Genomic DNA, 60948 nt, shown 5'->3' on the forward strand with positions numbered 1-60948 from the left:
TTGTAGGAGGGGTATGAGCTCAAACGGCCTGTGTTCATATACCTTTCAACACCAAGCTGAGAAAAAAAAACCAGATTGCGTTTAAATAATCAGACAGCTGCAGGAAGACCACCTATTTAAGGATCTAAACATTAGACTTCAGGGCTGAGATTATTGAGAAAGGAGGGATCAAGGCTGTTCTTGAGAAGCAGATTAATTATGGGGGTCTTCTAGGTTGATGGAAAGGTACCAATCTGCCGTGAGTGGTGGTTAATTCTTTGTAATTCTCCAGAAATGCAACTATAGACTTTCTTGAAAAAGATGGTTTTGGTAGTTTGTGCTGTGTTTGTGTATCAGGATGTTTAGTTTAGTTTGACTAGGTAATTGGTTTGTTAATACATTTGAGTGTTGCGTTATTATGATTTAAAAAATAATAATAATAAAAAATAAAAAATATTGATGATCAAATAGGCCCCGGTCCTTATCTTTGTTGTGCAGGTAGCAGTTGAAATTGTACTTCCCACTATGGTCTTTTATTGCACTTATCCCTGGTTATGGGTATGCACTTTGCACTTTGCATGTCGCTCTGGATAAGAGTGTCTGCCAAATGCCATTCATGTAATGTAATGCTGTAATTGCATAGTGTTTGGTTTGTGCTGTAACTGTGTGCCTCCTCTCCGAACCTCCACCTCACACTCATGACTACTGTCTGTTCTGGCTCCACGGTGGTGGAACAAACTCTCCATTGAGGTCAGAATTGTAGAATCTCTTCCCACCTTCAAGTGCAACCTGAAGACGCACCTCTTCAAGCAGCACCTCTCCCTGTCCCTCCCTAACTGTAATTGTTTCTGTGATTTACTTGTGTATCAGGATGTTTACTTTAGTTTGGCTAGGTAAGTGGTTTGTTCATACATTTGCGTGTTGCGGTAGTACGATAAAAAAATCTATAATTAAAAAAAAATCAAATAGGCCCTGGTCCTTATCTTTGCAGGTAGCAGTTGAAATTCTACTTCCCTGTCGGGTCTTTCAATGTGCTTATCCCTGATTATGGGTATGCACTTTGCACGTTGCTCTGGATAAGAGTGGCTGTAATGTAATGTAATGTTGCGATTGAGCATTTGGTTCAGTAAGAAGCATAAGGACATGATCTCATTTGAGGGACCAGCTCACACCATGTGGGGAAAGCACCCTGCTGAACTGCTCTTTGAGTTTCAGTGCAGCATTATACACTCACTTTATTAGGAACACCTGTACACAGGTATTCATGTGATTACCTAATCAGCCAATTGTGTGGCAGCAGTGCATACACTCACAGAAACGGGTCAGGAGCTTCAGTTAATGTTCACATCAACCATCAGAATAGGGAAAAATGTGACCATGTTTAGACCATGGAAGACTTAATAAGTAAAAAAAAAGTAAGTAAAACCCTAATAAAGTGCTCACTGAATCTAAGTGCAGGCATCCTGCTCTTTAAACAGACAAAGATGGAGCACTTGTGCCTCCCGCAGCCACTGGAACGTAGAGAGATCCGTTTCTACAGATCACATGGTTTTTCTGAAACTGCTTTCACAGAAACCACGCCTTCAAACTTCATGTGAAACACAAACTGGAATCGAAGCTCAAGAGCGTGTATCCAGCAAGACCTCATTTAAAATGATTTTGGAACCCTCCACGTTATTTCCGTGATCCAGTTTTGAGGTACCCTGAACACGGTTCCAGTAATAAGCAGCGTAATTAAGCAGCTTTCCCCAGTTCTGTATTCGTAAGACTGATCTGAAGTAATGTAGCATAGCCCCGGGAGCGAATCGGCGAAGCGAAGCGAACTGGGGTGCGTTTCCCGAAGCCTTCTTAACGCTTCTTAACGCTTCGTCATTCGTAAGTTGTTCCTTAAGCTCTACCTTAACGTTTCAGTGTTTCCCAAAACGTGCTGGAGCGATGTTTAATCATAGTTCTTCCTGGTTTTGTTGGACACCGTTGTCCTAAAACTGGAAGACAATGTTTCTTTATTCAGCGCTACGTCTAACAATATCTCCATTTCGTTTGCTGTGAAGCTGTGGGGCCGCTTATTTCTTTGGGGTCTATTTTCCGCCAAACTTTATGTATATATATATATATATATATATATATATATATATATATATATATATATATATATATATATAAAGGTTTTCGTGTTGGTGCGCTTTTATTGAAAACGTCAGCTAATCAGAGAAAATAGTGAATTACACCAGTAATGTGATGGTGCTTTTGCCAAATCAACCCTGATTGCAAAGTCATTAAAGGCACTATGACAAAGTTATTAAAATAATGTAAATAAAACATAACATGCCAAAGAAGGCGTATTCCTAGGTGGCGTAGCCACAAACCGTATCAAAAATGCACGGTAAGAATGAATTTAGGACAGCGCGAGCATGAAGTACCTGAGCCTCAAAGTGTGTATTTTATATAAAGGGGTGCCTATAGTCTTTTTATTTATTTAAACGCCATTACTCGACACAACTTCCTCCGTATAAACACATTTGTAGACTACCGGTACACTTGCGGGTGAGGCAATCTTCACGGTAAGAAATAATGGACTTTGTGCTGCGACAAAGAAGATAGCAATTAGCTTGCGTGCGAATTTTCCGGAATGTAAACGGGTCACGACAAGGATACATTTTATGACAACGTTAGCTGCCAGCCAACAAAACAGAATTACAGAAATTAGCGATGCTAAGCTATCGAGCTGTAATTATAACTGAGTAAGTGGCACCTGTGTCCACCATGAACCAGTGTTCTTGTTGATGAATAATCACTGGTATGGTGGGTTCCTCTTGTGGGTGTGTAGAAACGATTGATCACATTAATCTCCCTCCGGCTTCTCTGGGCATTCCTAACTTTGCCGGTTTGCTGCTGGTCCTGTCCATTTGTTGGTTGGACAGGTGGATGTCTGGTTTGGTTGCATCCCCAACACACTTCCTCCTGGGGTTGGTTCTCTGACCCTCGGCTCTGCTGCTAAGGTGAAGAAAAGCGCGTCAAAAGGGAGTTTCCCAAGAGCATGTGTAACCTCATAGATTCGTCTGCGTTGTGTCGCAATGAAAGGCAGGAGACGTGGGACCAGTTCGTCAGTTTATTAGCCTGGCGCAAAAGACAATACGTTGGATTCCGTAGCAAGGCGGCATGGATCAACACAGCATGCTAATATGAAAAGGAGATGAAATATTAGCTAATCACACGTGTTGTTATAAACTTCGATAAAAAATAGCTCTCAATGTGCAAAAGTGTAACACAAAATACACTGTTTACATAAGGGACGCATGTAGAACACATTTTAGTAGTTAGTGTTAACTTAGAACGTTCAGTTGTAGAATTGTCAAATAATATTCCAGGAGTGCTTTTTAACACAACTTACCGTGGCTCTAATCCTTTTGAACTGGGACGAGAGCCACGCAGTTCTACCTGTTTATCCCCTAGGGGCCAGTATTCTCCCAACAGTGTTATATGTCTAGATAGTAGTATAGAAAATTATACAGAAAGCTTGCAAGTGGAAGAAACCAAATCATCACTGTTACATTCTCCCCTTCTGAATTCCACTTGCATAAAAATCAAAAGACTATACCCCTGCATAGGATATCCCCAACGACACTCAGACACCAAATGCCAAGTCACAATACAGAAAAATGCCCAGGTACTAACAACAGTATTTCAAATACATTCCATAACACCACACTGGATCATCACATATTATACACACAAAACTCTTGAATCAAAATAGGTAGTCCCATACCTCTGTCAACCAAAAGGCTGTTCATCTAAGAACTCATGAGGGCTGTGTAGCATTATCCACAAACCCTACAATGTAGACCTATAAAGTGCCATTTACTCTTCAGACATTAATAATAATAATAATAATAATGCATTTTATTTGTAGTGCACTTTACATTTGGAGACCAAATCTCAAAGTGCTACAGGGTAAAAACAGGGAATAAAACACCCAATGGCATGTATAAAATATAAAAACTAAGAAAAAGCTTTAGTAAAGAGGTAGGTTTTTAGCCCTCTTTTAAAAGCATCAGTGGTCTGCGGTGCTCTCAGGTAGTCAGGGAGGGCATTCCACAGGCGGGGAGCAGCCGAGCAGAAGGCTCGGTCGCCCATGGTGCAGAGCTTGGTCTTGTGGGGACGGAGGCAGTTGGTGTTGGCAGAGCGAAGGTTTCGAGTGGAGGGTTCTGGGGTGAGGAGTTATTTGAGATAGGGGGGGGGCATTTCCATAGATGCACTGATGGGTCAGAAGGGATATTTTGTATTCAGTCCGGGAGGTGATGGGGAGCCAGTGAAGTGAGTGGAGGATCGGTGTGATGTGGTCGTACTTACGCACTCTCATCAGGATCCTAGCAGCGCTGTTCTGGATATATTGGAGCCTCAGGAGGCTCTTGCTAGGGATCCCGATGAGAAGTGCATTACAGTAATCCAGCCTGGAGGAGACAAAGGCGTGGACAAGTTTTTCTGCATCTGGGAGGGTGAGTGTGGGACGGAGTTTAGCAATGTTCCTGAGGTGGAAAAAGGAGGTTTTGCACAGGTGTTTAATGTGGGCCTCAAAGTTTAGGTGGGGGTCAATTTTCACACCCAGGTTGGTGATTATGGATGAGAGGGGAAGGACTTGACCGGAGAAAGAGATGCTGGTAATGGAGGATGAATGAACCTGATGGGGGGTGCCAATTAGGATGGCCTCGGTTTTGGAGCTGTTGAGTTGTAGGAAGTTTGATTTCATCCACGCCTTTATCTCCTCCAGGCAGGTAGTGAGTGTGGATGATGGAGATGGTGACGGCGGAGCTGCAGAGGGGGGTGAGTCAGTCTTAAGGTACAGTTGTGTGTCATCAGCATAGCAATGGAAGGAAATTCCATACTGGCTGATGACACGGCCGAGGGGGAGCAAGTAGAGGGTGAAGAGGACGGGGCCGAGGACGGATCCTTGGGGGACACCACAGGTGACAGGATGGGACCGGGATTTTTTCCCTCCCAAAGAGACGTACTCGGTTCTGTCGGAGAGGTATGATTCGAACCAATTCAGAGCAAAGTCAGAGAGGCCGATAGAGTGTAGACGGTTAAGGAGGATGTGATGGTCAATGGTGTCAAATGCTGCGGTTAGGTCAAGCAGGATGAGGAGTGAAGGGGAGCCAGCATCAGCCGCCATCAACAGGTCATTAGTGACCCTGACTAGTGCTGTTTCAGTGCTATGGGCGGTGCGGAAGCCAGACTGGAACTTCTCTGCAATGTTATTGAGTTGGAGATGGTCCTGGAGCTGTGCAGCTACCACTTTTTCCAGGACCTTGGAAAGGAAAGGGAGTTTGGAGATTGGTCTGTAATTGGCAAGGACTGCCGAGTCCAAGGTGGGTTTTTTGAGGAGGGGTGTAATGATGGCAGTTTTTAGAACAGAGGGAACGTGGCCAGACTGGAGGGAAAGGTTTATGGTTTTGGTGATCAGGGGACTTATGGCACAAATGCTTGATTTAACCAGAGCGGTGGGAACAGGTGGAGGATTTCATCGTATTGATGATGTCCTCAACCTCTCGCTGTGTGATGTTGGAGAAACGGCAGAGAGGCTGGGAGATCCCTGGCTGTGGGATGGCAGCGGGGGCAGGTGGAGTGGAGGGGCTGATGAGATGGGACCGGATGGTGTCGACTTTGTTTCTGAAAAAGGTAATGAAGTTATTGCACTGTTCCTCTGTGATGTCTGTGTGTGTGGAAAGTTGCGGTTTGAGTAGTTGGTTTATTGTGGAAAAAAGCTGCTTGGAGTTGCCAGGGCTATTGTTAATTAAGTTGGAATAAAACTGTGACTGTGCGTCTCTGAGGGATTTCGAATAGGCCTTTTGATGGTCTTTGTAGGCCGTTTTGTGGACGGTGAGGCCTGTGGCCTTGAGGCGTCGCTCAAGGACACGCCCAGTTGCCTTCATTTCTCGCAGCTCGCGGGTGAACCAAGGAGCTGAGCGTGAGAAAGAAACCGTTCTTGTTTTGACTGGGGCGTGGAGGTCCAAGAGACTGGTCAGGGTATTATTGTAAAAAGCCACTGAATCGCTGGCTGGATGAAAAATTTGCAGAGGAGAGGTGTTGGAGGTCCAAAATTAAGGCGTCTGTGTGAATGTTTTTGATGTTCCTGAAAGAGATTTGGCACTTGGGCTTGGTGTGAGGGGGTGGAAATGGCAGCTCCAGTGCAATGACCCTGTGATCAGACACACCCAGGTCGTACACAAGGAGATTGCTGATGGGGGCAGAGTCAGTGATGACCAGTTCCAATGTGTGCCCCCTGTTGTGTGTTGGGACGTTGACATGTTGAGTGAGGTGTAGGCAGTCCAGTAATTGTAGAAAGGCAGATGCAGAGTGGCAGGAGGGGGTGTCAACATGAATGTTTATATCTCCGAGAATGATGATATTGGCAGATGTTGTACAGAGGGTTGTGAGAAGGTCATGCATTTCTGGGATAAAGGCAGAGTTTCGTTTGGGTGGGCGGTAGATGAGCAGAATTGTCGTGGGGGAGGGGGGTTTACATTTAAATGCAAGGCATTCGAATGACGAGTGGTTAGGCAGAGAGAGGGGGGACAAATCCAGATCGAAACGGTGGAATACGGCCAGGCCACCACCGCGGCCAGTGCTACGGGATTTTTCAATGTATTTGTAACCGGGGGGACAAGCTTTGTTTAAAGTGGTATAGACCCCTGGCTGTTGCCACGTCTCCGTGAGGCACATGAGGTCCAACCCTTTGTCCAGTATGTGGTCATGGATGAAAGTGGATTTGAGGTTGAGGGATTGAATGTTCAATAATTCCATTTTTACAGTAGAAGGAGTAATGAATCTCTGTATGGGGCGAAGAACTGTGAAATCCACTCCTCTTTCTGTGCAGCTTGTGCAGTGTGAAATCCACTCCACGTTTTCTGTGCAGCCTGGAGTGAGGCAGCCTCACTATGTTTCCAGTGCTGCTACTAAATCCAGGTGCGACGAAGAGCAGATGGAAGGAATTGAATGACCAGGCTGGAAGTAGACAAACTTTTGCCGGAAGCTTCTATGCATGTAACGAAGTCGGCGTAGAAGTCCAAGTTGTTTGCTAACTGAAATGCACGAGGGGGTCGTGCAGTTGTTAAATTCCAGCAGCTGAGAGGGGAAATATTTCAGCATGGTTGGGTTACCCGTTAGCCAGCCAGGCAATCCAGTGCCGCTAGTTGGCTGAAGGGCGGCTAGCGGAGGGCGGCTAGCGGAGGGCTGGCTACTGTGGAGGTAGCGGTCCCAGGCAACGAGGCCAACCCGCACCGGGGTCAGCTGAAAAACTGCCCAGGGAAATACCTCACAACAGCGCTGGTCGAGACATGAGCTGGAGCGTGGTGGACGTTGAAGTAAACCAGGAGTGCAGGTGATCCGAATATGGATGACTGAAACGGCGGTGAACATTCAATTCACCACAATGCACACGTTCAAGTGCACCACAAGTGCACCATATAACAGTATCACAAAGACACTAAGCCACTGTATCAAAGCAAAATAAAAAATAAAACAAAGCATAGCATAGAGAGTAGGAGGAAGACGCTATCCTAACAAACGGTTCTCAGACTGAGAACTGAACTGGCCCATCGCCTAAGTTTATGTGCAGGTGAAGGTACCTGGGCTGACATATTGTAAATGAGCCTATTAACAGGCCTAATAATATGACCAACCCTGGACCTATGTGTAGGAGTGTCAGAACGGTGTTGGGACTGTGCAGGATCGAGGGAATCCAGGGGCTCAGTGTGCGTGTGTGGTGCAGTGGGGACCTGTGGACAGTCTGGTCAGTATCTGCATCAGTGGCACAGATCTCCCGATCTTGCACAGCACTGGCAACTTCTTCACTGTAGGACACAGACTCATGGTCTGCCATCAACTCATCCAAATCTTCATCTTGTGAATTGGCATCACCGCCAGGGCCTCCAATCGAACGTTCCGGCTCCTGAACAGGGATTTGAGAGACCCATTCATCGGTGCGGGCAGTTCTATCAACGCACTCAGCTCGTTGGTCAGAGGGAGTATCAGTGTCATCACATTCGAAACTGCAGTTAGTGTCCAAGGAAATACTCTCACCTTCTGTGTCGGCCATGACAGGAAGAAAGTTGACACACAGGAGCATGTTACGGTGCACAACTTTAGTTTGTCCGGAAACTGGATTGAGTATTCTGTAAATGTGAGTTGTTGGATCACTGTCGGTCACTGTGTAAATTACATTCTCCCATCTATCTGCCAACTTCCTTCGGCCCCTTTCACCCTTGTTAGCTGGCAGCACTCTGTCACCGCACACAATCTGGCCACCCTTGACCCGTCGGTTGTAGACTTGAGCTTGATGTCTCTGCTCTTTGCTTGTATTCTTTTCAACAAGGAGCATTGCCTCACGAAGATCTTTGTGGAGTGAGTCGACAAACTTTGGATAGGCGGCCTCACCGTCTTCCCTCAGAACGGACTTAAACATTACATCCACAGGAAGCCGTGGGACACGGCCAAACATCAAAAAGAACGGAGGAAAGCCAGTTGTTTCATGCACAGTGCTGTTGTACATGAGAGTCAAAGTGTGTAGCATCTGAGGCCAAGCCTTTTTTTCTCTGGGCGGGAGAGCTCTTATGTTGCCGAGGGTACGGTTGAACCGCTCAGCTTGGCCATTTCCCATCGGGTGGTAGGCCGTTGTATGAGATTTTTTCACGCCCGAGATCTGGAGGAGAGCAGCGATTAACTCACTCTCAATGTTCGCTCCCTGGTCTGAATGAATGCGCTCACGGAAGCCGTAAAAGCAAAAAAAAATTGTCCCATAGCTTCCGAGCGACCTGTTTCGCTGTCTGATCTGGGCAGCAGAATGCATGAGACAGCTTCGTGTAGTGGTCGGTCACCACTAAGACATCCACAGATCTGCCCTTTGCATCCTCTGCAGTCCAAAAATCAATACAGACCAACTGGAGGGCCGCGGTTGTCTTGACACTTTCAAGAGGAGCTCGGCCCTCAGGCTCTGGTGTTTTGCTCACCACACATCTGGTGCAGCACCTGACATGGTGGGTGATATTCCGTTCCATGCTAGCCCAGTAAAACCTCTGTTTGACCAAATGTATCGTCCTTAGCTGACCCTGGTGTCCTGCATCCTCATGGCAGCCTCGCAGAACATCTGACTTAAGGGACTGAGGAACAACGTATTGAAATCTCTTCTTGCCAGTAGCTGGATCTTTAGTGACTCTGTATAAGATCTCATCTCTCAAAGACAATTTTTCCCACTGCTTCAAAAGTTTCAGTGTGCTCCAGCGCTCCTGTGCCCGTTCACGCCTGGAAGGCCGCCGTCTCCGCCCAACGTAAAAGATGACACGGGCAAGGTCAGCATCATCACGCTGTCTGTCCTGGAGCTCCCGAGCCGAAAAAGATGGCAAGGTATCCTGACCTACGTTAGCCAGGCTCTGGAGGTGACTGGCCAAGGGGACAGCTCTCACTCTAGTGGCCATTTCCCAGTTACTGTGACCACTCATGACTGCAGCCACTTCAGCGGCAGTCATCGAAACAAGATCAGGGCGCTGACCATCTGACCCCGTGACCTGAGTGACTTGTTGAGCAGTTTGACAAACAGCAGATTGGCGTAAAAAGTCCTGAAATTCAGGGCCGGGCAGATGCTCTGAGGCGGAGAGGAGGGTAGAGTATGGCTCATGGATGATGCGGTGACTCACATTGCCGGCTGCAAAAGGGGTCCGGCTCAGGGCATCAGCGACTACGTTTCTCTGTCCAGGCACATACTTGACATCAAAGTCGTAGGCTGCAAGCTTAGACACCCAGCGATGTTCGCATGCATCAAATCTGGGTTTCGTCAAAATGTGCGTAAGTGGATTATTATCTGTCCACGCTGTGAATTTGTGGCCCTTCAACCAATGACTAAATTTTTCACACACTGCCCATTTCAAAGCAAAGAATGCCAAGCGGTGGGCGGGATATTTGCTCTGGGCCTTACTCAAAGTCTTGCTCGCAAAAGCTATAGGGCGGGCCCGATCCTCTCCTGGCACCACCTGTGACAAAACGGCACCCAAGCCATCAGAGGATGCGTCAGTGGCCAGTATAAAAGGTCTTGAAAAGTCAGGGTGCGCCAGTATGACATTTGCAAGAAGAGCATCTTTCAGTTTAAGCAAGGCTTGCTCGCAGTCAGGCGTCCAATCAGCAGCGGTCAGTTGTCTGGACACAAGAACCTTTTTTTTCTTTCCCCCTCTGGTCATTCTGGTCTGTTTGCACCCGGCTACCAGGTTAAAAAGTGGCTTAGCTATGGTGGAGCAGTTTTCAATGAAACGCTGATACCACATTACCAGCCCTAAAAAGGACTGTACCTTCTTGGTGTCAGGAATCAGCCCATCAGCTTTCATGAGATCTGTCCTGGTGATCGCCTCCACTTTGGCAGGGTCAGTGGAGATGCCTTGACTGTCTATGACATACCCAAGAAAACACACAGAGCGCCGCAAGAGGAAGCATTTCTTGGGAGCAAGCTTCAGGTTGTGTAACCGCAGCCTCTGGAAGATAATTTCAAGTCTCTCCAAAGCAACATCCACAGTTGGGGCAAATGACATGAGATCATCTAAGTAGCAAAGCAGACTCATAAAATTCTGGTCACCGAAGATCTTTAACATCATCCTCATGAAGCTAGCAGGACTGTTGCAAAGACCCTGAGGGAGTCTATTATATTCATGCAGACCGACAGGAGAGGAAAAAGCAGTGTACTTTTTATCATCCTCATGGAGGGGAAGATTATAAAAGCCAGAAGTGAGGTCCATTGTGCTAAAAAACACGTTGCCGCCTAACGCAGCCAGACAGTCTTCTTGGTGAGGCAGTGGATGTGCATCCTTGACTGTGCGGGCATTCAGCCACCGAAAATCTGTGCAAAGTCTCAGATTGCCATTCCTTTTCCACACAAGAACTATAGGAGACGCAAATTCACTCGTTGACTTCCTAATAATCCCTCTCTCTTCCATCTCATTCAGGACAACACAAAGTTTCTGATAGTCTGCAGGAGCGACTCGTCTGTATGGCAATCTGAAAGGCTTATCATCCACTAAATGGATACGGTGGACAAAATCTTTGACCTCGCCACAGTCTAGGCTATTCTTGGAAAAAATGTCAGAAAACGTCACTGCAAGTTTACACATCTTATTTTTCCAGCTGTCAGACACTTCACACGATTCAATGTCCAGATCGCTGAGGCCATGTTGTTTTAATGTATCAGAGATGCTGACACTTTGCTCTTGTGTGTTACCGTCAATGCGCTGGCCATTTGACACAAGGTGGGGAAGCTCACCGTCTTGTATGTCTTCCAGAGCCATGCAGGCATGAACGTCCGCTACTTTAGCATTTCTACGAACAACTACAGTCTTATCTGTCGGATTCATTATCTTCATGGGAATCCACCCGTCACCCCATAATGGCGTAATTACACGACCCACAAGGATGTTCCTCGGGACTGCCCGTGACGTGGTTGGCTCAACTATGACTGTGGAACCCGGTGGGCCACATGAGTTCTCTGGAAGTTTGCCCCAGACCAAATGCTCATGGCCTGGCAGAAGAGTGACTGCTTGGTGGAGCTTCACTGTGCCTATTCTGTCGGGGAGGTTGCCACTTTTCCACTGATGCACACCCGCCAGCATGGCGACAAAGTCATCCTGGACGCCTTCAACACCACAGCTGCCCTGAGTTGAAACTACTTTCCAATACATGTCGCTGCTTTTCAATTTATGGGTCAAAAACTTAATCACATTTGTGCCAATAATCAAATCGTCAGTCTGGCCAGGCACTACTAGCGTGGGCACGATGACGGTATATCCATACAGGTCAAAGCGGAGGTCACAGACTTTCTTAGTATGAACAAATTTTCCTCCACAGCCCACTAAAACGATGTCAGTGTCAGATTTAACACCACAATCAAATGAACCAGCGTCAGTTAATTTTCTTTCAATGTCTTCACTAATGGTGCATGCCATAGATCCAGTATCGAGCATGGCTCTCACAGTAGTAGTTCCATTAATAACAACAGAGGTATAAAACAAACTGTCACTTGTATGTAAACGTGATGTGTTCTGCATGATGACTGTGGCAGTGCTTGGCAAAGATCGTTTAACTGATTTGAATATGGCCTCCAAGTCAAAAGAGTGATTGAGGGATGTACTAGAAATGCCCACACTTTCCCTCTCGAAATGCGGGCTATCTAGTTTAACTGAGGGGGTGACAGGGGCACATTGGTAGGGGGCGGCTGAGGAGTTGCGGGGCAAGACTGTCTCAGGTGTCCAGGCTTGTGACAGCCAAAACATAGACGGTGAGTTCTGCAGTGATCAAGTGTGGAGTGAGAGACATCATTACATATCTGACATCTGCCACGTTCTCTCCTCGTATGCTGTGGAACACGGGGTTAGTTAGCAGCATGCAGGGCTTTGATACTCTGAAGAACTTGACTGAGCATATCAGTCATCTTGTCCACACTATTCTGTGAGGTGAGCCCAGACTCATCAGAACGGCGGGGCTGATCTATATTCTGCTTACAAGACAATGCACACTCAGGACTGAATTCACTGTGGCCCTGCAAATTCTTAAGCATAAAAGCTGCATTCTGTCTAGGCAAGTAGCTGACATCAACACACTTTGTCTTTATCTCACTCTGATGCTCATCAATTCTTTCCTGGACCCCCTTAGCTGTCCACTGTTCAACAAGTTTACTTTTGAACACCATGGCAAGTTACTGGTCAGGGCAGTGGCGCACAAACATCATTGCTACTTCTTTGTTCACATCTTCCATTCTCTTACCCTGGCGTCTCAAGCACTCATCAGCCACATCTGCTGCCTTGTTTAAACGCACCCAGTAATCAAAAGCGTTCTCCTTTTGTTTGGGCAATGTGCTGTAAAAGTCTGCAAGTGGAATGCACGAATACGAAATGTCACTGAAGTGTTGTTTGAGAATGGCATAGATTATTTCAGGGTTCTGAGTAGCATCGCAAGATGGGTCAGTTCTGAGTGCAATCTTGACCACATCCTTAGCCCTGCCAGCTTAATCTGTAACTCATCTGCCCTGTCTGCAACAGCAACTTTTTTCTTCTTTAGAAAAATCTGCATGAGATCCACCCATTCACTCACTGTGCATTTATCTGTGCCATCACCACGGAACATGGGCGGGTCCTTCACCTCCGACCTAAGCACCACGTTAAGCTGAGACATATCTACTGTAGTACCCTGGGACTGGTGACTGCCCCTGTCACAAGTATCAGGAGTGAATGCTTGTGAGCCTACTTGATCTCTGTCAGACATTAAACGGGCTGTGACAGTGTCACCTATGTGTCTGCCTAATTCAGTTATCAAAACTCCTAAATGCTTAAGTGTGTTCTCTGTCTCAGAAGATGAACTGATAGGGGTGGACGTGAGGGGAGCGGGGTCATTATCAGGGAATGAATCACTACCTCCACATGCACCCATGTGCGTAGTATTATCATCCAATACATCTATTGGGCTAGGTGGCACAATTAACTTCCCAGGATTATGTGGCTGAGCCCTCCCACATATCGAAGGAGTAACAGAAGTACCCAACATATCACTCCCTCTCCCAAACCCTGCTAGCTCTAAACCTCTTGCTCTCCCAACACCCAGTGTGTGATCCCCTACTCCAGGCGCATCCATTATTCAAGGTATTGGAAAGAGAGACAAAATGAAAATGCATAAACACAAAAATAATACAGTGGCCAAAAAATAATAATGAAAGTACACTAGTATTAACAGACGGTTCAAATTTCGCTGCGCATTAACGCATACCAAAGTTTTCATTACATTCACGTCATAGACCAAGAGCTAAGCTAAGCCGCACCGTTAGCTCACGTTAACAACTGCGCTGCTAGACAGTGTTTTTGCAAACTAGCTCGCCTCGAAATCCCACGAAGTCCGACGAAAATCACTGAGTTGTCCCACGAAGATCAGCAAACGCCGAAGAAGAAGTTCAGGGTCACGGCACCATTGTAACCTCATTTATTCGTCTGCGTTGTGTCTCAATGAAAGGCAGGAGACGTGGGACCAGTTCGTCAGTTTATTAGCCTGGCGCAAAAGACAATACGTTGGATTCCGTAGCAAGGCGGCATGGATCAACACAGCATGCGTGGCTCTAATCCTTTTGAACTGGGCTCGCTATTATTATAAGTTCAATAAAAATTCAGCAAGAATATCCAAATGAAATACATAACATGTACCTGGCGCAAAAGACAATACGTTGGATTCCGTAGCAAGGCGGCATGGATCAACACAGCATGCTAATATGAAAAGGAGATGAAATATTAGCTATTCACACGTGTTGTTATAAACTTCGATAAAAAATAGCTCCCAATGTGCAAAAGTGTAACACAAAATACACTGTTTACATAAGGGACGCATGTAGAACACATTTTAGTAGTTAGGGTTAACTTAGAACGTTCAGTTGTAGAATTGTAAAATAATATTCCAGGAGCGCTTTTTCACACAACTTACTGTGGCTCTAATCCTTTTGAACTGGGACGAGAGCCACGCAGTTCTACCTGTTTATCCCCTAGGGGCCAGTATTCTCCCAACAGTGTTATATGTCTAGATAGTAGTATAGAAAATTATACAGAAAGCTTGCAAGTGGAAGAAACCAAATCATCACTGTTACACTCGCATTTTATATGGACAATCCTGGTGGTGAGATTAACGTGTCCATTTTACGCTGAAAGCAAAAATAATTTTTCTGTTTTTATATTCCTCTGCTAGTGGCCCCACACATTCGTGAGGGGTTCCTAGCTTATTTCAGTGGTTACCCAACTTATTGCTGGTAACTTTGTGACCCTTTCCTGGTCGCTTCTGCTCCCTCACATATTGATGCGGTCAGAAAGCATGTGACCGATGGGCTCTTCACAGCACCACGCAGTAATGGGCCATTCAGCAGATCATGTGTGATTCCACGGACACAGAACTGTGGTGTGGGCAGAGTTCCGGCGGCTGTATCCAGATGAAATGGACCCGTCAAAATTGGAAGGAGAAGAGCTAAAGGAAGGAGAAAGTGTACAAACGTTCCTACACACATTCCAACACAGATGGAGAGAAGAGACGGGAAGACCCTGGAATGCAAACGCCACCGCATAAAACTTGTTTAAATTGAGGGTCAGAAAGAGCCTGCCGCAACCAGTACAAAAACGACTGGACAGGGTGGCAGGGCTAATGAAGATGGAGTGGCCAATGTTCTCAGAACACATAACCCACCATGTGGAGCAACATTGAAAGGAGAAGAAAGATGCAGATGAATAAAGCAAGCTGCTGGCCAGCAAGCTTACACAGCTACAGCTGGGGAAACTCACTACAGCTAAGAAAGACAAAGGAAAGACGGAAAATAAAGACACAAGGCCCAGTGGTGCGAGCTGAACAAGCTCAACCAAGTTCAACCACTGTGGCTCCAGTGACTGCAGCAATGCCTCAGGTGCAAAACCCCCAAACACAGATGCTGATTCCAGCTGAATTAAATTCAGAGATTTTCGGTCCACACTGTTTATTTACAGCGTGTAATGCTTTTCACTCTCAGAATGTTGTCAGACCATCAGAAAACACAATGTGGTTAACGAGACCCAAATGCTGGGTTCATGTAGGCATATAGTTCATACAGGTAGAAGTTGACAGAGATGGCGCTACAGGACAGGCAGAGAAGGCTGATCACGTTAGTCCTACGACAATGACAATCTAAAAATTGAAACGTCTAATGGGAAGGCAGTGCAGTGTGTACCCGGAAACCCCCCTAGACAGGGCCCCATGTGTAGCAGCAGACACAGGTTGCTTTGTTTGAATTAATAGGTGGCTGTCAAAATGGATTAATCAAAAGCAACATCCAATCACATGCCTGTAAACAGGTACAAATGAGTAAAACACAGCGACGATTGGCCATATGCCTATACTTCTTTTTAATTAGAATATAAATACGAAAGTTTACCTGGAAACTGTTGCACAGGTCATCAGTCTGGCCATTCACTTCAATGACCCCACCGTGGGAAAGTTCAGCCAGCTACTAGCCTAGAGGTAAAAATCAGACGGGCAAAAAGAGAGCACTTTTCTGAATGGATAAACCCAAGGAGACCCGTTCTCATATCCGCCACATATAGGAACCGGATGTCAGTGGGGTTGGTCAAAGCAAATCTCGAAGTTAGGTTAAACTTTAAAGTGTCATGCTTAGATTTTAAAGAATACATCGAGGGGCAGCAAACACTTCTGCAGGCAACAAAAAGAGATGAAAGGTACACGTGGAGAAAGAGGTGAGAAATGTCAGCGTTAGGTTGCCCAAATTCATTAAGTTAAAAAGTTGCTTATAATCTATTAAAATTTAACTACCGGTAGGCTAATCATGTTTTCAGGAGGGAGGACTAGCTGGGGAGTAGGGAGTGATTAAGGATTGTATATAAGGTGGAGCAGTCACCTTAGCAGCCTGGAATGCCAACACTAGGGCCTTGAATCGGATGCGTGCGGCAACAGGAAACCAGTGGAGGCCAATGAGGAGTGGGGTGACATGAGCCGACCTGGGCTGACTGGTGATCAGGCGGGCTGCATCATTCTGGACCAGCTGGAGGGGCTTGATGGCACAAGCTGGGAGATCGGCTAGGAAGGAGTTGCAGTAATCTAGGTGGGAAATGACGAGTGCCTGTACTAGGAGCTGGGTGGCTTTCTCCATCAGGAGATGATGGATACGGCGTGTACTGTATAGAAAGAACCTGCAGGTTCTGGCAGTGGAGGATACATGTGGAGCCAGGGTGAGGCGGTTATCAAGGCTCACCCCAAGATTCTTGGCCATATGGGAGGAGGATACTACAAAGTCCTCAACAGTGAGTGAGAGGTCGATTGACGGAGAGGACTTAGCAGGGATGTAGAGAAGCTCAGTCTTGGCAAGGTTATGCTTCAGGTGGTGGAAAGTCATCCACGCAGAGATATCAGCCAAGCAGGCAGAGATCTGTGTGGTGACCTGGGTATTGGGGGGGAAGAATGGTAAGAAAAGCCATGGGAGCAGATCGCCCATTCCAGAGTTTTAGCTAGAAAGGGAAGAAGAGAGACAGGCCGTACCAGAAACCAGAAATGTGACAACCCTAGGCGTACCAGAAACTGAGAAGGAGAACATGCGCGCTGAGGTGATAAATATATGCCAAAAGATACTGCCTTCTGAGAGGGAAAAGATTCCTGATGCAATAGACATTGCTCATTGGGTCAGCAGGCGGTGCCAAGACGACGCTACGCCCCGCGGTATTATTACACCTGTCTACACCTGCATATAAGCTCAGTTCCATGTCATGTCTTTGCTATATCGTTGCCTCCTGTTCGTCAGTGCAGTCTTTAGGGTTTTTTTTCAAGCCATTGTCTACCCGTTATGATCCAAGCCTGTTTATTGACCAAAGCTGCTGTCTTTGTGCTTTAGCCCCGCGGAGTAGATTTCAGTCTTGACTCTTGCGCCGTCATCAACCCTGAGCCTACCTACCGTCCGCCTGTACTTCTGCCCCGCTGACAGCTTTCCTGGCTACTGGACTTTTTGCATGGTGCACCGATTACAAGACTGCCTTCTCGTACTGTACTTTGGTTTCGGCTGGATTTTACGTGTATGAACATAGCTTTTTTTTTTTGACTACGCTCACGGGACATTCCCTGAATAAAGCAGGACTTGACAGGACTTTATTTCACCCCTTTTGTCTGAGTCGTGAATTTTGGGTCCAACCCCCCACGCACCCATCTAAAAAGGAAAATCTGTCTGCTCCAAAAATCTAACTTTGAAGACTCTTGTGGCTAACCTTACTGAGCAGGGCAGGAGGATGCTTGCCCTGATTGGGTGATGCCAGGTAAGGTGTGGACGGATACGTCTTTATGGCAAGAACCAGCTAAAAGGACAATGGTGTCTCTTCAGAGACAAGGTCTGCAGGAGGTAATTCATAGATGCCTAGATTATGATATCAGCATGACTGTGATGTCTGTGGAAGGGAAGCACACTGCATTCTTAGAAGCAATAACATTGTGTGGGTATTGAAAGTTTGCCTAAACATTAGACTTTCTCTCATGCCATAATCTACCACCTGGAACCTCACTTCTGTTTTACTGAGACAACCTGGGGAACTAAAGTGGTTGAGAGATGCAAGGTATTGAGCAGCCAAGGAGACTGAGGGAATGATGAAATTTGGCCAGGAGCAGCACCCCATCTCCCACACTGGGACCCATCAATGTGCTGGAACACTGGATTTCAGTTTGATCCAGAGGGAGAGCGCCCCCTACTGGCCCAGCAGAGCCTCTTCTAGCCGCAACTCAGTTTTCCCTGGAGGACTCCCTCCCATCCCAGTAAAACACACAGTTAGTCAGGGGTCTCTGCATGGGGTCCTCACCTTTACTGATGGCCTCATCTTGAGACACGCTGACTCTCTCCTCTGAGTCTTCAGTTTCCTTCAGTGAAAAACATCACAGGCAGTGTACTCAGGCAGCTTTCACACAATCAGCCTCCTTATTATCAATACTAGAGTTTGGTCCCTGCTCTGGGGCTTGTGTAAGAACTCTCACCTCCTCCTCCTGTGCAGTACACTCAGGGTCTTTGGTGTCCTGACTCAAAGTCCCGTCCATGTTACCAGTTTCCACTAAACCACTCTTTAGGTCTGACTTAGCTGGGTCTGCAGAGGGTTGGGACTGGGCCAGGCATGAGGATGTCTTCTCTGGGACTGGTTCTGGGCCCAGCCTGGATCTGTTGTCTGTGGTCTCCTCCTGATTCTCAGAATCTGCACCTGAGATGTTCAGAGAGAGACCACAGTCACACTCCCTGGTATGAGAGGTCCAAAGAAGGGCCCCCAACCCTTCATATGAATGTTTACAACCAGTTCCTGTGTACCTGGGACAGGCATGCCAGATGTCATGTGCTCAGGTATTGTGTCTCTCTGCTGGGACTTTTCTTCCTCCTCTTTCACAGTTTCCTATGAATCAGATTTGATCTTTTATTCTCCTTTAACCTACAATTTAGGAAATCTAATCTCATTGATAAGGGAAATTGCATAACTGATGCGGTACAGAAGTAAACACTAATTGATCAGCCACGGTCTGTGTGGTCAGCAGTGTGAGTGTCGTCATCAGAGAGGGTGTCATCACTTGAGTGGGTGTGGCTGTTGTTGAAATTATATATTCATGTGATTACTTTATTATTAATTGCTTATCCTATTATTAGTGCTTATCCTATTATTAGTTGCTTATGCTGGAGTGATCCAGATCATACACAATTATTAAAGTACCATAACTTGCTTTGTGCTAATGAATATTATTTCCTGTAACTGTGTGAGTGGAGATGTCTCTCCCTGTCTGTACCATGGGCCTCCAAGGCCACGGCCATTAACTGTGTGTTCTGGATTATCTTGTCTTGGTGCCTGAGAGCCTGCAGAACCAAAAACATAAGACCTCATGAGACGCGCAGGTAATTGCACAGGCCCCTGCATATACATCATGCTGGAATGTTTTGAGAACATGTATCTGTATAGACAGTACCTTGAAGGGGGGGATATATGAATAAACAATCTGTAGTAAGGAGAAGAGTGGGGAATTGTCTTTAAACATTCCCAATTATCAATATTCAATCAAAGGGGGCGTACATTTGTTGCGCTCCACGCATACATATATCCAGACAAAGGAGAGAAACCTTTGTTCTTGTTTTTGCATGTAACTTGGACCCTATGCATAGTAAAGATTGGATTTTATTTACTGTCTTTTTCTCTGAGTGTTTTCTTACCGGAACAAATTAAAATTCCCACCACAGTGGCTCTCACTGACTGGGTGCTCAGGCCCTTCCTGTTGGTCAGAGTCTAACACAGTGGGACAAAAACACAAAAAGAACAGCAGCCATCACAATGTAGGCAGATTCCTCTACAAGAGTAAACACTGACTCGAAATATCTGTCCAAAGACCTGCCTGGTGGTAGGAGTAATATATGAGACATTTTATGATCAAAGCAGTTGGAGTATTACAGGAATTTCCACAGCCATATACAGTCTCCTCTCAAAGTATTGGAACAGCAAGGCCAATCCCTTTACTACTGCAATACGACATGGCTCAGGCAGTAAGAGCAGTCGTCTCATTGGCTGAGGCAGTAAGAGCAGTCGTATGGCTGTCGGAGGGTTGCCGGTTCGATCTCCCGCCCGGGCTGTGTCAAAGTGTCCCTGAGCAAGACACCTATCCCCCAAATGCTCCTGACGAGCTGGTCGGCACCTTGCATGGCAACCAATCGCCGTTGGTGTGTGAGTGTGTGTATGGATGGGTGAATGAGAAGCATCAATTGTGCAGCGCTTTGGATAAAGGCGCTATATAAATGCCAACCATTTACCATTTACTGGCTTTGCAATGGGTCGAGGAAGCAAGAGCACTCAAAGTAATTATATGCTCAGATTCCAGCGCAGCATTAACAAGTATAAGAAACAACTATTCCGCATGTAGACAGGACATTGTATTAGAAATATTACAGACATTATATAGAATCCAAAGGATTGTTTGTTGGAAAGATGAGAAAGGCAGGAAGGAGTAAAAGAGAGGAGACTGTAATATCAAGATTGAGGTTTGGACATACCGGCCTAAACAATACACTGTTTAATGAAAAAACACAACAGTGGGATTTCTGCTCTCAAGAAGAAACGGTAGAGCATATAATCAGAACTTGTCCAAAGTACAACTTGGAGAGAGAGAAATTGATGAAAGAGTTGAGAGATAAGGGAGTAGAATGGGATTTGGCAGAAGTGTTGCAGGGAGAATCAGGTGGCAGGCGTTTCTTACTTGTGTTTCGATTCTTGAGAAGAACAGGGTCACTAAACAGGATTTATTATTATTATTATTATTATTATTATTATTCCTTTTTTTTTATTATGAGGAAAGAGAATCCTGATCCACACAAAGTTGGATGCCAACCGCCATAAAACGGCATGAAGAAGAAGAAGCGAGAAGGGCGTAGATATTTGCATAGATTGAAGACGTAGTGATAGTCAGAGACAGGTGAGAACACTTCGCTGAAACTAAACGAGTAATCAGGGAGCCTATCCCAGCATACATTGGGCGAAAGGCAGGAATACACCCTGGACAGGTCGCCAGAACGATTTAATGCTTGATTTGCTTATATGAAGTCCTTGGTCCCTGGTCTGCAACTGGTTCATCAAGCGCCTGCATTTTTTACAACCCTATTGAGGAGTTTTTTTCCAGCTTGGTGTTGGAAGGCATATGAACGCAGGCCCTATGAGCTCATACCCCTCCTACAAGCAATGGAGGAAGCATGTGCTGATACAGCTGCTGAAGCATATCAGGGCTGGATTCATACAGCTGCTGAAGCATATCAGGGCTGGATTCATACAGCTGCTGAAGCATATCAGGGCTGGATTCATACAGCTGCTGAAGCATATCAGGGCTGGATTCATACAGCTGCTGAAGCATATCAGGGCTGGATACGTACAGCTGCTGAAGCATATCAGGGCTGGATTCATACAGCTGCTGAAGCATATCAGTGCTGGATTCATACAGCTGCTGAAGCATATCAGGGCTGGATTCATACAGCTGCTGAAGCATATCAGGACTGGATTCATACAGCTGCTGAAGCATATCAGTGCTGGATTCGTACAGCTGCTGAAGCATATCAGGGCTGGATTCGTACCGCTGCTGAAGCATATCAGGGCTGGATTCGTACAGCTGCTGAAGCATATCAGGGCTGGATTCGTACAGCTGCTGAAGCATATCAGGGCTGGATTTGTCAGGCCAGGCCATACTTTCCCCGCTGCTGGGTCTGGGAGAACATTGCCTGTGATGTGGATGAAGTCCTATGGCCAGACAGAAACCAAAGGCACCATGCAGCCTAATTTTCTTTACAGGATATGCAAGGCTTATTTTATTTTTTTCTATTTTTTTTTCTGTATGAAGAACACTTTACAAATCCAACTGTGTTTGCTGAGATGCATACAGGATTTAAAAATGAAAAAACATTCTATTCTTGTATTTCTGTGTTTTATATTTGAGTATGAAAATATAACAGTTTACTACAGGCTACTGTACATACAGTATGTAGTGTAACACTGAAAATGCAAAAGGCCTAGATTAGATAGTGTTTTCCGCTCATCATAGTGTTTTCCATTGATCAAGTCAGTGTTCAATCGTCTATTCATTTGATGGTTTGTGTGTGTCATTTGAAGATTTTGCGAAGACATAAGGTTGTTTTGAATGCAGTGTTTGCTTTTGCAAGAGATTTGTGTAGTTTTTGGATTTGTCTTTACCATTATAAGAAAATGAACCATGCTTTCAGAAAATATGTCAGCAAATGAGAAAAACTGTAATAAGATTTGTCGCCATCCAGTGGCAGCTCAGTTCAAAGCAGTGAGCAAAATACAAGACTGTTCATGAAGTTCAAATGAAATTAGACATTTATTTTTTTGTGATAATGCCAATTAATAAATGTTCAAATGTGTCTGGTGAAATACATCAGATTCACAAAGAAAAACATATTTCAATTAAAAGGCACCAAATCATTTATAACAGCCAAGCAAAGAGTGATGAAGAGATAATAATCTGGGTAATGACACATGAAGGTCATGTGATTTATGAATAGAAAAGACATAGGAAGGATAGAAAAAAGTAAATAATAAAATAGAAAAAATATTTTTCTAAATTTTGTAAATTCTCTTTGATATAGCCCAAATGATGAAGGTCTCAGCATAAAGCAAACTGTTAAAATTTTACCATCGCTGGTTTTAGCACCACAGTAATGGAATAATGTACAAAGATCAGCCATGCTAATTCAGAGACAGTGTGTATAGATAAATGGTCATCGGTCATGATAGAGGTAAAGTATGGATATGATTTTATTAGTATAATAACTGGCTGATGGTATTATCTCCCATCGAACCTGACCCAGAGAAGACTCAGTGAAGAAACGCAGGGGGGTCAATATCAGTGATTGGGAATTCTTGATCTTTCCAAACTTCATTGATAATTTAATGCAATTGTCCCCTTTTAAAATGACTTAATTGCACTGTATAAAACCCACAGTTCTTACATTCCATTGAACTAGACTGTGGCTGTATGCTTAACCATTATGAGTTGCACCTGTCAGGAGACTATTTAATATTAATTCCACTCAGAAGATCATCATCAGCCCTACTAAAACGGGCTGTATGATCCATTTATTTTAATCTCCTGTTTTCATCTTGAATGATTCCTCCAGGTTTTCCATGGCTTGGTCCTGGGTAATGTCTCTCCATTGGGGGGGAATGTCAGCAGGCTCAGCTTTATATTCCTGGGCAAACTGCTTGTTAAACCTGGTGAAGATGTACTTCCAGTAGTCTGAGGCCTGGATGCTGGTGTCAGGCTGGATGCGCCAGTCAGGGTAAATGCTCTGATACTCCTTGCATGGATGAAGTTTCCACTCTGTTTCAGGCGACTTGAATTTAGTCTCACTGGCAACATTGGTGGAGCAGATGTCACACACTAATTTCATGGAATCTTCATTTCTGTATCTCCCGATCCCCTGAGGACGGTGAATGGAGGCAAAGTGCTCTGTGTGGTTCTTGCCACCAGCTTCACATGGGGCCCTGCAGAAGGGACACTGCCTCCCACAGCCAAATACCCTTTTAAACAGCTCCTTCTGCGGCTGAAAGGGCAGTGAGGTCAGCCTGGCCCTCACATCCCCACCTTTCTGAAACTCTGCGGTAAAGGCCTGCTCCATTTCATCCACAAGCACCTCCAGACACCGGGAAAAGTCTTCTGGCTTGGCAGTGTTTAAGGCCAGGACTGCTCTGCGGGGTTCTTTAGGGATGACAAGCTCCTGTAGGTCACTACAGATATCCTGAATTAACTGCTGAATGTTCTGGGCCTCCTCACCCCTTCCTGCCTCCTTACCCCTTCCCACTGGTCGTTTACTGGCCTCCATTTGTGCGTTCATTATGGCTTCCTTTATTCTTTTAACCTTTGCCTTCAGGTGCTTAATCTCAATGCTCCTGAGGCCATCTCCCTCAGTGAACTGCTTAACCATCTGCTCCAAAATCCAGTCCTGTACAAAGGTCTTGTAGTGTTTTATGTATTTCACAAAGTCCTTAAAGTTATCTCCTGAAAGCAGCTGCTTGAGGATTGAGAACTGGAAGAAGGATCGAGTGCTGAAGTCAATGGCTTTCTGCCCTGTCAACACTTCATCCACAAGGTCAGGGCCCAGAGACTTGGTGATGTATTCCGTCACTGCAGGTGCAAGACAGTTGTAGGTAAACTCTTCAGCTTTCTTCTGACACTGGTCTCTCTTACTGAACAGGTCCTTAAAGTCAGTCAGGCACTGTTCCTTGAACTGTTCCAGACAGCGACGGGGGTCATTTGCACGGATAAAATCCAAATGCATTTGTTTAAATGCCCGTGCTGCATCTCCACAGATGTAGATCTTCAGCTTGACCTCAAACTCAGCATTTGTTTCCAGATCACTGTACCTATCCAGGTTTCTGTCTACTCTGCAAAGCAACTCTGTTATGTATGTGTTATGGTAATCAGATTTTGTTTTCATTTTCTCATCCACAAATTGCTTGCTGTCCTTGATGATGTGATCAGCCATTCCTTGTGTCTTTTCCATCAGCTGATCTTCAATTAATTTGTCCCTAATCTTCTGCCACAATCCATCTTTCCCCTTCACTTCGAATCCCTCTCTTCCGCACTCATGCAAGTTTCCCACTTGTGACAGTATTTCACGTACTGCGCTGCCATTTCTCTCCAAGTTAACCCACAGCTGGTTGGAGATGTCTTGCACAATGTCTCGTTCTTCCAGGCCAGAGAACTGCAGCTCTGCCACAGTCTCATTCAACATCTTCTCAAATTCATCCTCCAGCTGTTGATCTGATGGCTCTTCACTTTTCCTGCATTTCTCAATCAGGTCCAGCACCTTCTGTTCCATTGTGGCCATGTGGTTTTTGTGGATGTCCTCGAACTTGAATATACCCTTTCTGATCTCCACTGCTGCCTCAAGCTTGTTTTTCACAGAGTTCTCAGTCTCCATCCTGATGGTTTTGGCTGTGCTGATGAAGTCCTCCTTGTACTTCTCCACCAATTGAACATGTCCGTCTGGTCTCTTGTAGAATTCCGTGAGGTTGTCCAAAATGTGCTGTTCCCCTTCTGTCAGTTTTACAGAGGCTTCACTTTTCAGGTGGATCAGCAAGTTGTCAATATTGGAAGGTGGCTGAGTCTGTGCTGCTTCTGTTCCAAAGTTTGACACCTTTGTCTCAGCGTCCACTAACCAGGAGTACATGTTCTTCCTGAAGTCCCACTCCCAATTGTTAAACTCAGTACAAAGCTGAGCATAAGCTTCAGCTACAAAGCTGTTGCGGAAGCTGAAGATGAAGTTCTCATACTTCACTGCTTTCCATAGGCTCCTGGTCCACTCAAGGAATGAATTGATTGTGTGTGCTGAGCACTTTCCAGATGTTTGTTCCATAAACTTCTCAATCACACTCCTCTTGAAACAATTCACAGACTCACTGTAGCCAGCATTGACAGGTGCCATGGGAGGGTTGCCATGCCAGAGACCAGGGATATACGAGGTGTTTCTCTCTGGATGATACTCCATGATGTCAGTAAATGTTTTTTTGGTTCCCTTCTTTTCCATCTTAACTGCTGCTTGGGTCATCTCATTCAGCTGCTCCAGCAGAAGCTTCCTGTGCCTCATGTTCTTGTCATGAGCAGAGATGTCTGGCACATTCTGGTGCACAAACAGACAGCAGGGTTTTCTCCCAACTTCTTTCATGCGTAGGAAGGCGTGCACCACAATCTGCAGGATGTCCTTCATCTCTGTGCAGTTCTCCATGGCGATGTTGATGACTGTGATGTCACTCAGCCCCACCACCAGAGTGGCCAGTTCATTGTCGTGTTCATAACTGTCATCCAACTGGGCCAACTCTGGTGATTTCAGACCTTCAGTGTCAATAACCATCATGTAATCACACCCAAGCTGGCTCTTAAAATCCTCTTTCACTCTGATAAGGAGCATGAAGGCCCCTCTGGTGCACCTGCCACTGCTGACAGCAAACTGGACCCCGAACATGGTGCTCAGGAGTGTGGACTTCCCAGTGCCCTGTACCCCCAGTACAGTGAACACGCAGATCTTACATTTATCCTGTGTGAGATGATGGAGTTCATTTAGAACCTGTGTAACCCACTGTAGAGGAATGTTGGATGCGTCTCCATCCACCAGCTCCAGAGGAAAGCCTTCCTGCAGGAGCTCGGCAGCCAGACGTGGCAGGCGCTGGATCTGAGAGGTAGGGCCTTCAGGGAGTGAGCAGGCCGACTCGTACAGCTGGCCCATTTCCCTCAGGAAGTGCTCCGTCCCCAAGGAACAACTGGAGATCTTCCTGTCCAACTCTGCAATGACCTCCTTGTTTTCTGATGAATTCTGACACTGTTCCTTGTACTGTGCCTGGAGCAGTGGAAGGGCTTTGCGAGACAGGTTGTCCAGGTTGATCCTCATCCATTTGAGGAAATACTTGCGCTCCTCAGTGGGACTGGACATCGCAGAGATGAAACGGGACATAAACTCTGAGATGTTGTGAGCTCTCTGCTGTGCTCTGAGCTTCTTCATCAGATCTGAAAGCTCATTCCTGTAAATTTCTATGTTTTTCTCCCCAGCATTTTTCATCCTGCACTCTTCCCTCTGCAGGTTGGCCAGCTGTTTCCATGCAGTCCCTTGCAAGGGCAACTCTTTTTCCTTGAAGCTTGGTATGTCAGATATTCCTCCTGTGATTTCATCAGCCTTCTCCTTGCCCCTCTTACAGTAGGTGTAATCTTCATCAACATGGATCCCAAACTCATGGGAGACAGCAGATATCCCTTCGACACTCATTTTGACCACGTTTCCCTTTAAAATGTCACTGATAGCAGAATGTAGTTTATTGACAAATTCTGCATTATTCATCTGTGGACCCTTTATGATTATGTTCCTAGGTCGTAGCTGGAACTCAGAAACACATCTCCTGAACTCATTCTTATTGAAGCTTTTGCTCTGTGAATTACTGATCAAGAACCAATGAGCCTGAGTGTGTTTGGAGTCCAGAATTTTGCATTCGGACCCAAAATCATCACAAAACACAAATATGGCAGCAGAGGTGCTACAGAGGAAAGCATACTGAGTTTTAAAGTCTCTGAGGTCCCCACGGAGGTTAGCTACAGCCAGAGGCTCAGAGAAGATGTCAGTGTCTCTCTTCCCACGGGGCAGATACCAGCTGATTTCCACCAGCCCATTGGAAATCCTCCTTGGGGTGTCACCACACTCCATGTTTTTGTGAACAAAGGTGTCGTGGTACTGCTGAGGGTTGCTGAGGACCTGGTTCAGAGTGTGAGACTTGGACATGCTGCTGTTTCCCAGCCTCACAAAAGAGACCATGGGGAGGTCAGAGAGAACAATGCTCTCCTCCACAAACCCTCTTGGGTTCGCCAAAGAGTGTGGCTTGTACTTTTTCACAATATCCCTCATGGCCCACAGCATGAAAGTGCACTCTTGTTCATCACATGTAGGAAGCAGCAGAGGCACAGAGAACTGGCACATGGACATTTTCAAAACCATCTCCTGCTGGAGAAAACCATCTGAGCACAGAAAAACAGCAGTTATGAGGTCCATGGGGTTGACTCTGTTGCTGTTGAGTTGTGGATTGTACTGGGTATCCAGTGACCTTTCCCAATCCTTCAAAGCTCTGTCCTGTTTAGAGGTGCACCTCACACTCCTAGCAGTCACATTCACCATCATCAGCTTCCTCAGGAAACACCATGGCAGAGCTTTCTGAGACTGGATGCTTTCATCAGATAATGTCTCTCCATCAATCTGCAGCACCTGGCTCAGAGTCAGCTTGTTCTTCAGGTGGTGTTCCAGTCCCAGGTCACTCAGCAGCTCCTCCAGACTGGTTCCTGTCATTGGGGATGAAAGCTGCATTAGTAATTGTACTGTATCTACAGTACTATACATAGAAAAAATCATAAGGCAACAAGCATGTACTAATCCATACCAGGAAAACACTACCAATAGTGTGGGTTCTACTTTTTTAGCAAAATCCCTCATGGCCCACATCATTAAACATCCTGGCTGACTGAATTCTCCCTATCCCTGGCAGACTGAATCCTCCCTGTCGCTGGCAGACTGATTCCTCCCTATCCCTGGCAGACTGATTCCTCCCTATCCCGGCAAACTGAATTCTCCCTATCCCTGGCAGACTGAATTCTCCCTATCCCTGGCAGACTGATTCCTCCCTATCCCTGGCAGACTGAATCCTCCCTATCCCTGGCAGACTGAATTCTCCCTATCCCTGGGAGACTGATTCCTCCCTATCCCGGCAAACTGAATTCTCCCTATCCCTGGCAGACTGAATTCTCCCTATCCCTGGCAGACTGAATTCTCCCTATCCCTGGCAGACTGAATCCTCCCTATCCCTGGCAGACTGAATTCTCCCTATCCCTGGGAGACTGATTCCTCCCTATCCCTGGCAGACTGAATCCTCCCTATCCCTGGGAGACTGATTCCTCCCTATCCCTGGCAGACTGAATCCTCCCTATCCCTGGGAGATGCTCCTGCCAGTTATGGACCTGCAGGGATCCCGGCCACAGTCAGCACTGGCAGGGTGGGGATTTGGAGGGGTCTGCGCATAAACTAGAGAACATTCAACTTCCATAATTTAAGGCAAACAGAAAATGTATCATGGGATGAAAGAGTTTGGAACCATGGTTTTACAGGAGAGGGGAGCGCTTACTTGTGCTGGAGGTTTTGGAGATGCTGTCACTCAGTGCCTTAGAGGTGGCAGAGGCAGGACAGGGTTCTGTTCCAACACCGCTGTCTGCTGCCCGGAAATTGGGAGGAGTCCAGTCTATGCTGTTCCACCCTCCCCTGGGGTCCACAGTCACTCCAGCTACAGAAAGCGTGAAAACATATTTGTATTAAGAAACAGCAAATGTCAAATTATTTGGATTACATTTGAATTGTGTTCAGAGCTATCGAAGCCATCGATTCTAACACTATTCACGTCCTCATTTTCACCAGTGCCATCTTGTTATTCACATGCAATAAAGGAGATAAAAAACTGGCTGTAAATATCTTTATAAAGACCAGGACAGTGGTAGCAATACACCAATACAGATTGCGTGGTGAAATTGCATGAAGTAAACGGTAGTTTGTTCTTTGGGAATGAAATGGCAGTGTGTTTGTTGGGAATGAAATGGCAGTGTGTTTGTTGGGGGTGAAATGGCAGTGTGTTTCTTGGGGATGAAATGGCAGTGTGTTTGTTGGGGATGAAATGGCAGTGTGTTTGTTGGGGATGAAATGGCAGTGTGTTTGTTGGGGATGAAATGGCAGTGTGTTCTTTAGCAGAAAATGTATCATGGGATGTAAGATTTTGGAACCATGATTTTACAGGAGAGGGGAGCGCTTACTTGTGCTGGAGGTTTTGGAGATGCTGTCACTCAGTGCCTTAGAGGTGGCAGAGGCAGGACAGGGTTCTGTTCCAATGCCGCTGTCTGCTGCCCGGAAATTGGGAGGAGTCCAGTCTATGCTGTTCCACCCTCCCCTGGGGTCCACAGTCACTCCAGCTACAGAAAGTGTGAAAACATATTTGCGTTAAGAGACAGCAAATGTCTGATTATTTGGATTACATTTGAATTGTGTACAGAGCTATCGAAGCCATCGATTCTAACAGTATTCACGTCCTCATTTTCACCAGTGCCATCTTGTTATTCACATGCAATAAAGGAGATAAAAAACTGGCTGTAAATATCTTTATAAAGACCTGGACAGTGGTAGCAAGACATCAATAGAGATTGAGTGGTGAAATTGCATGAAGTAAACGGTAGTTTGTTCTTTGGGGATGAAATGGCAGTGTGTTTGTTGGGGATGAAATAGCAGTGTGTTTGTTGGGGATGAAATGGGCAGTGTGTTTGTTGGGGATGAAATGGCAGTGTGTTCATCAGCAGGACAGTGTGTGCAAAGCTGTACCATTGGGTATTGGAGTTGGAGATATCTCTCGCTTTTCATCATACAGAGGGAGAGAGACAGAGGGAGAGAGAAAGAGAGTTAAAATAGCCTTTTCATTTGAAATCCATGTTTCTGTGAGGACCTGAGAAAGAGGGCCATAACATAAAGCAATGACAGCAGTAGAGTTTAATAACAGTGTAATAACAAGTTAATAACAAGTTAATAGGCATGCAATTGCAGAGTGATGATAGTATAATAGTGTAATAATAGAGTGTAATTAGAGTGTAATAACTGTGTAATGATACTGTAATAACTGTTATGAGAGTATAATGGTAGTACCAGTGCTTTGGACACCTGGTGGATGGCATCATGAATTCCACGGTTTTGCAGCTCAAACACCTTCTCTGCCACTGGGAGGCAGTCTGAGTACACAACACACACAACACAATACACACCACATACACAACACACAACACACACACACACAAAGAAACACAATACACCCCACACACAACAACATACAGACACAACACAATACACACCACACACACAATACATACACACAACATGCAGACAATACAGCACTGTGACAATCATTAACATTCAATATTGCATCTCTGCCTCCTTCAGACAGAGATATGAACCTTGCTTGTCTTTCCTGATGACTGTTACCCCACTGACACTGGCTGTCAGACACTAACTCACTGATGGACGCACTGACAGACTGACTAACTGACTCATTGCCTGAGATTGACAGGCTGGCACATGCATCTCCTGTTCTCACCATGGAAAGAGGGGCGTTTTTGGGGGCTGGGGTCCCAGCATCTCTCCATCAGGTCAATGATCTCCCCCAAGCCCTCAACTGCCACCCTGTTCACCCCCTCCAGACTGGGCCTGTACCCCTCTGGGACCCGAGACTGGATCCTGCCTAACACAGCATCTGAGACAGGGATGGACAGAGAGAGAGTTTCTGTAATGAAGAACATGCAGGAGATAGACCAGCAGCACAAGTCACATATGAGCTGTGGTCTCAGGATGGACAGAGTCACTCACCACCATAGGGCTCCCTGCCAGTGATTATAGACCAGAGCAGGATGGCATAACTGGGAGAGAGAGAGAGAGAGAGAAATGTAAATCAGCAGGATGGCATAACTGGGAAAGAGAGAGAGATAAATGTAAATCAGCAGGATGGCATAACTGGGAAAGAGAGAGAGATAAATGTAAATCAGCAGGATGGCATAACTGGGAAAGAGAGAGATAAATGTAAATCAGCAGGATGGCATAACTGGGAAAGAGAGAGATAAATGTAAATCAGCAGGATGGCATAACTGGGAAAGAGAGAGATGAATGTAAATCAGCAGGATGGCATAACTGGGAAAGAGAGAGATAAATGTAAATCAGCAGGATGGCATAACTGGGAAAGAGTGGGACATGGCAGATGTGGGGGTGTACCTGTAGGAGGTGGAGGTGGGGGTGGGGTGTACCTGTAGGAGGTGGAAGTGGGGGTGGGGTGTACCTGTAGGAGGTGGAGGTGGAGGTGGGGGTGGGGTGTACCTGTAGGAGGTGGAGGTGGAGGTGGGGGGTACCTGTAGGAGTCAGAGGCGGGCGTGGCTTTGTAGGGTGTTTGGAAGGCTTCAGGGGGCATGTAGCTCAGCGTGCCTCTCCCCTCCCCCCACCCCCCCACACTGGAAATACTACGCATCAGTCGGGCCAGACCAAAATCTGTGATCTACAGAGAGAGAGAGAGAGAGAGAGAGAGAGAGCCTTTCATTCTAGAGACACTTCACTGCTAAGAGCTGAGCCCAGAGAAGAGCCCCCCCCCTCCTGAGGCTCAGTCACTAACTGAACCAAAGTACAAGTGCAGCCTCAGGGACCACAAACTGGCTATAAAGACCGACACCAGCACACATCTGCCCAGAGAAGACCGGATGTGCAACCATCAGTAGATTGTGAATCTGTGAGCTACAGAGAGAGAGAAAGAGAGAGTGAACCAGCCCAAAGGTGAGCGAGAGATGAACCTCAACATATTGATGCATGGAATAGCAATGCTAGCGCAGGCTATGCTAAGGATAGGCAGGAGTGAGAGGAACCTTGGGACTCGCCTTGGCCCAGAGGCCTGGAGAGAAAGAGGAAGCCTGGGACTCACCTTTTACATTACATTACATTATTGGCATTTGGCAGACGCACTTATCCAGAGAGACGTACAGTTGATTAGACTAAGCAGGAGACAATCCTCCCCTGGAGCAATGCAGGGTTAAAGGCCTTGCTCAAGGGCCCAACGGCTGTGCGGATCTTATCGTGGCTACACCGGGATTGGAACCACCAACCTTGTGTGTCCCAGTCATTTACCCTAACCACTACCCTACAGGCCGCCCTAGAGGCCTGGAGAGATAGAGGAAGCCTTGGACTCGCCTTGGCCCAGAGGCCTGGAGAGATAGAGGAAGCCTGGGACTCGCCTTGGCCCAGAGGCCTGGAGAGATAGAGGAAGCCTGGGACTCACCTTGGCCCGGAGGCCTGGAGAGATAGAGGAAGCCTGAGACTCGCCTTGGCCCAGAGGCCTGCAGAGATAGAGGAAGCCTGGGACTCACCTTGGCCCAGAGGCCTGGAGAGATAGAGGAAGCCTGGGACTCGCCTTGGCCCAGAGGCCTGCAGAGATAGAGGAAGCCTGAGACTCACCTTGGCCCAGAGGCATGGAGAGATAGAGGAAGCCTGGGACTCACCTTGGCCCAGAGGCATGGAGAGATAGAGGAAGCCTGGGACTCGCCTTGGCCCAAAGGCCTAGAGAGATAGAGGAAGCCTGGGACTCACCTTTGTGCCGAAGCCGTGGTCCAGCAGCACGTTGCTGGGCTTGAGGTCGAGGTGCAGCAGTGGGGGGCAAAGCTGGTGAAGGAAGTTCATGCCAAGAGCCACCTGATGAGCCAGGCGGAAGGCCAGGGGCCAGGGAGGGGGGCCCCCCAGCCTCTTCAGGAGGGACTCCACAGACCCCCTCTCCATCAGCTCCATCACCAGGCCCATCTGGCTCGAGAGCACCCTGCCGGGGGGAACCCCCTGGTACACCCCAAAAACACGCACCACATACGGGCTCCCACCCTGCCGCATGAACTCAGCCTCCTTCAGCAGAGATGCACTGGAACTGAGAGAGGGAGAGGGAGGAGAGAGAAGGAGAGAGAGGGAGAGGGGGAGAGGGGGAGGAGAGAGAAGGAGAGAGAGGGGGAGAGGGGGAGGAGAGAGAAAGAGAGAGAGGAGGACAGGGGGAGGAGAGAGAAGGAGAGAGGGAGGGGGAGCAGAGAGAGGGGGAGAGGGGAGGAGAGAGAGAAGGAGTGAGGGAGGGGGAGGAGAGAGAGAGAGGGAGAGAGAGGAGAGATGGAGAGAGGGAGAGAGAGGGGGAGAGGAGAGATGGAGTGAGGGAGGGGGGGAGAAAGTGAGAGAAGGAGAGAGGGAGAGGGAGGAGAGAGAGAAGGAGGGAGGGAGGGGGAGGAGAGAGAAGGAGAGAGGGAGGGGGAGGAGAGAGAGAAGGACAGAGGAGAGAGATGGAGTGAGGGAGGGGGAGGAGAAAGAGAGAGAAGGAGAGAGGGAGAGGGAGGAGAGAGAAGATGAGAGGGAGGGGAGGAGAGAGAAGGAGAGAGGGGGAGCAGAGAAAGCAAAGGAGAGAGAAAGAAAGAGGGAGGGGCAGGAGAGAAAGTGAAGGAGGGAGGAAGAGACAGAGAGGGAAGAGAGATTTTTTAACATTCTGCATGTGCGTGTATGTGTGTACATGTGTCTGTATGTGTGTGATTGTATGCGTACATGTGAGTGTGACTTTGTGTGTACATGGGTGTGATTGAGTGTGATATTACCCATCATCATAATGCAGTAGTTTGATTGCCACCTCCATCCCCAAATCTTCGTGTTTGGCCTTATAGATCTGTCCGAAACCCCCAGATCCAATGACAGACCAGTCCTGCAGTTTGCAGTCGTCAACCAATCCAAAATGCTGCATTTCTAGAACAGAAAGACATTAAAGGGGAAGTTCACCCAAAAATGAAATTTCCACTTATCCAGAGTACTATCTATCCAACCAGATTGTTTCACTGACACAAATGTTCTAGACAATTAACACTTTGCCCCAGAATTGTCACGTTTCAGGTCTGTTTTATGTTTTATCATTTGTCTTAGTCACGTATTGTCTTATCATGTATTATGTTAGTCTAGTTTCGTCATGTTGTTTAGTTTATTTCTTGTTATGATAATTGTCTTGTCATGTCTAGTTATGTTTTCGTTACGATTATTTTTACCTTGTTATGTTGAGTGGTTATCGTCTTAGTTCGTTTCGTGTTATGTTTTGATTTATGTTTATTGTTACGCTGACTGGTCGTTGTTTAAACATACACTTTTACATGTCTTTCCGCAAACCTTGCGTTCCGGCTTTCTCTCTCTCTCTCTCTCTTTCTGTCACTCACACCCTAATTGTTTCCATTTGTCTCTTTACTAAAACTACTAACGCTAGATCAGGATTGGGTAAAACTAACAAACTAATCATGTGTTCATGTTACCTTGCGTTTCTCGTGCATGTCATTTACTAATTTACTAATGCTAGGGCAGGATAGGTTTATTACTAATGATTACTAATTACCTTGTTAAACTTGTCATCCATCGCACCTGTTTTCCATTCCCGTGCTGCTCTCTAACTAATTGTCTACACCTGTCTACACCTGCATTTATAGCCCAGTCGCGCTTCTGTTCGCTGCAAAATTGTCTGCCTCTTGTCCGTCAAAGCAACGCTTGAGCCTTATAACTATTGATTACACGTTTTAGATCCAAGCCTGTTTATCGACCACCGTTTATCGATTTCTGTTTCGTTGACCATCGCTTGTTTTTGACTACGTCCTCGCCTACTGTTTTTGTACCTTTGCCTCGCTGTTTGTTTTATGGTTTCGACTTCCGCATCACCCTCGACTACGACTCTGCCTATACGACCCCGCCTGTACTTCTGCCTCGCTGACAGCTCTCCTGCTACCGGACCTCCCTGTACGTCTACCGACTATGAGATTGCCTCTTCCCTCGGCACCGTGCTTTTTGATTGTTTATTTGGCTGGATCTACGTGTATGGACTTTGCTTGTTTTGACTACGCTCCTGGGATTCGTCCCGAATAAAGCCCTGAGGGGACTTTATATTACTATTGTTTCTGAGTCGTGCATTTTGGGTCCAATCCCCACGCACCCGTCTCAAGAATACTGGTGTACTACATTTCTGCTTGCGAGGACACAGTTGAGTCCTGGCAATCAACTAAATAGCTCTGGATTAAAATGTGCATTTTTGAGCCGTGTTGATGTTTGCGAGTAACTATCATTTTTAGCACATTGATGACCAGAAAACAAGCTATTCCTAGAGGACCGTTATTTCTGCATCTAAAGAAGCTGTGAAATCTCAGCTCCGCAAAACTATCTGAGGGATAGATAGGACACTGGATAAGTGGAAGCATGCCACAGGTCAGACTGCAGCAATGCATGCACTGCAGCAATGCATGCACTCCAGCGGGTCTCTGATAGGCGGTGAAGAGAGCAGCCTGTTTTCTCTTTTAAGATGGCCCATCATGAACAACTGTGTTAGAAACTGTCTGCCCTTTTTTTCTTTTGCAGAGGAGGTTGTGGATATTTTGGATCATCATGCAATCATTTATGTCAATTCTTGTTATGTTCCTGTGTTCTGTGTGTTAGTGTATCATTGTTTAATATTATTTATTCTTGTAATTTATTATTTTTCATATTTCATGTCTGGTGTTCTGTTTATATTCGTTAGTCTTTGCACTCGTCTTCCCCTGTGATGTCTGAGTCTGAATGTTTTCTAGCCCAGTCACTCCCTTGTCTGCGTGCCCCACTATTCGGGTGTTTACGGTAGTTCCGGGGTTCAGTCTTCCTTCCAGTCTTACATTCCTTACTTCCTGCTTTCTCTCCATTTCATGTTTGTACATAGCACTAATATACTAATCCCAACTAACATAGAACATAACATACAGTACTAATTATACTAACACACTAATATGTTTGTCAAACTAACAAACTAACATTCACTAGTTTTAGGTATCTGTAATTTAAATCACTTAACTAACTTACAAACGCATCTCCAGTTTCAATTCTGTTCTGTAACTCCGCCTCCCTATTCTATCACTGATTACTTGCTTAGTTTCAGCAAAGTATTCGCACCTGTCTCTATCTCTGCATCTCCTGATTCTCTGCAATTGTCTACTCTCTAGTCCGGAGCCGTTTGTATTACATGTGTGTCTTTGTGAATCCAGTCCGCGTTTTTGTTTCCCCCTCGTTATTGTCCTATTACCCTTTCATGTGTCTCACCTGATGTTTATTTGTTAGACCGCCCTCACTCCCATGCCCCCCCAGTTCTAGCCTCCTTGTTTTCCTTGCCCTTGCCCTTGCCCTTGCCCTTGTTTTGACCCCTGCCTGCTTCCTTGGACTCTTCTTTGTGTTTTGGATTTTTGTACCTCTGCCTGTTTGGACTGACCCCCTGGATTTGGACCTTGGCTTGTTTTTTGACTACGCTCTGTTTGCCCCATCACCTGTGAGTAAACTTGCCATTTTCCACACCCCTGTGTCTGCTTCTGGTTCCTCTGTTCTCCCTGCCGTAACAATTCTATTAATATGCTTTGATATATATAAGAATAATATTCATTACATTACGTTACATTATTGCCATTTTTCAGACGCTCTTATCCAGAGCGACGTACAGTTGATTAGACTAAGCAGGAGACAATCCTCCCCTGGAGCAATGCAGGGTTAAGGGCCTTGCTCAACGGCCAAACAGCTGTGCGGATCTTATTGTGGCTACACCGGGATTAGAACCACCAACCTTATGTGTCCCAGTCATGTACCCTAACCACTACGCTACAGGCCGCCCATATTCATGTTCAGGAGACAAAACAAAAAGGTATAATAACCCCCCCCCCCATCCAGTAGGGCCCTTAGAATCTTTTTTACTTTTCACCCCTTTACCCGATTGCTGATTCCAGCTAAGTTATCAAATATCAAAGTTACAGCACACACTACCAAAAATCACACAGTTACAGCACAAACTACCAAACATCACACAGTTACAGCACAAACTACCAAACATCACACAGTTACAGCACACACTACCAAACATCACACAGTTACAGCACACACTACCAAAAATCACACAGTTACAGCACACACTACCAAACATCACACAGTTACAGCACACACTACCAAACATCACACAGTTACAGCACAAACTACCAAACATCACACAGTTACAGCACAAACTACCAAACATCACACAGTTACAGCACACACTACCAAACATCACACAGTTACAGCACACACTACCAAAAATCACACAGTTACAGCACAAACTACCAAACATCACACAGTTACAGTACACACTACCAAACATCACACAGTTACAGCACAAACTACCAAACATCACACAGTTACAGCACAAACTACCAAACATCACACAGTTACAGCACACACTACCAAACATCACACAGTTACAGCACACACTACCAAAAATCACACAGTTACAGCACACACTACCAAACATCACACAGTTACAGCACACACTACCAAACATCACACAGTTACAGCACAAACTACCAAACATCACACAGTTACAGCACAAACTACCAAACATCACACAGTTACAGCACACACTACCAAAAATCACACAGTTACAGCACAAACTACCAAACATCACACAGTTACAGTACACACTACCAAACATCACACAGTTACAGCACACACTACCAAACATCACACAGTTACAGCACACACAACCAAACATCACACAGTTACAGCACACACTACCAAACATCACACACTTACAGCACACACTGCCAAACATCACACAGTTACAGCACAAACTACCAAACATCACACAGTTACAGCACACACTACCAAACACCACAGAGTTACAGCACACACTACCAAACATCACCAAGTTACAGCACAAACTACCAAACATCACACAGTTACAGCACAAACTACCAACACATCACAAAGTGTGTTGGGGATGCAACCATACCAGACATCGCAAGAGAGACTGTCCAACCAGCCCATGGACAGGACCAGCAGCAAACCGGCAAAGTTAGGGATGCCCAGAGGGGGAAATAATGTCACCAAACGTTTCTACACACCCACAAGAGGAACCCACCCCACCAGTAATTATTAATCAACAAGAACACCGGTTGATGGTGGACACAGGTGCCACTTACTCATGCATTGGGAAAACCGGCTCTGATCTCCCCCTTTCCAATTGGTCTATTAAAACCATTGGCAACCATTGCACTATGACTGTTTATTTTATTTTATTTATTTTATTTAACCTTTATCTTACCAGAAAATAGTCCCATTGAGATTTACATCCACTCCTTCTCTGGTAATCAGTGTGCCGAAAATGTACATTTGAAAAATTCAACAGCAATGTCTCTTTCTAAACACAATGGCACAGTTACCCCAGAGTACTTTGGGTAGTTTGGTGGAAACTTCTGCCTGCATGGACACAGTTCCAGCAGTCCGAGAAATTGTTCTGGATGAAAATGTGCGTTTTGAGCTCTGTTGATGTTCCTATGGCATTATATTTGGAAAGAGATGTTCGAGTTGAATTTTTCTAATGTTAATTATCGGTGCAGCCAGGCTTACCTGGGACAGGTGTCCTGGCAGAGTGCAGACTGTAGCCACATTCACTGCAGAACCTGTCATTCTGCCCACATTCCCTCCTGCACTGGGGGCACTCCATCCTCCTCCCTTGGGGGAAACATCACAGTTACAGCACAAACTACCAAACATCACAGTTACAGCACACACTACCAAACATCACAGTTACAGCACAAACTACCAAACATCACAGTTACAGCACAAACTACCAAATATCACACAGTTACAGCACAAACTACCAAACATCACACAATTACAGCACAAACTACAAAACATCACACAGTTACAGCACACACTACCAAACATCACAGTTACTGCACAAACTACCAAACATCACACAATTACAGCACAAACTACCAAACATCACAGTTACAGCACAAACTACCAAACCATCACAGTTACAGCACAAACTACCAAACATCACACAGTTACAGCACAAACTACCAAACATCACAGTTACAGCACAAACTACCAAACACCACTCAGTTAGAGCACAAACTACCAAACATCACACAGTTACAGCACAAACTACCAAACATCACAGTTACAGCACAAACTACCAAACATCACACAGTTACAGCACAAACTACCAAACATCACACAATTACAGCACAAACTACCAAACATCACACAGTTACAGCACACACTACCGAACATCACAGTTACAGCACAAACTACCAAACATCACACAATTACAGCACAAACTACCAAACACCACAGAGTTACAGCACACACTACCAAACATCACCAAGTTACAGCACAAACTACCAAACATCACACAGTTACAGCACAAACTACCAACACATCACAAAGTGTGTTGGGGATGCAACCATACCAGACATCGCAAGAGAGACTGTCCAACCATCCCATGGACAGGACCAGCAGCAAACCGGCAAAGTTAGGGATGCCCAGAGGGGGAAATAATGTCACCAAACGTTTCTACACACCCACAAGAGGAACCCACCCCACCAGTAATTATTAATCAACAAGAACACCGGTTGATGGTGGACACAGGTGCCACTTACTCATGCATTGGGAAAACCGGCTCTGATCTCCCCCTTTCCAATTGGTCTATTAAAACCATTGGCAACCATTGCACTACGACTGTTTATTTTATTTTATTTATTTTATTTAACCTTTATCTTACCAGAAAATAGTCCCATTGAGATTTACATCCACTCCTTCTCTGGTAATCAGTGTGCCGAAAACGTACATTTGAAAAATTCAACAGCAATGTCTCTTTCTAAACACAATGGCACAGTTACCCCAGAGTACTTTGGGTAGTTTGGTGGAAACTTCTGCCTGCATGGACACAGTTCCAGCAGTCCGAGAAATTGTTCTGGATGAAAATGTGCGTTTTGAGCTCTGTTGATGTTCCTATGGCATTATATTTGGAAAGAGATGTTCGAGTTGAATTTTTCTAATGTTAATTATCGGTGCAGCCAGGCTTACCTGGGACAGGTGTCCTGGCAGAGTGCAGACTGTAGCCACATTCACTGCAGAACCTGTCATTCTGCCCACATTCCCTCCTGCACTGGGGGCACTCCATCCTCCTCCCTTGGGGGAAACATCACAGTTACAGCACAAACTACCAAACATCACACAGTTACAGCACACACTACCAAACATTACAGTTACAGCACAAACTACCAAACATCACACAGTTACAGCACAAACTACCAAACATCACAGTTACAGCACAAACTACCAAACATCACAGTTACAGCACAAACTACCAAATATCACACAGTTACAGCACACACTACCAAACATCACACAATTACAGCACAAACTACCAAACATCACAGTTACAGCACAAACTACCAAATATCACACAGTTACAGCACAAACTACCAAACATCACACAATTACAGCACAAACTACCAAACATCACACAGTTACAGCACACACTACCAAACATCACAGTTACTGCACAAACTACCAAACATCACACAGTTACAGCACACACTACCGAACATCACAGTTACAGCACAGACTACCAAACATCACAGTTACAGCACAAACTACCAAACACCACACAGTTAGAGCACAAACTACCAAACATCACACAGTTACAGCACAAACTACCAAACATCACAGTTACAGCACACACTACCAAACATCACAGTTACAGCACAAACTACCAAACATCACAGTTACAGCACACACTACCAAACGTCACAGTTACAGCACAAACTACCAAACTATTACAGCAGCAGCAAACCAGCAGGGGTACCCAGAGAAGCCAGAGGGGGAGATAATGTCACCAAACGTTTCTACACACCCACAAGAGGAACCCACCCCACCAGTAATTATTAATCAACAAGGACACCGGTTGATGGTGGACACAGGTGCCACTTACTCAAGCATTGGGAAAACTGGCTCTGATCTCCTAAAATGGTCTATTAAAACCATTGCACTACTACTGTTTATTTAATTTAATTTATTTTATTTAACCTTTATTTTACCAGGAAATAGTCCCATTGAGATTTACATTTCTTTTACAAGGCAGTCCTGGCCAAAATGGCTTAAAATAGAACACACACCACAGATGTTACATTACACACAGAAGACACAGAAAAACATAGACACTAAACAAATAATTTAGGCTAAAACAAGCAAAAACATTTTGGTAAAACAAATGCATACAGTGTCCTTTGCATCGCTGATAAGCAGTTTAAAATTTTCTAAAGGTATCCGTGTATTAAGCTTGATTTTCTCTTGTAGCTTCTTCCATGCTGAGGGAGCAGCATAGCTGAAAGCTTTTTCACCAAAAACAGTACACACTTTTGGAACATTAAACAAAATTATGTAATGTGATCTCAAAGCATATGGATTTGTATTTATCCACTCTATCACAGAACTTAAAAACAGTGGGAGCTGACCAAGGACAGCTTTATAAATCAAAATTAACCAATGGTATTGCCTACGGGCTGAGAGTAAGGGCAGACCAGCTTTCAGATACAGGGTACAGTGATGTGTGCAATAAGTGGAGTCAGTCATGAGCCTTAATGCTGCATGATAGACACTGTCCAATGAGCTCAAACAGGTTTACTTGCACACATGTGTATAACATCTCCATAATCCATTACTGACAAAAATGTTGCCATTACAAGTTGTTTTCTAGCCTGAAAAGAAAAACATGCTTTGTTTCTATAAAAAACCCAATTTGATTTTCTACATGACGTGTGAAAGAAAGTGAACAGTCCAAATGAAATCCTAAGTACTTGTATGTATTTACCTGCTCTATTAATTTATTTTGTTGGGTTACAATGTGTTCTTTCAATGCCTGAGTCCTGGTTTTAGAAAATATATTTAACTTAGCCTTATCTGCATTCAAAACCAGTTCCAAATTGCACAAGTCAACCTGAATGCTATTAAAAGCAGTTTGAAGGTCTTTCAAGGCCTCATCAACAGAAGCCACAAAACTATACAATATTGTGTCATCTGCCTGTCACTTTTTGACCCGGTTCATTTACATAAGTAGTAAACAGGATAGGGCCCAAAATCGAACCTTGGGGCACCCCATCACGTGTGACCATAAAACCTGATGTATACTTATCCAAAATTATCAAAAACTGTACTGAAATACCACACAAAAGAGACTGTGAACATGGCCCCTATAAACAATTAGATTATGCTTAAAGATGCAGTTCACCCAAAAACTAAATTAAAGTATGTGTCCTCCTACCCAGAGTACTATCTATCCATCCAGACCGTTTCACTGAGATGTGACGAGGTTTCTCCATTTGACAACTTTTTTAGATGCAGTGATATAGTGGATCTCTACGGACCACTCCTTCTCTGGTAATCAGTGTGCCGAAAATGTACATTTTAAAGATTCAATAGCTCTTTCTAAACACAATGCCACAGTTACCCCAGAGTACTTAGGTGCTTCGGTGGAAACTTCTGCCTGCATGGACACAGCTGGTGAGTTCCAGCAGTCCGAGAAATTGTTCTGGATGGAAATTTGCATTTTGAGCTCTGTTGATGCTCCTGAGTAACTGTGGCATTATATTTGGAAAGAGACGTTTGAGTTGAGTTTTTAATTTATTTTAATTATCAGCGCATTAATCAGATACAGCATCAGCATGTTTGGCATTGAAACAGCAAAACTAGGGAATCTAGTTGTTAACTGGCTTGCTATGCTTACCTGGGACAGGTGTCCTGGCAGAGCGCAGATCGTAGGCACATTCACTGCAGAACCTGTCATTCTGCCCACATTCCCTCCTGCACTGGGGGCACTCCATCCTCCTCCCTTGGGGGAGACATCACAGTTACAGCACACACTACCAAACATCACAGTTACAGCACAAACTACCAAACATCAGAGTTACAGCACAAACCACCAAACATCACACAGTTACAGCACACACTACCAAACATCACACAGTTACAGCACAGACCTAAAGCACCTTGTACTAAAGGATAATGTGTAAGGGAACCAAGGATTCCTATTTTCTAAGTCAGTGGACTGCAGTGGGTTGGACGGGAATCAAATAGTTAGTCCATTTTAGTCTAACTCATTGAAGAGTAAAGTGCTGAATTCACTGTTTCAGTTCTACTCATCATTGTCAACCTGACCTTTGCTTTACAAGGCAAAGGCCTTATCTCTCTATATATATATATATATATATATATATATATATATCTCTCAGAAAGTCTAGCTGTGGAAGAAATGCCGTAAAACCCTTCCAAGAAAAGTATGCCAAAAGTGTTTTTACCATTTATGAATTCAACCATTTATAAATCAGTGTGCAGTTCAGTGCGAAATCATGGAAATATATGTCTTTGTCCCAAACATCACTCACTGTGTATATTATATGTGTTGTAGTATAGCAAAGCATCCAGAAAGCACAAAGCATCTACAGTATTTAACACACAAAGCATTTGTAGCCTGAAGTATGTATAATAAGCTGTAAATGAATCCAAGGAGTGCACTTGTTTAATTTGCCTCCCATGCCGAACACAAAGTCTGGTATGTTCCCAGGCTGCAGTGCTAGTCTGAACTAGTTTCTCTGTGTTAGCCAGCACTACAAACACTTTTGATTTAGCGTCACTTACCAGGAAACTCTGTAATGAAATCAGTTCACCCACAAAATGTTTCCGCTGAAGAAGAAGGAAAAGTGTGAATCTTATCCATTTACTGAAGCTCCAAACTGGGAGTTTCCTGGAGAAGGACACGCTCAGTTCACTGTATTCACTTTGTAAGATCAGTTCTACCTACGATCAACCTGACCTTTGATATATGAGGCAATTAAATCTGATAAAACAAAGGTTATGGTACATGTTAATGATTATCTCTCAGGTAGACTAGCTGTGGAAAAATGGGATGTTTGAAAGAGATTACACTACAATACAAGAAATTACATTACATACAGTACATTATATTCAAACTGTGAGTTTAAAGCAAGCTCTGGATGATTCCTGCCATGTCATAAAACACACCGCATCAATAAGGGAATATTTAAAGGGGAGATCACCAGATTAACCAGCTCAACTCCTAGTTCTGTTGATGAATAAATGCCTCCATCATTGTGCCAATCCATGTTTTATTAAAAAGGAGTAGATGTCCTTGTTATTCCATTTTTACCTCTCACTTGAAACATACACTGATTTTAAATGCCTGTGACACAAAGTATATTCATAGCTGTTCTTCAGTACAGCGTGACTCATTAAAAGTAAATTCTCACCTTTTTACATCAGTGATAATTACAACATTTCTAATAAGTAGCTTGAAAAGGCATCATTTTTCAGGTTATACTATGTTTGGTTGACCATTCAGTAATGTTGAGATTTGTATCGAAAAGCCTACTGCAATACACCTTTGTCTCTATACCTGGAGATGTTTGTAATCATGACATAATATGGTGGATCTTTCTGTTGGGCTCTCGCTAAATTGTGAAGGAAAACTTTTCTAGCATGTTTTCTTGCAGACTTACATTGTACAAAGTGCACTCAATCATTTTTATGATCTCTCATTTATAACCACATTCCCTGATAAACAGCAGCTTATGAATGTTCTCGTCTTGTAGCATTTTATTGTGGTCTATTGTACGAGTGAATCAGTGGATAAACACCGGCCCTCCAGGACTGGAGCTGCCCATCCCTGCTCCTGATACAGTCTAATGACATGTAGTAATATTACTATGATAGTTATAATTATTACATGCTGATGATCACATGTATGTGTGGATGGATATAAAGTGCAGGAATAGTACTTGTTTGAGCAAATACTAATAACGTTACAAAGTATCATATCAAGTTAACTGGATATCTGCACAGAGTAAAACCCGGAATGACTCTTTTTACTTCAGCCCATGTTCCTGATTTGGGAGGGTTCATGGCAGTTATTCAGCTAACTCAGTAATTCTGTCTTGTGAAACAGGCCCCTGGACTAAGAGACAACTCTGAAAAGCCCATATTTCTGTTGATTTTGCCTCCTCTCCAGAGGTAGGTTGCGGAAAGAACATGCAGATTTCCATCATATGGAGACTAAATTGAACCTGATGTCCTGAATAATCTTTTCCAGGTAAGGGAATAATGACCAAAGATTAATCCTGCATTTGTTTATTGGATTTAGCCGTTTTCACTTTCAACAAACAAATAACCCCACCAACAAAAAGTATAATTTCTAAAGGCAATGCATTCAATTAAGAATTGTATTCAAACAAATAATGACAATAACTTAAAGTATTTAAGTATAAACAATGGAGTGTGGCCAGTGTGCTCATTTACACACTGAAAGTGAGTGCTTAGACAAAAGCATCAAAACCTCAACATTTGTAACCATGCCTTAATCAAAGGCAAACATTTTCTTCTTTGTAGCCTTCACTGAGTCTTCTCGGGTTCTGTCTCTGAATTAGCACGGCTGATCTTTGTTATTATTATTATTATTATTCCATTGCTGTGGTGCATAATCAGGGATGGTTAAATTTTAACAGTTTATTTTATGCTGATACTTATATGGGTTATATCAAAGATAATATTTTTTTACAAAAAATACATTTTCTATTATATTAATTATTTTGTTTTTTGTATCCTTCCAATGTATTTTCTATTCATAAATCACATGACCTTCATGTGCTATTAGCCACATTATTATCTCTTCATCACTGTTTGCTTGGCTGTTTGAAGTTATGAAATTATTTGGTGCCAGATTCACAAAGTAATACATAATGAAAATATGTTTTACTGTGTGAATCTGATGCATTTCACCAGACACATTTGAACATTTATTAATTGGCATTTTCACAATAAGAATAAATGTTTAATTTCATTTTAACTTCATGAGCAGTCCTGTATTTTGCGCACTGCCTTTAACTGAGCTGCCACTAGATGGCGACAAATCTAATTAACATCGTATCAACTGGAATGTGACGTTTATGGGTAAATGTTGCGACCTAGAATTATTTGCAGATTGATCATTTAAACTGAAATGAGCTGAAATAGATTTTCCTCTGTTTAAGCAGAATATATTCTATTTTCATTGTATTTTGACATTGCTAATATTCCAAATATGATTCTGATTAATGTTACTAAGTAGAGGTCAGAGTTCAGTATTGACAGTGATGTCATCAATTAGCGCAGTAGAGCTTGACAAAAAAATGAAGTGACGTTGAGCATACGTTGTTGTGTACTGATGTTCGCGCCAGTCTTCTGTGTGTAAAAACTGAGAACTGAGAAGAATAAAAGTTGCCAAATGGAAGAGACAAAGTCATGTCTGCTTAAGGGTACAACATAAAACTGGTGTTTCCGCCCGGTTGTCGTTTTTCACCACAAAGAAAGGGAAGTCAGGAGCGAACAGCAAGTGCTAACGTTAGCTACTAACCAAGCCAACTGAACATCAATACGGCAGTGCTACAAACGAAACGGTAAAGGTAAAAGTTTTCTATCATGTCGGAAGTGCAAGAGATGTCGTCTGACTGGGAAAGTATTATGGCAGAGATAGAGGAAAAGTTACTAACACTGAAAGCACCGGAATTGTATGTTTTATGCGCAGCGCTTAGTCTTACAGAGGATACGAGTGACAAAGAGGTACCCCGCAAGTTGAGGAGACTTACCCTGCAGCATATAGAAGCGGAAGATGTCATTTCTAGAGAGGATGCAGGGATGTGTCTTTTATTGCAACTAAATTACAAAATTGACAAACTAATAGAGAAAACTGACAATATTGATGGATCTCCGCCTCAAAAAGTAGTCCACCCTGTGGACAAAAACGAAATTGCACCCAGTAAAAGAAAAGAACAAAGAGAAAGTGTTTCGCCACGAAACGCAACTGCAGCAGCAGCCTCTGTAGCAAGTCAGAATGTCTCTTATGTTCATCCACTGTACAGGAGAGATTTAAAAATAACTGGACAAATTGGAGAACCAAATCAAAGGATAAACTAACCTACACTAGTTTGGAAAGACAAATTCAAAGGGCACTGACAAAAGGATATGATGAGGGAGAAGTTGTAGAAGCTGTCATTCAAGCCATAGCTCCAGGAACAAAATTGAAGAGTTACCTGGAAAGTAGAGTGGATTTGACATTGCAAGCTCTCCGGCAAATTTTACGGACGCATTACGTTGAGAAGGATGCTACAGAGCTGTACCACTCCCTCACATGCGCAGTTCAGGAGCATAAAGAAACGCCCATACAGTTTTTGATGAGAGCAATGGATCTGAGACAACAAATTGCCATTGCTTCAGAAAGAGTCAAGTCTGGTTTGAAGTACAGCTCAGAATTAATTCGAAATCAGTTCCTCCAAACAGTAATGACTGGCCTCCATGATGACACCACTCGAACAGACATAAAGCCATTCTTACAAGATCCAAAAGTGACAGATGAAGTCCTCCTTGAGAAAATGACTGCTGTGTACACTCTTGAAATGGAAAGAAAGAACAAGTTGTCAGTTACAACAAAAGCAAAGACTATTAGAGTGGCGGGTATTAGAGAGGAAAATGAGGAAACTGAACTTGTGCCCGAACCAAACAAGAACAAACATGGCGAGGCAAACAAACATGATACACTGATGGAAAAGATTGATAAAGGTAACAAAGCTATATGTGAAGCTATCCAGAATCTTACTACCCAAATTGCAAGCCTGCAGCAGACCCCTCCGTCTCAACAGAGGAGAGTGAGTGAAGAGCCAGATCAAAAATACAGAGCACAGCGTAAGACTACAAATAGGGGACAGTGTCAGGAATGTCAACGGTCCAATCCTGATGGAAAGTGTGGTCACTGCTACAAGTGCGGCAGCACAGAACACTGGGCATCGGGTTGTCGAAAGAAAAACGTCTCAGCCAGCACAAGCAAAATTGAATTGTGTCTGCCGAAAACATAGAGAAAGTAGACCTGTTTAGTCTAGGAGCACCACTCACTGGTAAACAACGGCAAACAGCGAAGCTGGTAGGGAAGAGATGTCTAGTTCGAGCCTCTCTGGGGGGAATTGACACTACAATACTGTGGGACACTGGTTCACAGGTATCAATAGTGGGAACGAACTGGAAAAGGAAGTACCTGCCAGATGTCGAGGTGAGACCAGTGACAGAGCTGCTTGCAGACGGGTCATTGGAGCTCTCAGCTGCAAATGGAACAGACATACCGTATGAGGGATGGATGGAAATTGAAGTGACCTTGTCCAAAGACGCTGTGGCTGGGATGAGTGACAAACCTGTTGTGGTGCCGATCCTGGTTGCTAGCCATGACATTGAACGCCCAATCATTGGCTTTAATGTAATTGAAGAACTAGCCCTGACAAATGACACACGTGAAGACTGTATTCCTTCTGGTCACATGGTAAAGAGACTGTGCTCAGCACTGGAGGTAGGATACAAAACCACCAGAGCTGTTTTATCTGTTCTAAAAAAGCAAAAGCCTGAAAGCCAACCCCACTTAGCCAGAGTAGGCAGACAGCCTGTGACCATTCCGAAGAACAAAGTGATGGCGGTGCAGTGCGGCCAGCTAAACAAGAGTGTATTGAGTGCGTCACACGTAGTGCTGGAGCCAAACTATGAGGCGCCATGGCCAACAGGCCTTGCCATTAGAGAACAGTTAATCAAGCTCCCTCCGGAAGATAATGGTAAAATTGAGGTGACTGTAGAAAATATGACTGATAACGATATTGTGCTTTGCAGTCGCACTACACTTGGCCTGTTGCACAGTGTTGATGCCATCTACCCATTGCAGACCAAGGCCTCTGAGGAACAGACGCCTCAGGCATCAGACGGCAGTGTTGGTCCACCAGCGCGACAGTCAAGTGGAGAGCCACATGGTGAGCCCTGGGACCCCCCCGTGGACCTCAGCCATCTGTCAGAAGGCCAACAGCAGCAGGTAAAGCAAATGCTCAGGGAAGAGTGTGATGTTTTTGCGAAGGATGACTGGGATACAGGGTGCATTAAAGATCTGGAGATGGACATACAGTTAAAAGACAATGTGCCAGTCCAGAGAACATACGATGCAATCCCTAAACATCTCTATCAAGAAGTGAAAACACACATACAGGACTTACTCCATCGAGGCTGGATCCAGAAATCCTGTTCTTCATACTCCTCACCTGTAGTATGTGTCAGGAAGAAAGACGGCAGTCTGTGGCTGTGTATAGACTACAGGCTACTGAAAGGGAAAACACTGCCTGACCGTCATCCAATTCCAAGGATACAGGAGATTCTGGAAAACCTGGGAGGCAACTCCTGGTTCACGGTGCTAGACCAAGGGAAGGCTTATCACCAGGGATTCATGAGCGAGAAAAGCAGGCCCTGCACCGCATTCATAACACCATAGGGACTGTATGAATGGGTGAGAATCACGTTTGGGCTTACGAATGCACCTGCCTGCTTCCAGCGCTACATGGAGGGATGTCTGGGAGACCTCAGAGATAAAGTATGTGTCCCGTATTTAGATGATGTCCTCGTATTTAGCTCCAGCTTCAATAAACACATTGAAAATGTGAGACAGGTGCTCAGGCGACAGCGAGAGTGTGGCATAAAGCTGAGGCCAAAGAAATGTGACTTTTTCAAAAGTGAGGTCTGCTATGTAAGTCGGGTAATCTCTGCAGAGGGATACAAGATGAATCCCAGAGAAGTAGAAGCAGTTCAAGCACTGAAGCATGAGACACCAACCACCATGCGAGAGGAGAGGAAACTGATGGGATTTCTCAGTTATTACACATCCTACATACCAGACTTCTCTAGGACAGCCAAGCCCCTCTATGAACTGTTAGCAAAGCCCAAGTCTGAGGTGAAGCAAAGCCAAAAGAAAAAGGGAGTTAGCCGTAAATCTGCTCAGTTGTCACCTTCTCATCCAGTTCAGTGGACTGCACTCCACAAGGAGATAGTGAACAGAATTGTAGATCAGCTGACAAACCCACCAGTGATGGCATTTCCCGACCTGGAGAAACCCTTTGTGCTTCATGTGGATGCCTCAGAAGAGGGCCTAGGTGCAGTTTTGTACCAGCGTCAAGACTGTGTTCTCAGAGTGATAGCATATGGATCAAGGACCTTGACAGCAGCAGAAAAGAATTACAGGTTGCATTCGGGCAAATTAGAATTCTTGGCGCTGAAATGGGCCATAACAGAGCGGTTTCGAGACTATCTGTTTCTTGCACCTCACTTTACTGTATAATAATCCCCTGACATATGTCACAAAGTCAGCGAAACTCAACGCAGCTGGACACCGCTGGGTGGCAGAGTTGGTGGAATATAGGTTCACAGTGAAATGCAGGCCTGGAACAGCAAATACAGATGCAGACTTCTTGTCACGCAGACCAAAGCCCATTGAAGAGGTCATACGAGAATGCACAGAGGAATGCCAACAGGAAACCATTGAATGCATTGGGAAAGCCTGGAAGAGGGATGAAGCAGGAGAAGTGAATTGGATCTCTGCTGTTACCTATAATGAAGACGCGCTGCCAGAAGGGTGCAACATCTCAGAGCCAATTCAGTCTCTTGTAGCAGACATGAGAGCTGTACCTTTTCAAACTCCACCTTAGTCCTCCCTCCTGATTTCCCCCGCCCCGCCCCTTTCTGATACCCCTATCCTTGTCTAACCCCCCCCCCCCAAAAAAAAAAAAAAAAAAAAAAAAAAAAGTGCACTTATGATGACGACTATATGTTTAGCATTCCATGTGTATTTTCCTAGTTCTGGATGTGATGCTTTGACTTGTGGTAGAACCTATGCACTTGTAAGTCGCTTTGGATTAAAAGCGTCTGCCAAATGACAAAAATGTAAATGTAAATGCTCAAAATGCCGACCTGGTCATAAGCAGAGTTTTGGCCTTGAAAAAGACACATACCCACCTGAAACATAAAGACAAGTTGACAGAGAATGAATGAATGAACCTGTCCGACAGCATCTCAGAGAGTGGCCTCGTCTGTGGATAGATGGTGATGGCATCCTCAGAAGAGAGACTGCGACGAGAACACAGCTGGTTGTTCCTGAGTCACTGAAGCCAGTTGCATATAAACACCTACACGAGGAAATGGGACACTTAGGTGCCGACAGAATGGTGGCTCTTGCAAGAAGAACGCTTCTTGCAAGAAGAACGCTTCTTTTGGCCTAAAATGAGACAGGAGATGGAACACTATGTCACCCGGGTGTGTCGTTGCATCAAGAGAAAGAAACCTAACAGAATAACCAGAACAGCTATACAGAGCATTGAGACTTCTGCACCATTTGAGATGATTTCCATTGACTACGTACATTTGGACAAGTGTAAAGGAGGTGAGGAATACATACTTGTAGTTGTTGATCATTTTACCAAGTATGCGCAGGCATATGCAACAAGAGACAAGTCTGGGAAGACCGCAGCCAGAAAGCTTTTTGATGACTTCATCATGCGTTTTGGTTTCCCATCCAAGATACACCACGACCAGGGAAAAGAGTTTGAAAACACTCTCTTCCGCAAGCTCCAAGACTACTGTGGTATTCGTCATTCTCGTACATCCCCGTATCATCCCCAAGCTAATCCTGCTGAGCACTTCAATAGAACGCTGCTGGGTATGTTGCGCACACTTGAGGAGTCTCAGAAGTCAAGGTGGAAAGAGCACCTAAACAAAGTAGTCCATGCACACAATTCAACTGTGCATGAAGCGACAGGATTTTCCACATTTTTTCTTCTCTTTGGCCGTGAACCGACTTTACCAGTTGACCTGATGTTCCCTAGGAAAGGAGGAGAGAGGAACCAGTCACAGACTGGCTATGCAGAGAAGTGGAGAGAGGTCATGCAAGAGGCCTATTCCATCGCAAGGCAGAATATGAAGAAAAGTGCAAGGAGAGGACAGAAAAACTACAATCAGCGCACATGGAGTTCTACTCTTGAACCAGGTGACCATGTCCTGGTGAGAAACCTCACACCTAGAGGCGGCACTGGAAAACTACGCAGCTACTGGGAAGATATGATTCATGTTGTCAAGGGAAGAAAAGGCCCTGATAGTCCAGTGTACATGGTTGAGCCATTGCAAGGAACAGGAAGAAGACGTGTGCTACACCGTAATCTGCTCCTTCCATGCCCCTACCTGGTAGAAGAGCCAGAGGTCCATGAACCTAACCTGAAACAGAAAAGCAACGGAAAGAAAACAAAACCGAGAACAAGACACAAGCACAAGACCTACCTGTCAGATACTGACAGTTCCAGTGAAGAGGGGTAGCACTTGTGGACAGCAGTGAGACAGGCTTATCCGCCCCTCAATGCGGAAGCAGAGGAGTTCTGTCCAAGGAATGAGACACCCAGAGACAGGCCTGAGATGGAGATCGTACCTGAGGATTACCCTGAACAGGAACACACTGAGGAGACGAATAGCACGGAGGAATCCGAAAATGAGCAGAGTGATGCTGAAACATGGAGGGACAGACCTAAGAGAGTCCGACAGCCCAGACGTGTCTACACGTATGACCAGCTAGGTCAGCCGACCTTTCAGAAGCTGCACACCTGCCCTGTCAGTGTGAGAAGGCCCTTAGGGACCAGTCATGACCTGTCCAAAAGATCATCATTCATGTATAATTTTCATCATGAATAGATATGAAATACCCACAGAGACAATTTAATAAGTTAGTTTATTTGTAAAGCTCATGGTGATGTGGTAACTGACACATGTTACAGAGAATAGAAACAGGTTATCTGAACATTTATTTAAATAATAAGTACAGAAATGGGGGTACTATGCTAGTATATTTTATTATTCAAGTCAGTGGTGTGGTACATATGCACTAAAGAAAGAAATGAGTAGTGTGTACACTTACAGAATAGACTTACTGAATACATGGTTTTAAAATGTGTAAACACACAGTAGTGGGTGTATATGGTATTTTCCTTGTCCCGTGTGTGAAGATCTGGGGGGCCCACCAATACTTCGATGGACTATTCACCCTTCAATACAAAGGGACGATGGACACTTAGTCTTGTACAGTGGCCATGAGATCCATTTTTTTTTTTTTGCAAAGAGAAAAAAAAAAAAGGACTTAAGATAGTACGGCCTAACCACCCTAAGTATCACCCACAAGTGTGATGTGTGTGATACTTACCTGTTTACTTACCTTCCACTAAATGTTCTATTGTTGGGATGTTGTTCAGTATTGCTAGAGAATGGAAAAAAAAATGTTTGGTAACATTTTGTTTTAGTGGGGGAGGGTGTTGCGACCTATAATTATTTGGGGAATTTGCATATTGATCATTTAAACTGAAATGAGCTGAAATAGATTTAATCTGTTTAAGCAGAATATATTCTATTTTCATTGTATTTTGACATTGCTAATATTCCAAATATGATTCTGATTAATGTTACTAAGTAGAGGTCAGAGTTCAGTATTGACAGTGATGTCATCAATTAGCGCAGTAAAGCTAGACAAAAAAATGAAGTGACGTTGAACATACGTTGTTGTGTATTGATGTTCGCGCCAGTCTTCTGTGTGTAAAAACTGAGAACTGAGAAGAATAAAAGTTGCCAAATGGAAGAGACAAAGTCATGTCTGCTTAAGGGTGCACATAAATGTCACATAAAGGTCTACTTCAGCAGTTGTTTAGCTGTTACCAGATGAAAACTTGAGAAATCTGTTGTGTCTTACCAGTGTAGCCTTATGACCATCACAATATAATGGGATTTTGTAGACTGTCAAATAGTAGCACTACTAGCAAATAAGCACACAGTTGCTTTCTTCAGTTGTGTTTTATTGCAGTTTTGGGACCTGTTTCTTTTTTCTTTTCTTTATTTTGCTATATTTTGTTGCTTGTCCTTTATTAGTTTTTAGGACTTTTTAATGGATGACATTTTTCTTTTACCTATGTGTTTGTCTATATATTTTCCTGCCTCAGGTTTTGTTAAACTGTATTTTTCATATTGCTTGTTTCTATTTCTTATTTCTCTTTTGCCTCTGCAGTCTTTTCATATATGTGTAACCCACACTAAGTTGGTAAGGTAGTGATGGGGTTCCTTTAAGAAGTTTTTGCCGCATTTTAGTCTATTTTCTGCGGTAGCGTCACAGTTTACGGCAATAGTAAGGAGGGCAGTATACATGCACTGGTAGAGCATGTGCGCGCCAGAACGTAAGTGTGCAGACTTGAGGCAGTAGCAGTACAGTCCTGTACAGTAACCGCTGCACCCACTGGCGATAATTCTTGCTCCTACAAAGTTCACAATTACATGCCTCTCATATTAGGTGTCGGAGCCTGAGAAGAGTTTGTCTTGGGTCATCCGTCAGTTGCCTCGAGGACACCACTAGAGGGAGCCTCGCTGCTTCTCATAAATTTTCTTCCTTTCGTCAACGGGATCAAGTAGGAATTGGAACAGAATTTTTTTATGACACGGGTACCCGTTTAACTTTGACTTTTTTTTTTTTTCTCCAAACAAACATGTTCATGGACTGAATCTAGATAGTTCAATTCCGATCAACACATTCAGAGGTTGTTAACAAGCTGCAGCGTAAAAATTATTATTATGTTAGGTCTTACAAAATAAGATTTTGTGATTATCAATTTTTTTTATTTTATGCTGTATCTGTCATGATCTGTGTTTTGTGAATTGATTTCATTATTTATTATCCTTTATTTTTGTAATTTATTATTTTTCATATTCATGTTTGTCTTGACTGTCATGGTATTCCTGTGTTTGTGTCTGCCTTACCATGTGCTTGTGTTTTTTGTCCTGAACCCCGCCCTCACCTGCCTCTGCCTTCGGTTCATTTGCATTCTCATTGTTTTGATTGATTCCTCCCTGTTCTTCATTGTCTCCTGCCCATTAGTAGCTTCTCTCTGTTATTTAAGTTCTTCCCTTCTGTTTAGTCCCTGCCAGATCGTGCCTCATTATTTGGAGAGAGATTCTGCCCGTTTTTGCTCTGCCTGTTTTCTCTCTGTTTCCTTGTGCTCATTTGTGATTCTTTGGTTTTCTGTTTATAGTAAATTTTGGATCTTTGAGTCTAGATTTTTGATTACATTTTTGGCAATTCTTCCGAGTTTTTGTTTTTGAGAATATTTTGTCCCTCGGTTTTCAGCGACCTTTCTGAGTTTGGATTTTTGAGCTTTTCCCTTTTTGATTCTGGAGTTTGGCTTTTTGTCTTGTTGATTCTCACTGGAAATCTGTTTTTGCCTCATACCTCCGGTCTGCACCTGGGTCCTTGTCTGCCCGCCCCGTAACAGTATCATTGTGTAAGTTTCCTTTTCACATTTGCAAAGAAAACTGTATGCTGTGTGCAATTGTAGGACTCAGTGCGTTCCAGTTCAGACAATAGAAACTAAAGTACGTACATCCTCCCTGGAATAAAATTTTCCTTGTGGTCCCTAATATAAGCTGGCTTCTGCATTCTTAATATTTAATATAGGGGTTACATAAAGAAAAACTGGCGCCCGAACAGGGACTGGAGCGCACTGGTGCTTATAATTTTCCTTCAAAGTAAGACAATTCTAGACTCAACATTTAAATATGGAAATCTGTCAAAAATACGGTTTCGATTCAGAGTGCACGATCATCTTGAAGGGAGTTAGCAAAGAGATACGGTTGAACGAGGTGCAAAAGGCATTTCATGACCTGGATGAAGTTGTGAAAATTGAAAGAATAGATAGTGAGCTTTCAGATGCTATCCTCTGTCAGTTCAGAGAGTACCTTACCCCTATGTTTTGCTAGAGCATGGACAGTCGCACAATGAGTGGGAAGTTTTGCGGATAGATCAGAATAGACCTAGAGGGGCAGGGGCATCAGAACCTAGGGTTATATGTCCCCAAGAACTGAGGCGTATGGTTGATGACATGGCAGTGACATTCCAAGAGCAGATAGAAGGGGTAGCTGCACTTTACAATGTAAGCCCATTAGCTTTAAGTAAGCAAGCTATAAGTCAACTGTCAGAACCCCGAGGTGGCATTAGGGGACCAGTAACTTCTACACCAAAGTGCAGCCCTACCGCAGTACTACTGATAGAGATGAAGCGCAAAGTAATGATGATGGTGCTTCTCGCCACGCTAATGTCGAAAAAGGGAATTTTTCAGTACCTCTCCCTGCAGATGTGCAGTGCGTGATTGTGGAACACATTGTAAAACATGAATCTGAATCTCATGTGGCTACTAAGCGAAAACTACGGGTGTTTTCCGGAAATGTGCCAAAGCTTTCCACTGAAGTGGATTTCAGTATCTGGCGTTTGCATGCTAGGCAAATAATCAATGATGCAAGTCTTCCGGAGAGCCAGCAGCGTAGAATTATCCTTGACAGCCTGCTTTCTCCGGCCCTAAATGTTGCTTTGTGTGCAGGTGAGGATGCTTCACCAAGAGTATACATGCAAGAGCTAGATAGTGCTTATGGTAATGTAACTGGTGGAGAAGAGCTATACATCCAGTTTCTGGAAACTCAACAAAATACTGGTGAGAAAACCTCAGACTACCTCCGCAGACTTCAGATTCTATTACAGGAAGTGGTAGAAAGAAACGGGTTGGAGAATCGACGCGCAGATTCTCAGTTGTAAAAACAGTTTGTTCGTGGTTGCTGGGATGACACGTTAATAGCCATGTTGCATTTGAATTTGCAAGATTCTTTGGTGGAACCATATAAGAAAGATCCTGCTTTCTCAGAGCTTTTAGGGGAGGTCAGGTCCTATGAACAGGAACATCACCTGAAAGAAACGAGGAAGAAACGTCACCTAGGGTCTAGCGCAACAAAAGTGCACACAAAGATTCATGTGAACCAAGACCATGCCTCTGAAAGCATGCACGACCCCCATCAAAACTGTTCCTCCACTGGAGAACAATTAGAGGAAAGAATTAGACAACTTGAGATTGAAGTGGCAAATACTAAATCTGCGCAGGTAGCTCACATGCCTAGAAATGACAAGGCTACTCGCAAGTATAAACAGAATGCAAAAAGTACCAGCACAGCAGAAGATGCTTCATTATCGGCCTGCCCCCAGGCTTTGGGAAAGCGCCCTAGATTAAAGATATTCTGCTACAGGTGTGGGGAGGAATCTCATTTGCTGCAACACTGTTCCAATCCTGTAAATGCCAGTCTAGTTCAATAGAAGTTATGTGAGCGATATCATGATAGACAGCTACAACAGTCTTCAGCACAACCCCAGAGCTTGGATTTAAACATGTAGGAGCTCCTGTGGAGGAACGATCAGGAGCTCCTTGTCAAATAAGTTCCTTATGCTCCAGTCACTGTGTGTCTAAGACCCAAGAGAGTGAAGACTCAGATGTTACTCACATTCCGAGTGGCTTAGTAGGAGTTTCTTGTGAAGGTGTAGCTTGGCTTGACGGCGTCCAATGCAATTGTTTAATTGATACTGGGTCATAAGTGACTATTTTATCACAGTCGTTTTATCAACAACACCTTGCTCACAGAGAATTGTGCTCTATTGGTGATTTGCTTCGCATTGAAGGTGCAGCTGGGCACGTGGTGCCTTACTTGGGTTACATATGCATAAAAGCAACAGACATAAACATGCTTAGCCTCATTAAATATTTATACTATTGGATCTTTACTTTTAGAAGTTGTAGAATTATTATTGTAAATCTATCTGAAATTATTATTTAGCATTTCTCTAAGTATTACCTTAGAAATCTGTTGACTGTATTCAGCCGCAGCTGTGTAATCACTTAGCCTAAAGGTACGATAGGTAATTTCGGACTTCTAGCGGTCAAGAGAGGAATAGCAGCAACAAACACCTTCAAACCACAACACCCGCCCCTCCCCATTCTCTGTAAATGTGCTGAACTTGAAATGCCATTGGCTGTGGCAATTAGAACCAATTTTCAACCAATGAACTTGAAATATTGTACAGCTATACAATGTTTTGATACAGAGTGTTGGACCGTCAACGGTATATTATGAAACCCGACGATAAACACAGGCAGAGTTAACATGTCAGTGAGAATTTTTCAATTATAGGAAGCGATTTACAATGTTACCTATTGTGCCTTTAAGGATGAGTTACATTCAATAACATCCCTGTAGTCATCTTGCATGTGGATTGTATATTTAATTTAAATATGTAAACAAATCATATAGATATATATAACATTTGTGTATTTCACACAATTTCTTATATATTTTAATATATATTAAATCTATATAATATATCAGTCCATTCGTACATTTATCATGTATCAACATCACAGCGTCATTAGGACTGTGTTAATACACAAACACACCATTTCTGCACCTCTTTACTCTTTATGTAAATGTAAATGCTCCTGACGAGCTGGTCGGCGCCTTGCATGGCAGCCAATCGCTGTCAGTGTGTGAGTGTGTGTATGAATGGGTGAATGGAGAAGCATCAATTGTACAGCGCTTTGGATAAAGGCGCTATATAAATGCCTGCCAATTACCATATCCGTACATGAGAGACAGCAACATTCTGCCCACATGACGTTTCACCCAAACAAAACCATTCAGTGAAAAATTAAATTAAATTAACCCTCCTCTTGTGTTCAGCCCCCGCCCCTTACTTTAGTGTTCCCGGTCAAATTTGACCGGTCTGTTTTAACTGCTCTTAAATGAACACAAAAACCATTTATCACCACCAACTTTTTATGTAACTCTCTTTAGCTGTGAACAATGTCTCAGAGTAGTGGTGAACATTCCAAAATGAACATGTGATGTGAAAAAGAAATGGAAAAACAAAGGCCAAACTCCTCAACATGAAGTCATGTGTGTGTGTGTGTGTGTGTGTGTGTGTGAGAGAGAGTGTGTGTGTGTGTGCATGTGAATTCATGCACATGAGTGGCATTTGACACTCTTTTCAGCAGCTCCTGACCAAGAGCATATGATGTGAAGAAGTTGTCACATGTGATATTATGCCCTTGGAGACCAGTTGTCATGTCCAGCACAACACGCATGCCCTGGCTTTTTTCGGCCCTTCCAGTACTGGGTCTCCCCAAGTATGATCCCCTGGTGTCACATGCTGCCCAGATCTTTATTCCATACTTCCCTGTTTGCTTGGAATGTACATCTTGAAGGAACAGTGATCTCTGAAAGGAACCAGGCGATCATCAACTGTCACCTCAGGGCCTGGATTGTACATCAGTGGTAGGCGCTCCACCCACCTGTCCCAAATGTTCCTGATGGCAGCCAGTTTGTCATTTCGTCAGCGGACGGGTTGTGTATCTCTGTTATTGAATCGATTAATTCTAAAGGACATGAAACTGTTGTAAGGACATAGTTGCCCAGAACATAGACCTGCCAGACTCTGCATCCCACAGACTTTTTGTAGCCTCATTGTTTGAGCGATATACTCCTGCTAAAATCAACAGACCCATGTAGGCTTGGAGGTCTACCAGGTCAATTTCTCTCCAGGTGTCGCCAAACACATGCTTCCCCTCCAGGTTTGTCATCTCCAGTATAATTCCCTCAATGGACTCTAGTAAAAAGAGTTGGAAGCTGGACTTGATGTTGCATACCGTGTTGGCCCTGGTGTCATCTTTATGATGTTTTCCACTCTCGCTCTACTTCCTTTGTCCTGGGGGGATGAAGACCAGAGCAAGTCTCCACTCTTGGACTGGAATGTCTCCTCAGGTGCCTGTTCTTCAGGCGCCTCTCCCTCTTCATCTGTTGACTGGTCAGTCTCCTCAAAATCTGGATTCAATTCTGTGTTGTCTTCCACTTCCGAGACATCCTCCTCTATCTCTGGTTCAACTTCAGTGCCCTCTTCATCGTGTTCAAAAATTATCTCCAGAGCCTCTCTGACAGATAACCGCTTGGTCAGTCGCCTACTCATTGTGCTCAGAGTAAAAGGAGTGCAAGGCAAACATCAAGCTATATATATGGGGTCTGTGTGAAGATATGATACATTGATTAGTCTGGAAGGTGTGGTTCACGTGGGGGGTAGGCACAAAAGCACGGGAAAGAGATGGGTTCACATAACAGACACCTGTCTAGTCTGTGTGAAGATACGATACATTGTTTCATCAGGAAGTTGTTTCACGTGGGAGGATCGGCACATAAGCGCAGGAAAGAGATGGGTTCACATAACAGAGATTGTTCAGTCTGAAATGTATGTGTGTGTGTGTGTATGTGTGTGTGTGTGTGTCTGTGTTGGGGTGGTGTGTATGGGGTGGTATGTATGGGGATGTTTTCTGATCTGATGGATGAATATAGTCTGGATACCCATTCATTTCCTATGGCGGTCACTTTTGACCGGGAACACCACAGGTGTAACAAGGTTGACTAAAACACTCAAAATTCAATGAAAGTGGTGATCATCACTTTTATATGTTCAAGTGCATAGTGTGGAGGATACCATAAGGCCTTGAGGCAATCAGATGTAAAACACAATAGTTATGAGTGTTTTAAGTTGTAAATCGGTCAGATTTGACCCGAACAAGACAGGAAGGTTAAATTGGTCTTCTTCCAAACCAAGGCAGCTTCTTCTATGGCTTGTGAAATGTATTGCTTCCACTGATCCAGGATCAGCAAAACCACCCCTAATCCACCAAGGAGGTGCAGAGACCGCACTGCTGCCACTGATCCAGGATCAGCGAGCCCACCCCTAATCCACCCAGGAGAGCCTGGAGCTCAGCACTACTTAATTCGGCAGCTGGCCTCATCAACAAGGCCCAAGGGTCCCCATTGTCACAGACTTTTATCCCTCCCCCATAAAACTTCATAAACTTTATATTTTTAAAATTTTATTTATATTTTATATATTTTATTTTTTGCACTTTAACAATACTTCATATACCCCGCTTCAGCATTATGTTGTATTGTATATATTTACTTATTTTTACCCAGATCACATTCCACCTTATTATATATCTATGTTCCTATTTTTTTGGTTTCATTCTTTATGTTGTTTGTATGCACCCACAAACCACAGCAAATTCCATGTACGTAAAACTACATGGCGAATAAAGAGATTCTGATTCTGATTCTGATTCTGATTCTGCAGGGTC

General features: G+C 44.4%; 1 protein-coding gene across 1 annotated transcript; it reads right to left on the bottom strand.

Moving 5' to 3' along the window:
• Positions 1-23152: 23152 nt before the first annotated feature.
• Positions 23153-59774, bottom strand: LOC133134557 (interferon-induced very large GTPase 1-like). The gene is made up of 10 exons (XM_061250758.1): positions 59507-59774; positions 33775-33919; positions 32747-33071; positions 31525-31667; positions 30992-31041; positions 30723-30878; positions 30278-30360; positions 29401-29437; positions 28725-28880; positions 23153-27888 (listed from the first exon to the last, which is right to left on the bottom strand). Exons 1-10 carry the CDS (start codon positions 59772-59774, stop codon positions 23153-23155), a joined length of 6099 nt encoding a protein of 2032 aa, XP_061106742.1.
• Positions 59775-60948: the final 1174 nt, after the last annotated feature.

Source organism: Conger conger, chromosome 8 (assembly GCF_963514075.1).
Source record: "Conger conger chromosome 8, fConCon1.1, whole genome shotgun sequence".
NCBI lineage: Eukaryota > Metazoa > Chordata > Actinopteri > Anguilliformes > Congridae > Conger > Conger conger.

What these genes read in the sequence shown, in the direction of transcription:
- LOC133134557 (XM_061250758.1), bottom strand. Translation starts at nt 59,774, where the DNA reads ATGAGTAGGCGACTGACCAAGCGGTTATCTGTCAGAGAGGCTCTGGAG. An exon ending in ATCCCCCCAGGACAAAGGAA is followed by an intron (nt 33,920 to 59,506) that starts GTAGAGCGAGAG and finishes TTTCTGTTCTAG; the next exon opens with AAATGCAGCATTTTGGATTG. An exon ending in ACCACGGCTTCGGCACAAAG is followed by an intron (nt 31,668 to 32,746) that starts GTGAGTCCCAGG and finishes CTCTCTCTGTAG; the next exon opens with ATCACAGATTTTGGTCTGGC.